Source organism: Pagrus pagrus (genome assembly GCF_965226575.1).
Source record: "Pagrus pagrus genome assembly, chromosome: 14".
NCBI lineage: Eukaryota > Metazoa > Chordata > Actinopteri > Spariformes > Sparidae > Pagrus > Pagrus pagrus.
Genome location: NC_140198.1, coordinates 1,177,230 through 1,249,318, shown reverse-complemented (window position 1 = coordinate 1,249,318; position 72,089 = coordinate 1,177,230). Strand labels below are relative to the sequence as shown.

The window sequence follows — 72,089 nt, the reverse complement described above, 5'->3', positions numbered from 1 at the left end:
TCAGTTTTAACTCTTTTTTTTTTCTAGATTTTCTAATCTGCCTCCCAACACTTACAAAATATTATTTTCTTGTCTCACAACAACCTCAACAGCTCACACAGGAAGATGACATCCATGTTTGTAGTCCCGCCTGCACAGCTCTGATTGGCTCGGTCGTATCTGCTTCTTCAGTGAAGACAGCGGGCCGCTTCGAATCGCTGATGAATCACTTCTTCAGACAAAATTAGATCTGTGCAATAAATGATGCAAGATGGTTGTAAGAAGCAGCAACACGCTGAGCAAATACCACCTTTGAGTTGGACTAATAATAAATATACTGAGGTGAAAAACACAATCTGATGACCCGGAGAATCTCTCGCTCTGGTTCTGAGCGGAGAAGGAATGAAGCGGTGCTGAGCTGTGAGTCCATCAGCCTCCTCTCTTCCTTCATTCCCTCTCTGCAGCAGACAGATGCATCATATCACTCATGTTTTCACCCTGTGTGTGTGTGTGTGTGTGTGTGTGTGTGTGTAACAGTACGATACATCATTCATGCCGTCATCTTTCTTTCATGCCGGAGGGGAGTGTGCTCGGGCCGCCTGCTCCTGCTCGGATGTTTGTTCACACGTGTTCACTGAGCGCAGGTCGGTCTCACCGGCCCGGCAGGTCGGTCTCACCGGCCCAGCAGCCCGACACCGGAGAGTCCCAGCAGACAGCCGCTCGGGTGACCCCCCTTAATCTCCCGTGATTGACACCTCTTACGATTGCGACATCTCTGCCCTGCGACAACTGACGGCTCAAAAACTCCGACCGCACTTCAACCGCTGGAGCGAATCGCCCGGAGGCTGCAGGGGGCGGATGGAGATCAGGGAGGACGAGCGAGTCCCTCGGCTCCTCATCCTCACCTGTGTCCCGACCTCTGACCTCTGAAGGCTCGACCTCTGTCTGATCGGTTTGCTGAGTGCGCAGGTCGCTCATCGGAGTCCAACTTTAATATTTAATCTTTCTTTTTTTCCACTTCTACCTGTTCTACTGCCCCAAAGCAACGAGTGATACAAACATAGCAGTGTATGAAAATTTAAAATGTACCAATGACCCACACACACACACACACACACACACACACACACACACACACACACACACACACACACACACACAATGATTGACTGCTTGACACTGTTGAAGCTTGATGTGGATCTGCCTCCTGAAATAATGATGCTGTGATCCTCCTTCACTCCTCTTCTGTCCGTCCAGTCCCTGATATCTCACAAGTCCCTCAGTACTGTCTTCTTCTTCTTCTTCTTCTTCTTCTTCTTCTTCTTCTTCTTCTCCTCCTCCATTCCCTCTCTTGCATGTTCTTAATTTTAAAAGCCTCATCTTCTCAACATCGTCCTGAAAAGCTTGTCCCAAGTCATAGGACAGATGTAACATCGAGCAGACACAGATTGAGGATCGGTGAAATTTGGGTGTTCGTACGAGAACAGCAGAGTGTATTATGATGCTTTATAACAAAGACCACTTACCGCAGCCGAGAAGAGAAGCTGTGTCCAAGTCTTCATCTATTTTTTAAAGCGTGCTTGTCGTCGGGTTAACTCAGGGTCAGGTTAATGCACTGAGAGTTAAATGGCCTGTTACTGTGGTTACCTGCAGTTATAAAGACCTGACAGTACACACAGATCTGAAACAGCTGCAACACTTCATGTTTTAATCACAACCTTTGTGTACAATCAGCTCAGATCTTCTTCTTTAACTGGCAATAGACGACTTTGTTGCTTTAACTCATCATCAGTCTGGATCTTTCCTGCAATAACTGAGGATGACAGCACGAAATAAGCACGTCTGCCGTAACGCGACCCGAGCAGGAAGAGGCATCGTCCTCCCCGGTCACCGTCCCCAGCTAGCCGTGGAACAACTGGAACAACTGTGGAAACTCTGCTGCTGGAGGAGACGACGACGGTGAAGAGGGAGAGTGACAGAAAACAAGAGTGAACAGACGGACCGTCGCTGGTGGAGACGCTCCGGTGTTGTGTCTCCTCTCACTCACCGGGACGAGAGACGCTTCACCACCAACCTGCCGACTTATTAATACAAGCAGCTGTTTGCAGACATGTTGGAAATCAGGACTCAGAGCTGCTTAACCTGCAAAAATAGCCGACCACAATCTCTCACCTGTGAGAAAAATCCTTTCAGTCGACCAAATTCTTGATCTTTTAGGCAATTAAAAGTCCATTCGAGGAGCGTTCTGTCCCTGAAACTGATGGTGACTGATGCAGAAATTAGGATGAAAAGTTGGGGTTAAATCTGGTTTAACTCTCACAGTGTCATGATGTTAACAGACACCTACACCTGCTCGCCAACAGGAAACGAACACTTTCATTGACAAAGTACGACGAGGATGGAGAGCGGGTTGACTTCCTGCAACGTGTCTGTGAAAAGAAAACAGAAAATAAGAAAATATCCTCAAAATAGCAAATTACAAAGCCGTCACGACTTCAGCGGTGGAGCCTGATGTGAAAACGTCACAGCTGTGTCAGTAAAGTTTTTAATGACTCTTGAGCGAGTCTTTTCTTATTCACCCCTGGAGGCTCTGAATCTCTTCAGCCTCTTTGCCCGATGGCCTTCTTCTGGAGAGCATCAGAGAGCGATCCCGTTGGTAAGTAAAAGGAAAGGTTTTAAAACCCTCCTGAAGGATAAATAATCTCCTCATGTTCCATTTCCACTGTCATAAAAGCAGAGACATCATCTCGTACGCACAGGAACACGACATTAGCTCGTTACTTCACAGGAAGCTCGTGTGTTTGTGCGAAGTCGAGGCTGAAGCGGTAACAAGCAGATCAAGGAAGGAATTCAAAGAGGAGCCGGATGGTGCTGAATTTAATAAAACGTGGGGAATATAAAGAGAAAGTCTTCCTGCCGTCTTCTACATGTTGCCTCTGTACGTGTTATTCTCTGCCTGTAAGTGTGTGTGTGTCTCAGAGGTGTAGTAAAGCAGGGAGTGGTGGTCTGGGGGAAGGAAAGGCAGACTAATGGATGTGATGCTAATGGGCAGCAGCAGTACGACTATTCAGGCAATTAGAACAGGAAAGAGAAGCAGCGAGGACTGGTGATGATGGACTGCTACCACTCAGACCTCTGAACTAATGAACGCCGCTCGCTCAGACCATCAGCTGCTGGACGTCACGCAGACTTTTACCTTTAAAAGGTAAAACATTTTAGGAGAGTTCAAGCTGCTGCTGGAGCAGAGGTGGAGCAATTACAAATATTTATTCCTGTCTGATAATATCTCAGCCTCGATCCTGTGTCTGCTCATCCCTGAGTCCAAGACCGTTACTCTATTTAAACAGATCCAGGCTGGTTCATTGTTCTGTAGCGGTACGAAACATTATAATGTGATATATTACGTTAAAATGAAGGTGACTAGTACTATGTGATATATTGCATTTTGAAAGTAGCTTGCCCAACACTGGTTGCAAGAGATTAATTAACGCACAGCAAGATATCCAAGTGACTTTTTTGTGTATTTTGTATTCTTGTGCAAGAAGAATTTACCTCATCACGGTCAGTTTCACACAATCTGACTCCACCTGAGATTAAACGATGCACAAAAACTGTCTTAGAGCTCATTCCAGCTGTGCAGGGCAGCAAAACTCTGGACGTGAGATTTTAAGTAAGCAGAGCAGCTTCAGCCCAAAATCACAATCACATGGAAGAAACCTCAGGAAGAGCCACAGAGGAGGATCTTCTCCAGGACGGACAGACATGCAGTAGATGTCACATGTACAGAGCAGAACAACAAAATCACAGTTTACAAGTTGCATTGACAGAATATCTGATACACTTTATGTAATATATGTAAAGTGTGTGGATCCAGGAGACGAGCAGGACGAGACATCGCCACGTGGAGCCCGGGCCACAGGACCTCCTCTCCACCATGGTGACCTGGAAGAGGACACACGAGATAGTTAGCAGTAAAACAGAGAAGATCAGAGTGAAGAGGCATCAAATGTTACAGAAATACAGATATAAGGAGAAAGTGAAACAGAGGAGAGCGATGATCCAGCGGAGCTCAGGGTGTGACGATCCATAAGCATCAATATGTGAGGAGCCAGGAGAGGTAGATGGTCCCAGGGGCCCGGGGTCCATCAGAGGGGAGCCTGAATGAAAAGAGAGGAGGAGGAGGAGGTGGAGGAGGAAGAGGAAGAGGAGGAGGAGGAGGAGGAGGAGGAAGAAGAGGAGGAGGAAGAGGAGGAGGAGGAGGAGGAGGAGGAGGAAGAGGAAGAAGAGGAGGAGGAAGAGGAGGAAGAGGAAGAGGAAGAGGAGGAGGAGGAAGAGGAGGAGGCTCTAGAGAGAGGACAGTGAGAGCGTGCAGCTTGTGGAAACAGAAAACAGAAAACAAGATATTTAATTCTGATATTTCGGTGCATTAAACGCTGAGGATGAAATAAAACAGCTGCAGCTTCTCAAATCTCGTGCAGACGCTGCTGAGCGACGTGTCTTCATGTGTTTCACTGACTGTGTGAACAGAGAGCCGGCTGATCTGTGAGCAGAGTCCAGGATTCAGACCGCACCATGTGTGAATCAGCAGCAGCGCCGCCTCGGCTTGGTTAACGGGAGAGGTTTTGACACTCGCACTAACTTTCATTACAGGCTCTGAAACGCCGGATGCAATTTTAATGAAGCCTTTTCATAAATCTTTATACTAATGAACCACAGAGTGAGTCAGGGCGGCTCCTTCACACTGCAGGCCAGAAACACTGAGGACACATTATATTCTGCTGCAGTCGCAGCGCGTCGGGATTATTCTGCTGTTATTAGCTTCAGCGCCGGGTCTGCTTACAGCTCTGTGGTCCAGTTATCACATCGGATCACTGACACACTTACATGGATTCTTCCAATACAGTGAGTGAGAATGAGCTCGTTTTACTCAGACGGGATTCATTTTAATACAAAACGTCTGTCTGATATATTTAAATATTGTTTTGCTGAGAACTTCATTCATGTAGTGATTTAATGATCAAACATCACAGCCGGTCAGAGTCAGTCTGTGCAGTTAGCCCTTTGTGTAGCGGCTAGCTGAGTTAGCAGTAAGTAGTAATTCTACTAAATCACAGAAGAGCTGGAATAAAGACCAGGTTATGTTACAAGAAGAGCATTTGAGGCCTTTGGACACAAATCTGAGGAAGGAAGAAGGAAGAAACAGCGTCTGCGGCAGCCCACAGAAAAAGTGTGCTCCAGCATCTTCAGAGCGCTCTGACTTTATTGTGCGCCCACTTTGAGCACTTCTAGTTGAAAATCTCTCAACTTTTCCAGAAAGGTGCTGGAGTCTTAACTGTTGCTCTTTTTCAGGCAAGCGATTGCGTATGAGATTAGAAACTCGTTCTAGCTGTGTCTGTTTATTCTGAGCTCTATCAGACACAAATGATCATGACAGAGACAGAACAGCTCGTCTGTCGGAGCATGTTGCTCGAAAGTATTGTACTTTATCAATACTCTCTTTCACTGACCTGAGATCAGAGACTTCATTCACCAGCAGTCAGTCTGAGCAACATAAATGATGTCAACAGAAGTGTCAGACAGGTCGACCAGTGTTTAATGAAGCATCTTCAAATGTTACGTCTGAAGATGACAACAGAAATAAAGCAGTTTGCAGATTTCACTTGTCTCTGAGTGAAAACCAGCCACCAGGTTTCTACACAGACGGGTCGCTGTGGTGTGACGTCACAGTAATCTGGTCCACAGAACTGAACCTGCACATTTCAGGAAGATTTCAAAAGTTTGATTGAACACGACAACAAGTCTGAATCCTGCGACCGACCCTCTCTCCTCTCGACCCTGTGAACCTGATGGACACCGGTCTGTTTCTTCTGTCGGTCACTCGGGATCAACTGGGTCGTCTTTTTAAATCACGTTTAACATCAAAGTTTTCTTTATGCAAAAACGACAAAAGCACCAGAAAAAGTCACGAACCCCCTCGAGAGGATCCAAGTGACAGATTCTGCTGTTAATTTGCCTGATGATGTTTTGATTAGAACAGGTTGTTGAGCTCATTAGTGGCCCGTGTGTGTGTGTGTGTGTGTGTGTGTGTGTGTGTGTGTGTGTGTGTGTGTGTGTGTGTGTGTCTGTACATGCGTGTTTTAAATGCTTGCATCCTAATTACTGGAGGTTGGTGTGATCTCTGCGTCCTGTCAGGAGACGCTGCTCTCCGCGGGGCCCTTCAGTCTGACTCTGTCTTCATTAAGTGAACATCAGGTGCCAATTAGCTCAGAATAACTTGTCCCTAATATAAATGTGGCTCTCTGCCAAGTAGAGGAAACTGTGTTGACTGGCAACCAGGAGGCTGGAGTGAACTCTGACGTGTACTGCCACCTGTTGGACAGTCGGGTCCCTCACAGCCTCCTGCCGGCCGGTGCAGACGAGCAGCCCACCTCTGCTCTCTGCTGGCAGCTGATCCACAGTGAAGCTGACGGTAGCCTCAGGTGATGTTACGGCTCATCATGTCAGCGCTGCCAGACGATGAAACACTTCTTCCTCCACTGCAGCCTGGGAAGAGGTGAGAGGGAAACTCGGACGAGCGTCTGTTAGAAGCAGAATTAGTCTTTTTCCACTTGTTTCTTTTAATATTGTTTTTGCCAGACTTGTACAGACAGAGTACAAATGTAACATATAGCTGTTGTCAGAATCACCTTGCTGACATGCAGCTGCAGCCTCCGTCCAAACACAGCGAGGCTGAAAAATCACAATCCCTCCTTTCATCTGCACTGATGGAGGCGGACTGACGAGGTGAAGCTGCAGATCAAAGAGCGGATCTGGATCTTTCATCGCAGCTCAGACTGCTGTTGGCTTCACAGGAACACACATCCTCACAGAGATGAAGCTTCCCAGAGTCTGATCGCTGGATGATTCTGGATCTTTGGGTTTGAATACAGAGTTTTTTATAATGAATGATGATTAGGCTCAGGATCAATGTTACTTCATGTCTCGTGTGTTTGTATCGTCTCTTGTTTCCCAGAGATCAGAACCACAGCTGTTCTGCATCCGGCCTCACCAAATGATTGTTGTGCTGAAAGGATTAATTGATGAGTCAGTCAACAGAAAATGTTAATAAAGGATCAATGCTTTACGGCATTAATGGAGCTAAAAGCTATCTGGTTAATGCTTTCCGACTGTAATAATTAGCTTATTATATCAGTTTAAAATCACTGCAAACTGAATACTTTGGGATGAAATGTTAGCTCAGTACGTTCCTGCACAACCACAGATGAGTTAGAAACATTTCTTCATGTTAACTTTAAGTCACAGGTCTGTGCTGATGCTCCAGTTGGGTCCAGGCCCATAAACCACCTGGTTATTGTTAGAAAACATCATGGTTTGGATTAAAATGCTGGTTTTGTCGCCACAGACACGACTTCAAATGTCCCCCAGGTCTTCTACAAACATCCAGCGGTGTGACTCGGCTGCAGCTGGCGGTTTGGCAGCGCTGGCGGCTGTAATAACTCGTCTGTACCGCTCTGTTATCAGCTGATCGAGGCTCAGCGCTGAAACACTTTGGGAGCAATAACACAGATTTGTTCTCTGAGTGATGTTGGCTTTTGTAACGCCTCCACCTCCTGCTGTGAAGCTAATAATCACATAGTTTCACGTAATGTGTCATGATATGAAACTTTTGGTACAATTGTACAACTGCTAACATCAGATCCTGGATCAGATCTGAGCTGCTGTTAGACAAAACACACAAACAACACGTTATCTCTTCTGCTTCAGGACCAGTGAGTAACTTTTCATGTAAAACCTTTTCTTGATCTCAAGGACGTCTGGACTCCTTTACATTCAGCCAGCCAGTCAGTCAACCAGTCAGTCAGCCAGCCAGTCAGTCAACCAGCCAGCCAGTCAGTCAGTCAGTCAGTCAGTCAGTCAGCCAGTCAGTCAGCCAGTCAGCCAGTCAGTCAGTCAGTCAGTCAGTCAGCCAGTCAGTCAGCCAGTCAGCCAGTCAGTCAGTCAACAGGGTTCATGTTCTGCATCTAAAATTCAAATCCACTCTTTTGTCAGGATATGAGCCTCAGAGGAGGTTAAGGGCTGAGGGCAGGGGGGTACACACACACACACACACACACACATACACAAAGACACACACACACACACACACACACACACACAATGTATGTGGGTTGTGTGGATTATCGGCAGCAGTGGTCTCTATATGAAGCAGCTTTCTTGCTGAATAGGAGACATTTAATGTGCAGATCAATAATTCAACATGCAGTTACACACATACAGAAACACACACACACACATACACACATACAGAAACACACACACACACACATACAGAAACACACACACATACATACATACATACACAGAAACACACACACTTTTAAAGCCACTAAGCCTGAAATCCCTCCAGCTCAGCCTTTTCCTGCCTCACAGATCAGCCCTGAGGGCCACACATGTAACCATCACCTCATCAGAACACACACACACACACACACACACACACACACACTGTGGTTGTGTGGTGTGTTTGAGTCCAGAGAGTTGATGTGTTGGGTTTGACCTCATGTTCTGACGTCCTGACCAGACTTCATATCATTTCTGTGATGTTGACAGAAATCACGACATCACAAACGTCACGCCGCCTCTTTTGTTCTGACGCCAGCACTGACATCGCTCCATCAGCTGTTCTGTCGGACCTGTTGCAGAACAAAGTTTGAAATCCACCTCCTCTCCAAATGTCAGAGTTCAGTGTGCAGGTGATCTGTCATCACATCTGTGATTGTTTTCTAATGTGTCGACTGTTTTCCTGTGGTCGTTTTAATGACAGCAGGCCGAAGACGTGTGATGTGAACTCACATCAGAACAGCTGAGTCCGAGTTAGAGAAAGTGTTTCTATCAACGTCAGACTGGATCAGTGACTATTTCACAAACCACCATCACATTTTTGATTCTGCAAGTTTATTTTTCTAACGAGAAATAAATCAACTGAAACCGATCACTGCCTGAGAGGTTACACACACACACACACACACACACACACACCTCTGAAGCCCCTCTGACCATCACCAGCACTCTGCTCTCGTAACCCCACCCACCCAGCCCTCACCAGGACAGAAACAAACGCCCCCTCGGAGAGCAGGCTGGGAGAGTGTGTGTGTGTGTGTGTGTGTGTGTGTGTGTGTGTCCCAGAGGTGCAGGGGATTAGCTGAGGTCTCTCTGGAGGGGTCATTAGGCAGCCATGATTGTCTCTGATCCCTCTCACACACACACACACACACACACACACACACACACACACACACACACACACACACACACACACACACACACACACACACACACTCATGCATTGATCTGTCTCGGTCGGCTCGTCTGTTTGTTGCAGAAGGAAATCTGACACCTCAACCTGTGAAGTGTGTGTGTGTGTGTGTGTGTGTGTGTGTGTGTGCGTGTGTGTGTGTGTGTGTGTGTGTGAGATCATCAGCATGTACTACAGTGGCTTAACAATGGCAGAACAGAATAAACAGACCGACCCACGCTGACGTCTTCACACAGCGTCAGTGATGATGACGTGTGTGTGTGTGTGTGTGTGTGTGTGTGTGTGTGTGTGTGTGTGTGTGTGTGTGTGGGCGGGCGGGCTTGTGTGTGTGTGTGTGTGTGTGTGTGTGTGTGTGTGTGTGTGTGTGTGTGTGTGGGCGGGCGCGTGTGTGTGTGTGTGTGTGTGGGCGGGCAGCCCAGATATCTTTCTGTCTCTAACATTCAGGTGTGAATATCTCTTCAGTTTATTTCAGTAAACGTAACAGTAGCCAAAGATTTCCTGAAGCCTAGTTGAGGCCGTTGGGAGCCGACGTGTCCAGGTTGTTGCTCCACAGCCTGTCGCTCGTCTCCCACTGCCCGCTGGTCCAGCAGGGGTTCACTTCCGGGCCCATGATGGTTCTGTTCTCTTCAACGTGTAGGTGGAAATGTCACACCAGGCGGTTTTGTGATGAGGTGATGTTTCAGTTACAGCCAGTGGCATTAATGATGTTGGATGTTGCATGGTGAAGGACTGAAGGGTTGATAATGAACTTTTGGACCTCGGGTCTCTCCTGGTGTGTAGCTGGACCTGTTGTTCCCCTGGGAGAGGAAGCCTTCACCAATATATCCCTCGTACTAGCTGAGATGAGCCTGTGGTCCTTAAATGCCTCATGTTGGTCCTGTGCTGATTTAAAGATTTCAACAAGCACATCTCTCTCCAGAAACAGACAAATATGATAAATATCAGCTCATTCGAAGACTTTCCACCTGAGAAAAAGTCAATTCATCCTCCTCAATCACGCTCGTATCAGTTTCACCTCGTCCTCCTGGATTCAAACATTCACAGCTTCACTGTCAAAGACATGAAACCTTTCAGAGAAGAAGATTCAGTCAGTGTTCAGTGTGTTTCATGTTTTGTGTCCCTGCTCCAACACACCTGAGTCACATGATCGTCATCAGGCTCTGCTGAAGCCTGATGACGAGCTGATCATGTCAGTCAGGTGTGTTGGAGCAGGGACACATGAAACATGCAGGTTCAGGGGCCCAGGAGCAAGTTTTTTTAAATGTGGAGTTTCAAACACAATGCTCTGTTTCATCCAGCAGGGGGAGCTGTGGCCCACTGACAGGAGATAAACATGCTGCTGAACTGCAGTCAAATCCACACACGACAACCAACTGTACTGGAGTCTGACAGTCTGTTGGTTCTGATATGAATCACAGCTGTTCAGATCTACAGTAAATCTGACATCACTGAGGAGAATCAGACCTCCATCACGCTGCGTAACGATGGAAACATTTTCTCTATTTCCGCTCAACAGCTGACAAAGTTTGATGTCAGTCATAAAAAAAAATCATGATTCACTTTTAAAGCGCTGTGATTTAGTGTGTGATCACCTTCTCCAAGCTCCATCACCTCCAACAAGGCCCGGCATGAAGCTTTTATTGCTTCACTTTACAAAACGAGAACAATAGTGAAGACAAAAAACCACAGATCCTTTTAATCCAGCAAAGCCTCTGTTCAGCCGGGAGGACGAGGACACGTGGAGTTACTCAACCAAGAGAACAATAATCAGAGACATGTACAGAGACACTTACCATAGACTGAAACAGACTGAAACATAGACTGAAACATAGACTGAAACAGACTGAAACATAGACTGAAACATAGACTGAAACATAGACTGAAACATAGACTGAAACAGACTGAAACAGACTGAAACATAGACTGAAACAGACTGAAACATAGAGGCTGTTCAGGTTTGATTACATCAACTCTAAAGTCAGAACTAAAAACATCGTCAATGTTTCTTTGAAAATCTGAATCCAGCCTTCACGTTTACGCGGTCACTCCTTCAGGTCATATGATTAAAACTAACAAGCACGTTTGACAAAAGGACAAAGACTAAGACTTTATTTTTACACTTTCAGGTTCAGGTCGGGTCAGTTTGAGGTTTTAATGTATGAGAAAGCCTTTGTGAACGAGCGAGCGTACGACAGCGAGCGTATAGATACAACGTGAGTGTTTGTCTGGCGTCGATCCATCACGCTCTCATACAGTAACTGTCAGAACGCAGCTGGTCAAAGGTCGCAGCGTATCTCAGCTTTTGTCGCTGTAATCTCAGAGAAAACAGAGTAAACTGAGCAGCGACAAAGAAACAGCCCACGCATCCTCTCTCTCTCTCTCTCTCTCTCTCCCTCTCTCTCTCTCTCTCTCTCTCTCTCTCTCTGTCTCTCTCTCTCTCTCTCTCTCTCTCTCTCTGTCTCTCTCTCTCTCTCTCTCTCTCTCTCTCTGTCTCTCTCTCTCTCTCTCTCTCTCCCTCTCTCTCTCTCTCTCTCCCCCTCTCTCTCTCTCTCTCTCTCTCTCTCTCTGTCTCTATATGTCTCTGTCTCTCTCTCTCTGTCTCTCTCTCTCTGTCTCTCTCTCTGTCTCTATATGTCTCTGTCTCTCTCTCTCTGTCTCTCTCTCTCTGTCTCTCTCTCTCTCTCTCTCTCTCTGTCTCTATATGTCTCTGTCTCTCTCTCCCTCTCTCTCTCTCTCCATCTCTCTCTCTCTCTCTCTGTCTCTCTCTCTCTGTCTCTCTCTCTCTCTCTCTCTCTCTGTCTCTATATGTCTCTGTCTCTCTCTCCCTCTCTCTCTCTCTCTGTCTCTATATGTCTCTGTCTCTCTCTCCCTCTCTCTCTCTCTCCATCTCTCCATCTCTCTCTCTCTCTCTCTGTCTCTCTCTCTGTCTCTCTCTCTCTCTCTCTCTCTCTCTCTCTCTGTCTCTCTCTCTCTCTCTGTCTCTCTCTCTGTCTCGCTCTCTCTCTCTCTCTCTCTCTGTCTCTCTCTCTCTCTCTCTCTCTCTCTGTCTCTATATGTCTCTCTCTCATTCATCTGCATTCGTCAAACACTGTCAAAGAAAATGTTGAGGGCTCTTCTGCAGCTTCGACGACGATCACCTGTAAAATCTATCAACTTTCAGGTGCCTGTTGAACATGATGTGATGATAAGATGTGGTTAGACACCATAATGCAGCTGTGGATCCAGAGGTGTTGACGTCCGTTAGTTTAAAAGTGAGAAAATGAATTAAAGATCTCCCATCGAACCAAAAGAAATGATTTGAATCTGTGAGTTTTGGATGATCAGTGTTTTCTACCATGCAGCCTCATCGACGTCTTAAACTGTTTTTTAGAAAATAGATCTCTACAGTCGCAAGAATAAACTGTTGGTATTCTGCAGATACGTGTTACATCAACACTTCTCCATATCACTTTCACATCTCATGTATATGAGCTGACTTTCATGTCAGACGGTGGAGGGGGGGGTGCTGGGGGAGATGGCTGCCGAGAGCGACCACTGTTAAAGATGGCGTCCGGCGACACCGCTGGATATTTTTAACGAGTGTTTGTGGAGACAGAAACAGAAACAGGTGTTTTAAGACAAGTTTTTGTCTAAACCAGCCCCGTCGCCAGGAGATAATCGTTTCTGCAGACCACAGATAAAATATAAAGTTGACATTTGTACCAAACAAGTATCACATTCACATTATGAACTTATCAGCAGACTTCACATCAAGAGGTTGTGGATGGTGGTGGTGTTTTTACAGCCTAATGGCTGAACGCAGTTCGAGTCACGCCGCCAGATACTTTCAGGACGCCTGGAGACATCTCCAGATGTTTTCCTAAACCTAACCCAGTGGTTGTTGTGCCTAAACATAACCAGAGCGTAAGCACAGCATGGTGACCGGAGAGAAATAGAAAATTCAACCTAAACAAACGAAAAGTTGCAACATAAAGAAACGTCCAGCTTGAACTTATCTGTGGTTTTGCTGAAACGTACTGAGCGAACATTTATTCTGGTGATTGTCGGTGTTTTAAGCCACAGCATGATGTTTTCCTGAAGTTATTTTTTTTGTTTATTTGTTTCCATCACATCTGGATCTCAGTATATTTACAGCATTAAATCACCGACATGCAGCAGGAGTTTGATCTCTGCTTGTGATGAAGGGTGAGACCAGCTGCTGTGGACTCTTCCAACATGGCAGCCGATAGATGCCGAGCAGAACAGCAGCCATGTCTCACCCCTCCTCCGCCCGCCGTTTCCTCCACATGCGTATCCGATCCAGACTCTTTATAAAGTGCACTGTGTGGAGGCACGTGTGAGCACATTTCTCAGCCTGAGTCAGCGCGTTGGCAGCGGCCGGCACACGTCAGAGGTGAAGTCACTGCAGCCGCCCACTGGTAGAAAAACGTCGGCTGAGTGAGAACAAGGGTGAGTGGAAAACTCCTCTCTGACATCCTGCATCAGTCAGCAGCCGCTCGACGGCTCGGTCATTCACACGCATGAAGCCTGAGAACAGATTGAAATTTTCCAAACTTTTTATTCTGAAAACGTCAAAAGCCGCAGCAGTTATTGTCCTCTAACGACCCCCTCAGGTGAAAACTTGTCAAATTAAAGCATCAACTCTTTCGCTGCAGAGTCTGAAGTAATATCTGAATATTTACTCGTTGATCTAATCAGAAGGCGACAGAACTATTTCATCAGAAGTTATTATACACGTATGTTGAAGCTTGTGAGTGTGACAGGAGTTCTTGTTTTTAACCCTCTCCATCTCTGATAAGACCGAGAAAATGACACAATAGTCTCAGATTCACTGGGATTCATGTCAGAAGAGCTGACAGATAATAGTGGAAACTTTTTGACCCGATGCTGTTTCCTGTTTTGCCAACAGTCAGATACAATCACTATCTACACACACACACACATCTATTGCCAGTTGAAACAACCCCTTCGCTCCAACAGTCATGGTTTAATCACATCAGACATTTTAACGGCACTTAACGAGAATTTCTTTTTTGTACAACGTGCTCTCAAGGAGGAAGAAGAGAAAAAGATAAAGAGCGAATGAGAATGTGTTAAAACATGAAACAGCGTATTGTTTGTCGTGGTGGTCTCGAGGTCTTCAGTCTGTTTTATTGTGAAATTTGTGGACTAATAAGAGTTATTGGTGTTAAGACTTGAACATGGAAAACATTAGAGGCTTTATATCAAAACATGATGTTTCCATGATACAAAGAGGTCAGTTCATGATGAGAATCCTGCTTTGAACATACGAACAATGCTTCATTTATTTATTTATTCATGTCCCAATTTTCTGTTGTGAAAACTGTAGACTTATTCCTCAGTCTCTAACATTTATCTTTTATAAAGTCTGTTGCAGGACTCAGTTTGGGTTCATGAAAAGAAACGTGTCTCACCTGTGTGATGACGCACCTGTGCACAGAGGAGGAGAGAGATGTCAAGAGCCATCGAATCAATGCAAACGAGACGTGAGACTGAAGGAAATTGTTTGTTTTTAATGAAAAGAGGAATAGATAGATAGATAGTCCTCTGCTCCGATTGAACTACAAGCAAAAGTGTTGCAGTGTCGTCTCCATCCACCAACCGTCTGAGAACGTCTCCTCAACTTGTGAGGAGTGAGATGTTCAGGGAACTGATCTGTACGTGGACTCTGTCATGTATCTACAGACATTAAACTGTGACGTCAGGAGTAAAAAAAACATTGTGTAATTCCAGTTTAAACACCTCCCTCCCTGCAACACACAGAGCAAGGTTTTCATATCATCAAATCAAAAAAAATATGGTTGCAGAGGTACAAAAGTCTCATCCTACAGTTCATAGTCTGTTTTTATGAAGTTCATACAGTTAAATGAGTGTTTTTGCTGTTAAGACATGACAATCGTTCTGTGATACAAAGCCGAGCTAAACCCTGAGATATTAATGACCCTTTATTTGTACATGTAGGTTTATTCCTCAGTCTCTAACATGTATCTTTTTCTCTTTAAAGTCTGCTGCAGGAATCAGTTTGGGTTTATTTCATGAAAAGACCTCAAACGAGGGAAATGTGTCTCACCTGTGTGATGACGCACCTGTGCACAGAGGAGGAGAGAGAGGCTGACTGATGTCAAGAGCCATCGAATCAATGCAAAGGACTGAAACTGTCTTATTTTGATTTGTGCTCCATTCAAATTACAAACCATAGCGTTGCAAATCTCCTCTGCATGACACACAGTTACTCTCTACTATCTGCTGTACATATATACAACTTATCATGTCTGAAAACTGATCATACTGATGCACATTATCTCTCAGATCAACCTGATGCGTGTCTGAAGCCGTGAAGTGAACCGGTGAATAAACGCTCTGCAGAAACCCTCCATCAGTTCACAGCCAGTGAACAGGAACAGTCTCATACACAAACACTCAGACATGATTCGGTCGTTCTCAGTGTTTCGGTCGTGCCTTAACCAGTCCTGAAGCGTCTGTGGTTTTTCCTCAGAGCTGGTTGGCAAGAGATGAGATGGCAGCAGGCAGAGTCATAAAAAGAGTTTAGTCAGAGGTTTTTTTCAATAATAGCAGCTGACAAAATGTCTCTTCTCTGCATCTGTGCTTCTATTATCTCTGCTGAAGCAGCAACATGACCTGCAGCCTGCAAGTTTTTAGTCTTTTAAGCAAAAATAGCCTCGACATTCTCAAGGAACTGCTCCAGGAACATCTTATTTTAACTTTGGCAGCACAGATTCACCTCTGAGTCCTGATGCTTCTCTGGAAAATGCCTCGTGGCCAAAACCCCACAACGGTTTGATAGTTTGTCGCATTTGTTTTGGACACGTCATTAAATGTCGGAATGTTGCTTGTGACACAGGAGGAAGAGCTGCTGACGGTGCGTGCGACACAAAATCAAACAAACTGTTTGCTAGGATTTGTCGGGACGTGTTAGTGCATTGTCTCGAGTGCAGCTCTTCCCTCGGGCAGCTGCTGCATTTCCATTCAAATAATCATCTGAATTACAGGCAATTATCAGAGGAACACGCTGCCTGAGATGTTTACATGCTTTGTTTACTCTGGTGTACTTTTGAACAGTCCTGTTTCCAGGCTGTGAAACATCAGCTAAACAACTGAAGCAGCTGATTTAAAACGGAAATCAACCAAAGAAACATCAGATGAAACGTCCCCCTCACGACACAAAATGACGAAAGATGAGGACGCTCATTACGACCCGTATTAGCATTTGTCGCGAGGTAGCGACCTCTAGCAGCTGTAGAGAAGGAGGTGAGGAGAAGTCGTATAAAGAGCGACAGCTCTGTATAGGGAGGACATAGAGGACGGTGGATGGATCACATCAGGGACAAGACCTTAGAAAGACTAAGAAAGATCGTGAAGTAAAGCCGAGGATATACTTGCTTTTAACAACACGTTCGGGTCCACATGAGGGCTGGCTCACGTCGATCAGAGCGTCGGTTGTGCACGAAATAACGCTACACGTACACAATATGCACACGAACAGTCGGTGCTGTGTAGCACCAGCTCTGGGACGTGACTGGGTCAGGAGTAGCAACAGGTTAACGTATCCCATCTAGTGGTGTCCTTCAGTACCACGCGTATAAAGGCAAGCGTGCAAACAACTACATTCAGGATTCAGCCGGTTGTCTCGGCGAACGTGTGGTTCAAAGCAAGAACGTCTCCAGCCAAACGCCACATTCACAGCGCAACAAGTGATTTGAACCCAAAACTCACTCGTGAGGCCCGGTACGTGTGCCGCTGTTACTGCAACAGCCATTTTGTTTCTGGATCTGTGACATGTGTATGTACTTTGGGACTTCAACCAACTCCTTGTTTGTTTAAAAGAATCATAAGTGTAATTTGTCCCTCTGATCAGAACATCGGCCTGAAATATGAGTCTGTGTTGGTGACCTGAGTGTGCTGATCCGTTATCATGTCATGTTCAGTGGAGCAAAGAGTCTGAAAATGTTGTAATATAACAGTTTGTATCTGTTCCTCATGGATGGTCGTCTGTGTCCTGCCGAGCTGCTCAGGTCCTCTTCAGTCTTCGTCACTGGAGACTCTGCAGCTTCATCTGACTAAGAGAAAAAGCAGTTTGCGTTGGCGGCTCGATGTGGCAACCTGCCCTGTACGACTGTAAAGCTCAATATCAAGAAGTCATCTGAGGTGATGCTGGAGCTTTAATACTGAGCGATCCTCAGGTGTGAGGTCAGTGACGTGCACGTAACAATCAGGTTTAAGGACTTGGCAGCTCAGCGCCGCTTCACATTGTGTTCTGAGAGCGCTGCCAGGACTTTCATCACTCTCAGGTGTTGATGTCAGGTAGAAACTGAAATGATATCTGTGCTGGAGATTCATCAACAAGTGTGCCAGCTGACCTGTTTAACTCCATGTGCCATCGTCTGATACCGGGGCTGGAAGTAACTCATTACAGCTACTCAAATTACTGTACTTAAGTCACTTTTTTAGGTACTTGAAGGTTTGAGTATTTTTCCAAGTCTGTAGTTTTACTCTCACTACTCGTACAAGTTAATATCTAAACTTTTCATGTGCATTTTAAGGCTTTCTGAACACGAACAGGTCAATAAAAACACACAACAAAGGTGTGCAGCTGGTCCAGGTCCAACAGACGAGGTAACCTGCTGGAAGATCATCACTCACCTGGTCAGCTCTGCTCCACTGCTCTTCTCTAATCACACACAGCTGATCTCTAATGATTGATTACCTCTGACAGAATCCTACAATCTTCAAAGTCGTCCTTAAAAGTCAAAAAAGTAAAACTATCCTCCTGTTTTCGTGCATCTGTTGGTTGGTCTGACCCACATGTGTCTGTCAGCAGGTTCAGAGACTCTGGTGTTGGTTCCACAGTCGACCGGGCAGAACACATTACCTCACTCATTATTAATGGCTGTCAAATTATCACATAACGCTGCTGGAGGTAATCGGCTCAGAGGCGTTTGATGTGTCCCGTGCTGCTGTCTTAAAGGAAATCCACACCAGCCGCTTTATTTAGACGTCGTCTGTTCTTTGGGTCGCTCACGCAGAGCCGATGTGCACGTTCAGGGCCCGGCAGCACCACTCGGGTCCTGATTTTAGTTACACTGAGCACATTTACACGAAGACAATAATCTGATAACTGGGAATAATCAGGGTGTGACAATAATCTGCCTGCACTTTAGTAATGCGATCATGAAAAAAACAGGTTTACATGATTCAGTTGGTGGATTTCATCCTGTCAACATGACGTGACGATGGAGACGTCAAAGAAACATGGTCCCCACGTCCACACACACACACACACACACACACACACAGAGCGTGTCAGGTCTCCGGGGGTTTGCCTGCCAGTAAATGAAGCACCACTTGGCTGTCAGCCGTTGAATGGCGCATCGTTTTACTGATGCATTGTGGTCCGCGGTGCTCATGTTGACACGCTGAGTGTCGTGATGGCTGAAGTTACGCTGCTGTGACACCGTGACAGCCGGAGAACCTGATGCTGTGTGTGTGTGTGTGTGTGTGTGTGTGTGTGTGTGTGTGTGTGTGTGTGTGTGTGTTGTTTCTGACATTTCATCACTGGATGTGTGTGTTCCAGCAGACGTTTTATGATGTTTGATTCAAAGTGAATCATTCACCTGTTCGCTGATCTTCCAGAAGTTGACGCTCGCAGCGACGGTGTCTCAGAGGAAATAGTTTGACTGTTAGTTACATTAACATCATGTGCTTCACTCAGACCTTCAGGTTCGAAACTAACCTTTCTGTTTTTTTGTCTTGTGTGTTGTTGTCGGAGGAGAAACTCACAGAAACAGTATTTTAAAGCATCGTGTTTAAAACAGGTTGGTGGAAAGTCAAAGATACTTTGTTCCTTCATGTCTGGACCGCGTGTGATGTGACCACAACTCTCTGACATGAACAAGTTACTACAACTCACCTCCTCTCCTCCATTTTCCTCTCAGCCACGTCTCCTAAAAGTCACATTTTTACACCATTATTTTGCAACAGCAAGTATGTTTCAAGGGAAACGTGACGCAGAATTCATTTCTATACAGCCCAAAATCACAACCACATCGCCTCAGTGGGCTCTACAGTGTGTACAGTGAACAACATCCTCTGTCTTCAGACCAAAGAGAAAAGTTTTTGGCAGGGAATTAAAGATGGAAGAAACCTCAGCAAGAGGCACAGAGGAGGATCCTCCTCACAGGACGGACCGAACAGAACAGAACTGAACTGAACAGAATTGAACAACAGAATCAGAATTAAATTATATTATAAGACATCATATGTCTTTAAGGTTGATCAGCTTTGGGCAAACGACTGGTTTTGTCTCCAGTTTACAAAAAGTCTTCTTCTTCTGCTTCAACTTTATTTTGCTCAAACAGGAAAACACTTTTTTTTTTCACGTGTCATTTCAAAAAGTCAGTGACAATTCGATGGATTCACAGTATTATAGTAGTATAATATAGCAGTAGTACACAGTGGTTGTGTATCAGTTTTGTCACTTGGTATTTTTTTCCACTTCAGAAATAAAAGGTTATGAAAAATTAGAACAAACATGATCAATGATGATGATCGATGATGATGATTGATGATGATGATCGATGATCGACGATGATGATGGATGATGATGATTGATCGCAGCACTGAGACGTGGTCACACAAACATCTGGACGTTTCTTTCAGTCTTTCACAAGTTTCCAGAGAATATTCTCTCATCGTTGTCCTTCTGGGAAGAAAAAGAAAAAAAGATGCATGAATCATTTCCGAGAAAACATATTTTCTCAGCGTCTGTACACAAATATGGTTATCAGTGAATCATCTCATCTGGCTGAAACAGAGAAGCAGACTGCCAAAGAACAATCAGCAGAGAAGCAGCGTGATGCAACACTTTCTCACAAACGGTGGATGTGACAAACAAACAGGACCCGGCTCATCTGAACGTCAGGCCTGACTCTTTCAAAGTAAGAGTCTCTTCCACAGATTTAAACTAAGAAGTTTTAAGATGATCTGTGATGCAACACAAAGTAGATCTGTAATTTATCCTCTAACACACTTCTGAAAATAAATGTATCTAATAATATGATATACATTAAGATTCAAATAAATGTCTTTGTTTTCTCGATGTCTCTCCCTGTCGCAGCTTGAAGTGTGGACACTTGTATCTTTTTTTTAATTTGTCTCCCATTAATGTGTCAGGAAACCTGATTTCTGGCCATAGTGAGCATCAGATGTGACAGATTACAGATGTGACATGTTACTGATGTGGCAGATGTTACTGATGTTACTGATGTGACAAATGTTACAGATGTTACAGATGTTACAGATGTTACAGATTACAGATTGTGAGCGACACCAGCCGCCCCACACACAGTCTGTTCAGCCTCCTGCCCTCTGGGAGGAGATGTGGGAGCCTCCGGCCGCTGCACCAGACTCACAAACAGCTTCATCCACCAGGCCGTCAGGAAGCTGAACTCTCCCCCCCCAAAAAAACCCTCTGGACTCTGACCCCTGACCTTCAGACTGACTGTCTTACAATACAATGCATCATACAGAAACTGGACATACTGTACATACAGAAACATAGTAGTTTTTTATATTTCATTGTTTATTTAATGTCAGTAAATGTCTTTATCTGTCGTGCACTTTATTGTGACTAGTGTTAGGAAATGTCTGTTTGTGCCTGTGCACTTTGTTTCTCTCACCGTGGGACAGTGAGATTCCTCTGTATGTCTGGTACATGTGGAGAAACTGACAATAAAAACTTGAAACTTGAAAGGTTTTTTGCTACAATGCATTGTAATATTACCCAGCGCTGCAGTTTATTGTCCAATCAGTGGTGTAACTGTGATGTTTACAATCAAATGACTTGTTGTAGATGTTTACTGCTGCTCAGCCATTTGAAAAGTTTTCTAACTCATGAACACGTTTCACAAACTGCACTTCACAGATTTGTTTTTCTGTTTCCACCCCTGTAGCTGTGGTAACGTCCCCACCTCTTTGCAGGCCTTTGTTTCTGATGCAGAGCTTTTTCCACCAGTATCGCAGCTCTTGCTCATTCATAGCAGCCATAGTGAGTTTACTGTGCCACTGGATGCGGGTGAAGAGGGTGTTATCACATGAGAAGGTGACGTACACACACACACACACTTTACTGGACTCCATGCTCACATTAAGAGTTATCCAATTCCCTAACAGGTACAACTTGTATACTGGTTTTTATGGATGAGGAAACACTGTGTCCTGGAGAGGTTGTTTGATTCTTATCATCTCAAAGCACTCACCCGGATCGTTTCCAGTATTTCCAGCCCCCTCCCTCCGTTTAAATACCTGGGAGGAACCTTCCTGTGAATCAGGGTTTCAGTGCGCTGCTGATATTGATCTTATAGCGTTTACATATTTAAACATCTCTTCAGATATCACTGTTGTTTATTCAGAATAGATGCTGCTTTGGAAATGTGTTAAGAAATGCTGAATGACACATGTTCGCTGGTAAAGGTTGCAAAACAAACAAACTGCCAGAGGCTCGTTGCATCACCGCCGGTCGAGCGTGTTAGCAGGCGTGTTTAGCATCTTATCAGGTTAGCTGATATGACTCATGATTCTTTACATATATTACATTTATGACACCACAATCATTACAAGATTAACATTATCAGACTTGTGGCTTAATTTGTAGCCAAACTGCAAATTTTCATCAATGAGTCAGTGTTGGTTCAAATGTAATCAGCTGAATGAAAACGATCAGGAGAGAAGATACTGACGTGTCTACGTAGCTTCAATTAGACACAGAGGAAAGTTTCCACTGAGTAATTTTATTCAAACGATGTAAGAAATTTGAATAAAACTCTCAGAATCACTTTCCAGAGAGTCGCGTAAAAGTCACCAGTCGTCTGTCGGGTCAGTGTGACAGGAAACTAACCTGGAGTGGATCAGACGACTGAGCTGTGCTGAGTTTGCTTTGGTTCGCTCACACTGACTAAATAATCCTGGTTTATTCGTTAATCTCACTTTATGCAACAGGCCTCTGTCTGTTTGTTCTCCAGTCACCGAAACACTGCTGACCTTCTGCTTCGTTTAAGTTTTCTAACATTTATTCCTTTTTATTAAATACATCATTTGTTAACTGGTGACTGTTAGGGTTAGGGTTAGACACTGGTGGTGGTGGTGATGGAGGAGGAAGGGTCCTGGAGATCTGACGACGGGGGGAGTTGATTCTGGTGAACAGAAACAAACATGTCGGATGAAAAGATGAACAGTCTGAACAGTAATTTCAACTGGGCCGACCAAACTGAGGTCCAGAACCTGCAAGTTCTAAAGTAATCTGTAGTTTTTGTATAAACTCTGGAGAAAATGACAAAATATTCTTAAAACTAAAATCACAAATGTGTTTGAATTGAATTTTAGAAACCAGAATATCAGCGTTACACCTGCACTCGGGTCACACGGCGCCCTTTACCCGACCTGTCTGGTGGTTTCAGAGAGAACCAGGTGGCTCGCTCAGCATGAAACAAAAGCAGCAGGTTGGAATCTTCTGACCCTGTGAGGAGGTTTTTTCCACTTCGCACACCAACAATGACGAGTTAATAGCAGCTCGGCCCACCTCTCTGTAGCGCTGAACCCCCGCCGTGTTGCTGCTCCGCAGACAGGTGGAGGTAACCTGACACGGCGGGAGCTTTCTGTGTTCAGGGGCTAAAATAACAAACCCACAATCTGCTGTGTGCTGAGGCCACAGGAGCGAGGCTCTCACTGGAGCAGAAACGTGTGAACGCTGCAGTGATTGTACGTATTTTATTCTTTTTAATCCAGACGATCAGCGAGTGATGATCGGCAGGATCACAGCGCAGTGTGTCAGCGTGCCTCAGCACATTATCAGCTACAGGAAACAAAGAATAGGACGGCGTTGAGCGCTGCGCTCTACCCCCTCCTGCCGTGCATGATGATGTCACCAGCTTGCTCGTATCTCACCTGAAGGAATTCCAGGACTTCCTGAAACCCAAATATGGGCACACATCCTGCAGGATTATCAGCAGCGCGGGGAGGTTGTGAAACACATTTTCTCTGTTTTCTGCTCGAAGCGTTTGGCAAGAAGAATACGATGTGATGAGATAACGAGTGCGATGTGCAGATATACTGTGTAGGATGCACAAGCCTCTGAACTTCCTGCCAAGTGTTTCTGTAACTTTCCTGCTGGTTTACTCTTTTGACAACAGCATGAATCAGGAAATACTGTAAAAAAAAAAATCCATTCTCGCCATGTTTCAGGAATAAAACAGGCTGTGAATGATAAGTTATGTGTATATACGTGCTGCTGGAGCTGAGATTTTAGAGTTATGTATTGCAAAAATTGGTAATATCATGATAATCGCTACGAAACGGATGATTTTAAGACAGAACTACTCAAAGTGGGCCCGTTGGCAAAGGTTGTCCCACAATGAGGTACAATATGTCCAAAATAATTGATATCATTGTTTATGCTGTTTTTATTGTTTTAAAAGATAGAAATGCTCTTTAATTATGTAGGATCACTTCTTCTAAATCATTTTTCACAATCTTAGCAGCAGGCAGAGCAGCACTTTGCGCAGGAAGTCAACTGTCAAACTGTTCAGTTTCAGTTTTGGTCCTTCAGCAATAAACATTTCTACAGTACTGAGGTCTAAAAGGTCTGAACTAAAATAAACACCTGACTGTGTATTTTGTGTATTTTGGACGTTTTCTTTCCACTAGTCTGAAAGATGAGGAACATTTAATGGAAGCAACACAGACAGAAATCTCTGAATTGAAAAACAGTTTTCTCCTGCAGCGTCTCGCCTTTTAAAGCCATCAGCTTTATTCTGAGATGATCGCTAACGTTCACCTGCAGGAGTGAAGACAGCTCAACGCTACACGTGCGCCATACTCAGTTACGTGTCACTCAGTTTTCAGCTTCATGTCGTTTGGGAATAAAACATTTTTCTATAGTAGTTGCGCCACCTCCCTGTGTTTTCCAATGAACTGCTCACCTATCGCCCACAGGTTTGAGTGTGTGACAGTTACACTTAAGATAATGAAAGGCCATAAACTGCTTTAATTCCCTTCCAGAGAAGATGTTAATGTTAATGTCTTCACACGTTAGTCATGTTTGAATCTCGCCCCCGCTGTGCACAGGGCCTCCAGACTCAAGTTTATTTTTGTCTATTCTTTGTTTCGTATGTTCCACTTTGTTAAGCGTCCTTGGGTACCCTGAAGGCGCTATATAAATTAACTGCATTATTATTATTATTGTTATTATGTTTGCAGCATTAGGACAGGATTAAGACGTCACAGATGAAGTCTCCTTTTTCAGAAACACTGTTCTCAGAAATGGAGCACAAACATTTATCTGGATAATTTATCATTAAACATTCAGAGAAAAGCAGCATGTTTGGATGTGAATAGTTTTGAATTGATCTGTGTCTCAGGTACAGTTTGCGTTGTTAAGCCATAAACTGTAGCCACAGATTTATTGAGAGATCCTCGTTTGCTTCTTGTAACTTGAGGATTTCTCAACGCACCGTGTCGTACATTATGACTGTCGTCCCGGTCAGCTCTATAAACTCTCTGACTCTTTCCTCTCAACACAATCAATAAAAGGATTGCAGCAGTGATCAATGACTTGCCGTGTCTGGACAGATAAGAGCCTTCCAATGAAAAACGCTTTGTCGTCACAGGAAGTGAGGCGTCATCCCGCGTAACGACCGGCGGTTACCCACTCATACTGAGATCTGTGTTAACGCGTCCGAAGATTATTGTTTTTTATGACACCAACAAAAAGATCATTATTATTTTGATGTTTATCTGTTTGCACACGTCTAGAAGTTAGTTAAAGTTTATGAGGAGACAGGTTCAGTTCACACAGAGAAACTATATTCTTCCCTCTTTTCTTTAACTTTAAAGAAAAGCCTCCGCCGTCGCCTCCTTTTGTCTCGTCTCCTTCTCTCCCCACCTTGACCTTGACGAGGTCTCACCTCTGTACACACTGCTGATAACTGACGTAATGAAGTGAAGTACCAGTTGTGAGTTTACTCGGATCAATGCTCTAAGCTCTCGGCTCAAAGGAAGGTAAACAGCCCCGTAGTGGAGGCGTCATTCCTGTGAACAATCGGAGGCTGTTCACAGGTTCCTCCCTCGGTCAATAACGGGCTCCGAGTCCAAACGGCCAATCTGAGGCCTTCGTTTCATCACGCCCACGAGTCACCGATAGAACCGCCAGAACCACAGAACCACTCAACAGTGTCCTCACAATCATCTCTCAAATAAATGTTCTGACCTTGTTATCTTCGAGTCAGTCGATATCTTTCCTCCACGAAGGATCTTAAAAAGCAAATAAATGAAAAGTAAGTAGACAAACATGACTCAGCACACGTGGAAGTAACAGGTAACAGGTCCGCTGGTTACGCCAGGATACACTGGAGGATGACCTTTATGAGCTGAGGAGGAGGTCAAGGTGTGGTGGATGAGCTGGTGGACGTCCATGTAGCACCGGAGCTCGTGTCCCAACACACACCAGCAGGTTACCTTCACTTTCTACTATTATAACTAATGTGTGCGCACAAAACACATGCAAACACCTTTTCTCACATCAACTGGTGAACATGGTCTACAGATACAGTAAAAGCGTTAATTTGCATTACGCTTCTTATTTTCTGTCCTCTTGCGTCTAAAAATATGTTGGAGTGAGCACAACTACCCAACAGATGTTTCAGAAGGAGGAAGACGGCTTCAAACACTCGGGCCGTCTCTGAACAAGCAGTTTGTTTTAGTGTAATCTGTTCCTCCGTCCTCCTTCACTGCCTGCAGTCTGGACACTCACTGCTCTGCTGAGCGTCTCCAGGCTGACGGCGTGGAGACCTTCTGAGTGATCGTATCGACACGTGACGTTCATCTGCTGAAGCACAGACGGAAACAGACGTTACATCTTCTTGTATGCAGAATAAAATAAGCAGCCTTTCTCCTAGAAACTAAATTCATTTACAGAGAACATGATATGATCTGTGATACATGTGTTGTATGAGGCAAACTGACAGGCGCCAAATCTCAAAGATAAGATCTGACATCGAATGATCACCGGTAGTTTTCCACGTCCAACACACGTACACTGTACACTGAAAGACGTGTTAACACTGTTGGCATTTCACTGGGAAAACAAGTGTTTTGGACGGTCAGAAGCTCTAAACCTGATGTTCAGAGCGACAGAGACGAGAGAGCTGATCTGTGGTCAGCTCTGAAGAAGACCCCCCACCACCAACACCCCCGACAGCAGCAGCAGGGGTTAACACTGCAGACCGTCTGACGTCTGCACGGAGCAGATAGCATCAGAGGTTCTTCTCCAGCAGACGGCAGCCGAAGAAGACCGAAACTCACCGTCCACTCGACCACAATGAGCGTGAGGGATTTCCTTCTACAGATCTAAAAAACAGAAAACAAAGCCCCTCCACAGCCATTGTTCTTCACACAATTGTTCTTTCAGTCATACTGACTCATAAGTTCTGCTGTCATGTGATCCTTCCTGTGGTCTCTCGCCACATGATCAGTTTTGGGTGATGCAGCTGGTAACATCAGCAGGAACATTACAGCCAACAGACTCTCCACCTGAGAACAACTTCACAGTGGTGAAGCTGTGAACATCCTCACCTCTCATAGCTTCATTCAGCAGCAGCAACCACTGACCTCTGTGGACCTCTGGGTGCTCAGGGACCAGCCGGTGCAGCTGTAGATCATCTGTCTCTGACAGGTGACTGTCACAGTTAACTGGTCTCATAAATAAAGCAAAGAAAATAAACATGAAGAGACACGAGGAGGGGGATCTTTTTTTATATTTTTGGCCATGATAAATGTTCTTGTTGAAGTTGTGTGTTCCTGCAGAGGATCCTGGTAAATTCTCCCCAGTAAAACAAACACAATCGGACTCACCTGTTCAGCCACTCGCAGGTGTGGTGACACGATGTGTGGCAGAGGTGAAGCATTGTACTGAGCGTGCACGCGACAGAGGGCTTTCCTCTGAAGCTGAGCGAGGATCTTATTTCACAGCAGCTCTTCAAACTGCACTCAACCTGTCACAGGTATTCCTCTGCAGGAGACACATTACATGAGAAGTCTAAGGTGTGGTCATTTACTGCTGGTATTAAAGGACAGTAATAGAGTAATCCATCAGCTGCAGGCCTGTGGTAACACCCTGGTTATGCTGTCGAGGTTCAGTCAGCTGGTAACAGAAAAGGGAAAACATTCAGGTGTGGTGCTCCGATGCAGACGTCTCTAACAGCTCTGATGCAGCAAACCATGGCAACAAAACAAACCCCACACTGTCCGTTAAAGGTTTAAATCCTGCCTGCAGACAACAACTGGTTGTATCACAGTACATCACACTTTTAATAAGTGCATGTTGATACATGAGGGATGAGCTGAAGACGTCAGATGATCGACACACTCAGCAGAATCAAATGTTGGCAGTGAGCGTTAAAACTTCAAGTTTCTTTAGGTTCAGTTTCCATCTTTAACGCTGTGCTCGTGCTCTGGTCAGGTTTAGGAAATCATCCTGTTTTGGTTTAAAATACCTGGTTCTGTCTCCACGAACACGGCTGGAAAATGTCCTGACGTCTCGTTAACAGAGGTTTCACACTTAAAGACGTAAACAGGAAATCTGAACGTGAGTTAGCACGTCTCGAGACACAAACACGTTTGAAAGTAGTTTGCAGAAACGTAAAATACAAACATTACCTGGCGACATGCAGGAACACCCACCAGGACCACACTGCAGCAGACCAGAACCTGTGGTGCCGCCGGGTGAGGAACAGGAGAATCCTCCTGATGTTGTCGGTGTAATCCTTTATCTTTCTGCTTACACTCTGCATGACTGTCCTGGCTCATGTCAGATGAGACGCTGGGTTTTCTCTGGACGGGTCACCGACCAGCCAGACGACCACTCACAGTTACTCACATCGGCACCGAGGGTCCATCTGCAGTACTGTACATGTTAAGGTGCTGTACTCTAGTACTGAAATTTGATATAACTTTGTATATTTATGCAAACATGCTCCAGTGAAGAACGTATTTGTGAAAAAGAACATTTCAAATGCACATTTCCCTCCGGCTGTTATCTGGTTCGCTTTAACTTACAATTGTATGAGAAATTCCTCTTTTTACCGTCAGTGTTTAGAAATAGTTGTGTGACTCTTTTTCATGTGCAGCACTTGATGCAGGACATTGATCGTGCTTTATAAATATCAACGTTTAGTTGATTGACAACACGAGATCAGTTTATAAAATTCGACCCAGTCTTTTAGATTAAACCGTCCAACGTGTTGTTAAGTATCTAATTTCACTCCACCTCGTCGAGCTGCCTAATGAAGATGCCATTTAAGCATCTAGCATCAGTTAATCACATAATATTGATTAGTAACTCTTTCAGGATCCATTCTGTGATCCCGGTCCTCCGTCAGTGGAAACTCTGCTGCAGAACTGATCAAACTTCATGATGGGCTGTTTTAGAAAAGCTTTATGGGATCAGAACAAATCTTGGTTTGTATTTAAAGATTAATTTTGTCGGCCATGCTTTATTTGGAAGACTCTGACACGTGTACACACACACACACACACACACACACACACACACACTCACCTGCCTGATCAGCAGCTTCCTCTGATGTCCCGCTCGCAGCCGACATGAGCTGACATGAAATTTAAGCAAGAACGATTCCTCAAAACCTCGACGCATTTTTCTCCTGTTCGTCATCAGGTGGAACTTCCTCTCTGATCAATAACCATCTACGACTCCTTCATGAGCTCTTATTCATGCAGCCTCCCTGAAACACACTTTATATGCATGTCAGTTTCATCTGCTCGATTATTTTTCTCTCCATTTTAAACCTACAAATATCTTTTTGTTCTAAAATGTCTAATAACCTTTGAGCCACTGATCTGATCCATCTGCTTGAAACACCCATGTGAAGTGGAGGTTCTCAGCTTTTCAGTGATGTCACATGTCTTGTTTGGGCCTTCAGGGCCCCCGTAGTGAACGTGATTACATCCTGCAGCATTGATTTGTCAAGGAAACCCACACAGTCACTTCCTGTGAGTCAAAGCTGTTTCTACATGGTCAGTAAAGGAAATCAGGGAAAACACCAGAGGATGATTATATTTTAATAAATGTCTTTCACTTGCTGAGGAAAAGTCAGATGAAGACAACATTAGTATGGAAGCATTAAACAACCCAGTACAGTTTTATTATTATTCTGGTAAATTGATCCATTCTGTGAGAAAGCAAATGCAAAATTGGGACGTTAAACAACCCGAACTGAAACTTAAAGTTCTCCTAAATGGAGCGATGTTCGGCGCCTGATGCCGACTGACGGGACAGAGCAGGAGAAACATAAAAAAGCTCTTCTGTGTTTAACTGAGTGAGATCTGAACATCAGTTGTTCGTATTGATCAGCAGCCCTGCAGCTCCTCGTAGATCCACAGTTTTATAAAGTTTGGAGGGAAATCGTTTGTGTTCGTGCTGAACTCAGAGTGACTCGAGCAGAGACGTGGAGGGCGTGAACCAGCTGAGCGTCCTCGCCTGCCCTCTGCCTCGACAACACACTGCTGCTACACACAGACAGGAATGCAGCGTATCCAATGTCCTCTCTGACCCTCGTGTGCAGCTCGAAGCATGAAAAACTAAATAAATATCACTTCCATTTCTGTCTCTCAGTTCTCGTAAACAGCTCAGCTCTCTGGGTTTGTTCTGTGTTTACTCAGCTTCACACACAAATTACAGTCGACCACATTAAAAGTGGTTCGACAGGTTTTGCATCTGTTTGTTGTGATCTTGTTTCATTTTCTATTCTTTTTTTTATTTCACTTACTGTGTAACAGCAGGAAAACACTGTTTTTTTGTTGACACTGTTATCTGATACAGGTGGAAGAGTTCCTGCTGCATTTCTGGAAAATCCCCATCTTATCATCTCATCTTGTTTTCATCTAACTTCCATGTAAAAACAGGGGGTGCACATTATTAAGTGTTTCCTGTACAGTTAGTGGAGAGAAACAGAATTTGGAAAACTATTAAACGCTTTTATCAGATTTTTCTTACAAAAATCAACTGATTAAAATAAATAAATTAAAATTTTGTCCAAAGGATAAATGATGATGATGTGGAAACAAACTTATTTCAAACATTTCAGCGTATTGTTCTGAATGCTACGGGTCTGTTTTATGCATCAATGACTCAATTTATCACTTTTGATTTGCATAATTTGATAAATCACAGTGCTGTGATGAAACACGCCTGCAGCTGGAGGTTTTGTTTTGACAGGTTTATCTGTCTTCAACGTGCAACATCGATCATCTGCATCAAACCCTTAAACACATTCCAGGGAACGTTTTAACTGGTTACCAAACGGTCCGTTACCCAGTCAGATCCTGACTCATCCGGGTTGGATAAGTCCCTGAAGTAACGGTGGAGTGCTGAGGATGAAGTGAGTCTCAGCCTGAGGAAAGAAGCTGCTCTGTAGTCCGGTGCTCCGGCACTAAAACAACGATTACTTTGTTTCACCATCATCGTATTAAAAGTATTGAATATAAACATGACCTCACCATCGTGCACCCTGCAACAAACCAATCACAAGAGCAAATGTTGGCGATGCACGTTCCTGCAAACCGCACGAGGGAACGACGTTCAGCTCGTCAGACATTTTTTTTAACGTTGATGCACCCAAAAATAAAAAATAAAGATTGTTCACGAGTCCCAAATCTTTAGTTCGAATTGAGTCTCGAGTCACTGAGTTAAGTGCGACCGGAGTCCAAACTTGAGTCCCCACCGCTGGTTTGAGTGACATCCAGCTGCACAGCATGAGTCTGTAAAGACCGATCAGCCAAAGCAAAGGCATGAAATATCTTGAGACAGTAAACCTCTGTCACGGCAGACATTTTGAAATGTGACAACAACCTTTTAATAATAATAACAATAACCTTTATTTATATAAATTTCCCAACAAAGTTACAAAGTTCTCAACAGGAAGAAATAAAACCAGACAAGGCAGATACAATCAGAATAAACTGAGTAAGAGCAATAACATATGAAAATGACATTTTAAATAAAAAGACATTGAACATTTCCTAAACATTAAATAGAAATGGTGCTGAACCTGGAGGTGCAGTTATGTGCAGATTTACAGTTGTGGTATTTGGGTCGTGATGTTCCTGTCAGCCGGTACCACTCAGTCAAACCGGTCCCCGTGTAGCCGCAGTGCAACTGTTCACTGTAGTTGCATGAGATGAAATATGTTGGCGTTATAGTCACGCTCCATTAGAGACTGGATCAAAGCCAAGTCAAATGATTTACACCAGCAGAGAGAACATCAGCTGATAAACAAGAGAAAGGCTAATGACGGCTGCTGGGATCTTCATGCATGAGGGAAGATTCATCACGTGTATTTTAGATACAGAGCTCGTATGTACGGCTGCCGAGAAATGCTGGATTACGCTGCAGGAGTGGTTTGAACATTTTTTATGAATGAGTCAACACAAATGTTTAAACGTATGAGGAGCGGGTGCTTTATACTCGACAGGTCAAATCTGGGCGGAGTAACCTTTAAAAGTCGTTCCCTGTGGTACGACTGTTAGCACAACGAACGTATTTAAAAGCTGTAATTAAATCTTAATCATCTTAATCCACCTCACAGATCTGGTTCTCTGGCTCCAGTCTGTCTTCAACCTCAAAGACACATCAGTGCAGAAAACTGACAAAAGACTTCTCAGTAGTTTATGTTTCCTCACGCTGCACTGAAGATGTAAAATATCACATTTTTGCTTTTAAAGATATAACATGTAAGAATTCTGCTAAATGACTCAAAATGACTAGAAATGACTTAAAACGACTCGACCTTTGTTGGAAACATAATGTAAGTACAAAAGTTTCCTCGAGGTAACGCTGCGTTTCATTTGGTCGTCTGTCGCTGTAACTTCCAGGAGAGACGAAACATAACGAGAAGAAAACTTTAAGACATTAACTCGTCTGTGAACATTTGTGCCTGAGTCTCATCAGATTTTAGTCAGTAATGGTGTTTTTGCCCCAAATCTCCAGATTACTTTGTGTATCTGTGTGTTAAATTCAGGTCAACTCTGACTGAAGTCAGCACTCAGCAGAGACTCTGGTTCTGGTTCTGGTTCTGGTTCTCCTCTCTGTAACGTTACGTTCATGGAGTAAAGTCCATTTCCCCTCCAGCTCCAGTCAGCAGGCAACATGACAGAACCTGGAGGTCACCTCCGGACCACTGCTGCAGTCAGGCTGATCAACAGGAGTGAAGATAAATCCACTTTTTAATCCCACAAGTTCAAAAGTAATCTCTGAGCTCTCCTCCCGTCGGTGAACGGCTCCGGATCAGAACAGAACCTGATGAGACTCCAGGTGTTTATTCCTCCAGGAGGTCTGGATCTGCGTCCTTGAGATTTGGAGACTCCCTGGATTTTCCTTCAGCACCACCATGAAGCTGACACTGAGGTTTAAAGTGAAATGTCTCAACGCTCACGTTTCTTCAGTTCTGTGGTTCATAACCGATTACCTGCAGAACTAATGACCTTCCCATCAGCCTCAGCTGCACTTGTGTTTTTATATTAGTATGAAACTTTACATTTGCGATCCTTTATGAAGGATTTACATCATGAAGCTTGAAGCACCACAGACAAAGTGGACTTCTTGACTGTGATGCTGCTGATGGAGAATGTGATGAGTTATAGTTTCCAAGCTGTTATCTTCCACGAGGTTTCTCTCAGTGACAGGTGTTGGACACGCTCAGGGTATTACACCAGCTCTTTCATCACAGCTCCTGCAGTATAATTATACTCTGCAAGTATGCGGGTCGACCAGTAGGACCAACCAGACCAGATCTGAAAAAGTTCCTCCTGTTATATTCAGTATAAACAGAATCCACATCGGGACTGAAGTTTCTCACGGTTTGGAGGCTTCAGGTTTGACAGCAGTAAACTGACGCGATCGAACAATACAGCTCCTGTGGTGTGATTTTAACTCGAGGAAACAAAAAGCTTCAGTCAGGTTTGACGAGTGAATCACCGCCTGTTATAACAAACAGCCGAACAATGTTTTCCTCATTATGTGGAGACGCTTCGGACACGATGAGGTCGTCTGACAGATGGTTGGTTGGCTTCTGTTTCACTGTATTAAACTGATGCCACCACAGCACTAAACAATACACTAGTTAAGTTATTTTTATTAAGGTTTTATTTTGTTTAAAGGTCCCACATTATACAGTTTTTCATCAGTGTCACAGCTGTCAGAGGTCCAACAACACTGTTGTCGAAATGTATTGCCCCAAACTCATCCTGGTCCTGAACTTCAGCTGTCTGAAAGTGGCTCTACTTTCAGTCAATTATAACAATGTCATTAACATTAAACTCGCTTCAAATGCCGTTGCATAGCGGACCGAAGCGGAGCTAACTAGTTGGCTGATTTCAGGCTGACTTCACCAAACTCGTAGGTAACTGTAAATACTATCAACACGTGGCGACACTCACCTGTGGCTCGGTGCAGCTGCTGGTCCCGTATGGTTGGGATTGGTTGGGATCCTTTTACGAGGGTCAGTGTCGAGGCAAAGCCAGCTTTGTACTGACCTTCGTTACTGAAGCAGTCCGATGTGAAGTGGTTAGCACACACAGAAGGACTTACAGGAACCGAAGCCGGCACGTTGTCATTAAAATGAAACGCAGCCACTGTCTCCTCTGTTCTTCTGCAGCCGGGACAGAATATAGGCACAGGTTGATTTTTACAACCAACATCCTGGACACACCGAACTTCCCCTCGGGGATGAACACCCCCTCTCAGGTATCTCCGGGGAGAGGGGGGCGTGTTTTCGGCCTATGAAAATCACTGAATCTGAACAGCCTGTAGGAGCCCAGTTTACCAGCGGGTGGGCTGCAGAGAGATGCAGGACTGGTTTGCTTTCCTCATTCTGGGAGTCGGTAGGCTCAGGGAGGACCAGTTCATATATGTAGAGACCAGAGAAAACGTGTTTTTCATAATATGGGACCTTTAATGGATCTCAATAGTGAATGTTACTTACATTTGTATGTTTCTTACACACCAAACCAACAGGACGAGATAAAGACTAAAGACGACTGCTCAAAACGACGTTCCAACATTTGTAATTGTTATTTATCCACTGGATGTTTTTTGACGAGATGCTGAGACGTTTTCCAGACGTGTTTGTGGCGACAGAACCAGATATTTTGAGCCAAAAAACAAGGTTTTCTGAACCTAACCAACAAAATCTAACCAGCCCATAAACAGCAACATAAAAGTTAATATTTAAAATTTAAACACGTCTGTGGTTTGCAGGAAAACGTACACTGCCAACGTTTATTCTGGCGACTGGGTTGCAAGAAAACAGTGACACCAAATATGAACCAACGTTGTTGAAATAGGTGGAATGCCCCTTTTAGACATAAGGCTTTGGTGAAAGGTGTCATTTAAACTTGTCTTCTCCTGATAACATGTTCACTGACTCTGGGAGGATAACGATCACATGAATCAGTGGTTCAGATGATTGACTGGTTTTTGTTTTCTTTGTGATTTTTAATTAGCTCGCGGTGGCAAAGCGGTCGCAGCAGAAACTTTGGAGCTCTTCCCAAAACCTGCAGGCTGTTTTGGCGATAAATACCCTAAACAGCCCAATCTCGGTTGGATCATGCAGTTTCCTCACGTTACCCCCCAAGTCGGCGCCACCGATGCTCCTGACCGAGAAACATCCCAGAGGAATACTTTAGATTTCTGTTCGGTGTGTGAGTTCAAGACGGCTTTATTCTCTCTACTTTGTGTCACAGTGTCAGAACTTGCACCTAAGTGATGAAAGTCTTTTGACATTTATGTGCAGCTGAATAAATAACAGCAGTCAGCGATGATGTACTGTAAAAAACAAGACGTCCTAACTGCATCTGTGCTTTCAAACATCCTCACGTCTCGTCCAGAATGAAGTTCCCTCATCAGCTTGAGCTGAAGATGAAGGAGGAGGGACGAGGTGAAAGTGAAGGTGCCAAATTAGCAGCATGTCATGTGTCAGCGCTGACGGGGAGGAGGTGTGCTGCATCACTTCCTGACACCTGCAGCTGGTTTAAATACTTCCAGCGCTCTGGACTTACCTCAGCATGTATCTGAGCAAGCCGTCTATTTATTTCTCTTAAGAAGGCGCGACGTCTTTAATCAAAGCAATGAAAAGGAAGGATTCTCGAGGCGTACGCTTCGTACCTGCGTCTTTAAAAGAAATAAGCATGTGCATTGTTTGGGAGGAGTGAAGGGCAGCAGCTCGTGAAGCGGCTGATATGTCACTTTTAATAAGCAGATGTTCCTTTTGGCATCGTATGTGTTTCCATTTCTCTCTGTTAGGCCTCCTGTTAGATCACTGACGCCTCCATTAAACCACAAAGTAATCATTCTTAAAGGAGAGAGAGAGGCACTGAGACGAGGCACTCGACTGGAGTCTGAATCCGACCGAGTCCCTCGCAAAGAAAATCCACAGTTCAGCAGCTCTAACTTCAGTTCATACATGTGAACTACAGGTTGTTACATGGAGCCTCTTTACTGTTGTTTTTGCTCCTAAACAAGTGAACAATCATGACAATAACTATTTTTTTAATGTTTTATTAAAGGAGTTACTGCAGTGGATGTGCTGCATGTTCAGATCTGTGTCCACTAAACTCAAAATGACAAAGAGACAAAGGGATGGTGGTGCGACTGTGGACGGGCCTGTGCGGGTCTGACGCTGGACTTCTCTGGTACCAGAACATCTTGACTTTGATATTTGAATTTATTTATTTGAGTTTTTTTCTGATCAATCTTTAAATGCTGTAAAACGTGAACCTGCTGTAACCTGCAGCAAAACGCACAGTCATGACAACTTAATAATATTTTCCTGTGTGATGTGACACGAGCACAGTTACACGACAGACAGACAGACAGACAGACAGACAGACTGACTGACTGACTGACTGACAGACAGACAGACACTGGTCAGTCTGTTAACCAGGTAATTCCAGTATTTCACCAGACTATTGTCAGAGCTCACCTGTGCGTACAGCCACAGGTGAACTTTATCAGCATGACTCATTTATTTCTTTGTGATATTTGCAATAATGTTCATTCCCGTCTCACCGAGAGGAAACATGAGCCAGGAGAGAAGTGACCGACCTGTGACGATTCCTGCAGCTCAGCACTTTACTCTTTTCATGTAATGTTTAATAAATGAAGTGACGTCATCAGAATCACTGTCATGTAATTATAGTTGAGTTGAGGGGGCAACACTTTGATGCCCTCCAGTTGTTTTCAGGTGAGTCCCTCCCCGCACGCACCTGATTGGAGCACAGCACCCATCCCCTGCTCTCATTGGCTGCTCCGCGTGCTCACCGTCGCCTGCAGGTAGCAGGTCCATACTTGAGCTCAGGTAAAACCCACCTGTGAGTCAGAACAGAGGAGAGGGAGCGCTGTGGGATTACTCTGAGTGTTCAGCTCCACTTAGAGTCGAAACTCTTTTACGTTCTTATAAAAACACGATTTCACAACAAGATTCATTTAAATTGATCATTTTAATGGCAGCGAGTGTTGGACTGGCCATGAACCCGCCGCACACCGACGAGAGGGCGGTGTTCACGCAGCTGAAGCCGGTGAGGATGTCGGGAGCGGACGGCGCTGAGGACACGTCCGTGTTTGAGGACGTCAAACCCGGGGTGAGAGTCTCCGCCGACCCGCTGAGGACGGCCGGGCTCCGGGTGAACCGGAGGTCCGGCCTGTCCGGGTGTGTGATGCCTGCTGTGTCTTTACCTTCAGTGTCAGGTGTGAACACGGTGCTGCTGCAGCTGCTGCGCTCACATCAGACATGTTGGCTTTTTACTGTTTCAGTACCTGAGAGGAAGCAGCTCACCTGTGCAGGTTAAAGTCCTACAGACACCTGACATGTTAGAAAACGCAGGTGAAGTTCACCTGGTGTGTGTGTTTGGAGCAGCTCTGCAGGACTAATGATTCAAATCCAACTTTATTTGTACTTCTGTCATGTATGAAGACAGATTTATAAGATTTAATGTCTTTAGGCTGTTTTTAGGATTTTATTTGCATCCACACACACACACACACACACACACACGCACACACACACACACACTCACACTGATTGTATTGATTTTAAATATGATATATAATTAATTATTTTTGGTGTGTGAAAACAAGTTATCACAGTTGTTGGTTGTTTGGAGTGAGAGTATGATCCATAGTGAAGTGAACCCTGCTGATTATGTTGCTATTACATGAAGTGCAGCTCTGACACACACATGCACACGTGTCCTGCTCGTTTCTGTGATGATAACCAGCAGAAACTGTTCAGTGGTGAGATGTGATCACATGATGGAGGAGCAGCTTGACTTTTCTCTCGTCCATCATCACATTCCTCTGTAGACCCGTCAGTCAGAGGGAGTCGGTGGAAACCTGCCGCTCTGAAATGTGCCTGAACGAACAGGAAGTAAACTGGTGTCACGTTGTAGCAGGAGCCTGTGTGATGGTCGTGGATCCGTCGTTAAAGGATCAACAACGTCTCACGGCCGCTGCATTAAAGTTAGATGGCTGTGAATTGTTACGATGGTCCTGCGTGATCACAACAGAAACTGGACGCCTCCATTACTGAGCTGAGTTTGGCCTCCTGCCAGGTGTTTGGTAAACAGGCGGCGGACCCCGCCACCTGAGGCTCAAGCCCACAGAGGGTGATTGGTTAAAGATCTGTTTTTCATGTTGGATAGTCTCCTCGGGTGGTGTTGACGCTCGTGGACACCATGTCCTCTTCGTACCTGCGTTCAGTGGCTCGACCTCTGCTGTTGATTTTTATGCAAACGTGGACTGAAGGCGGTCACGTGCTCACGCTGTCTTCAACTGACTTTACTGGCTTCATGACTGGACGGAGAAGCTAAACGACATCTCCACGCTGCAGTCAGACATTTCTATATTTCTGCATGTGTCCAGTTTGATTGCAGTCCTGTAGACAGCGTCACTCACCTGTTTTCTTCTTTTGTCGAGTCGTTAGCTCTTGAAAATAACAATGTCCGTGTGACAGTTGTAGGATTAAGTCTTTCTTTCCTCCGTCTCAGAGAGGAAATATCATTTAATTATGTATTTCAGTTTTAAAATCAAGGAAAATAAACACAAGTGCTCAAATATTCAATCAGAAAGCTAAAAACAGGTTTAACAATAAGTACATTCTGCATGTTAGAGTTGTTTTCATGAAGCTTTTCAATCAATTGTCAACCAATTAAATTAATCTAGTCGATTCATCAGTTCAACTCTGATATCAGCTCGTTATGTGTACCATTTTCTGACAATTTATAAACCAAACAGCTGATCAGTGAATCAAGAAACAGATTAATGGACAGTGTAAACAGTCGTGCAGTCGTCTGTCTTCAGAGTGCTGTAGAGAAACACTGTGTACGCTCGTGCTGCAGATAAAAGTAGGTCACAGATCCTGTCATAAACAGAGAATAAATATTTTATAGCCTTTAATTAACCGGTTGGAGTTCTTGTAGTTTTCACAATGTGATGCAGATGAAATCCTGAACACGAGCACAGCAGCACAACAATTCAAGTCTTTGTCTCGTTTCAGAAGAAAGTCGACTTAATTTCTTCATATTTTATTGTATTTTGATATAAAACATCTCTGAGACAACGAGCTGTAAGTCTCTGCTGTTGTTGTTGGAGACGAACAGTCCAGCACTCAGCTCCTCTCCTGGTGGGTCCGGTTGTACCGCGCAGAGCTCGGTGTTATGCAAAACACGACTTTGTCAGGAACAAAGAAGTCGGGTTAAGTGAAATAGTTGCCCCCTCAGGCAAATGAATACCAATCGCAGCCTGCGAGGGTTTTACCTGACGAGCTCTTGATTCATCATGAAGCACGTTTCTCCAACACATTCCTCACAGATCACAGCTCGCTCTGTCTTCTGCTCTGTCGTTTAGTCTTAAACGACCAGCTTCTCATTCAGGCAGCAGAAAGTGTTTAGGAAGAATCTGCTTCTTGTCTCTGTTCCCTTTCTGTCTTTCTCTCTGAGTCGTGTCTTTGTGTCTTTGTTGGTGTTTTTAAAGAGCGTCTAACTGAGCTGCTGTCGTGACAGCAGTATGTTGCCCGACCTGTCTGAGCAGAGCCCGCATCTCCACAGGTCGCCTGGAGGCAGCGGGGAGGATGATAAAGGCCGACCTCATGAGAAAGTCACAGCAGCAGTGAAAGGCTGACGAGGCTCCTCCAACACTCGTCACATGCAGCTCTCATTATATGTACTAGTGTTTTAGAGGGTTTTAGACCTTTTGAATGTTTCCACAGTTGTTATTAGATGAGCTGATGTTAAAGTCGTTGAAAGTCAAGTGAAATTAAATTTTGGACACTTCAAGTCTCAGAATTTTGATAATTTTTTGGCCACTTGGGAAAATTGCAACGAGCTGTAAAAACCCCACAGTGACATCGTCACCTTTTTAGAAAGTTTTCGTGTCAGCAAAGTTTCCTGTTTACACATCAAGCAGACCCAACATCAGCTCTTCTTTTAGCTCTGTTTTGGGTCTCCACCACCTCCCTGAAGCTAATATCTGAGTCTTTAGCTGCTGAATGCTTCACTTCTGTGTCTGCTGTTTGGTGCTGAGCAGGTTGAGTCATCGATCAGGTACCAGAACGTTTCACTGATAAAAGCTGCTGGAAATGAGGCCGAAATGAAGCAAAACGTGAGCTGAAAGATGCTAAAAAGGGCCGGCAGAGTCAGCTGATAAAACTCTGCAACAACCCGTTTCACATTAAAAATCTGCGAGCTGCGATGTTTCCTTTTAGCGTCACTCGTGAGCATTTTGTGTTCGTGTGTTGAAACAAACCGCAGACACAGTTTCTTAAGGAACAAACTGCAGCAGGAGCTAGAAAATAAAATCCTCCTGCTGAGTTTGGAGATCGACAAGATTATTTAAAAGAGTAAAGTTTCTTTATGTTTAATCTGTGGTGTGTCTGCACTGATCTTACATCACCTGTATGGATTGGATTTACTGATAAGATGCCTCGTCTGTTGCCATGTGACATTTCTCAGGAGGAATGTAGGCGGAAACATTCAATGGAAGAGAAGCGAGAGCTGCAACAGTTTTAACCTGATGATCGACCGAAAGATGAATATTTACTCCTCATCAACATGTTGTGTGATTGTTTTCATGTTGTTTCCTTAGTGTTGTGTCCTTCAGTTTAACTGCATCCTTTTACTTTCCTTCTGAAACAGATCAGGTATTAATCTGCTCACGTACCGGAGCAGTAATGGCAGAATAAGTCACTGATATGAAACCTATTTCCAGATTCTTTTGTCGTTATATCAGCGTTGGGTTTCCTGTCAGACTGAGCACAGACGACAGGAGAAGTTATAGAGTAACTTCACCGTACACATCAAGAGTCACGCCTAATGATTCCTGAAGATCAATACTCAGATATGGTTTCACCTCCTGTTCTTACACCCAGGGATCGGACCGGCACTCGTGATGTTTGACTTCATGTGTCTGATGTCACGTTACGACCCGGCTGAGCCTCTCTACACGTGTCCTGTCACGTCAGTTGATTGTCGTACAGTCTTTCGTCTTTTTCAGCCCCTTGTTGTTGTTTGCGTGCTGCTCAAATGGTTTTTGGTTTGACTAACGATTTGACTTCGGGACAACACGCGCAGCTGATTTGCATCAGAGCAAGTGTCTGCTGGCAGCTGGTCTCCGCCCGCAGCATCCCGCTGATGCTGATGTGAGGAAAACGGATGCGTGTCCACTTATTTGAAACATTGATTTGAATTTGGGAAATTGTGTTTGAGGCAAAAGGAAAGTTCCAGCTTTTACTTTAGTGACTGTGTTGGTCTTGTCTCTGCAGGTATCAGTGATTTGGTGCCACTAAACCCTTTGTGTTGATAACATCCTCTCTGAATGTTGTCAGGTTGCTGTATTTTTCATTATTTAATGTCAGAGACGCGTCAGACAGACACGCTCGACTCAGTTTGTTGACTTTTTACTTGTTGTTTCATTGACATTCAGTCCAAGATTCAGATTGGTCAGAACAATAACTTTAACCAGGTTGTCTTGTATAACTCGACAAACAGACCTGTGTTATTTTTCACTTTATTTCACTCTGTTCTGCATCCAGGTCAGACGCCGTTACTACCACAAATAAAGTTCATCGATAAACATCAACATCAACATCACTTGTGTTTCCTTCAGTTTGTGCAGAGTCATAAAACTGTGGCTGTATTATCTGATTTCTTCAGTATAAAGTGGCTGACAGGTTTTGTTCAGCTGCATCACATCCACACAGAAACAACAAGTGTTCAATATATGATAAATGAGTTTAGAGATTCATCGTCTGATTCACGCTGTTCAGATTGTTTTGTCTGCTGATGTCATCAGTACCCATCATGCCCGGCCGTGTTTCTGTATGAGACATCACACGCCGTCCGCAGACAGTCATCTCCTGCCTGTGGTCTGTAAACTCATCTGCTGAAGCTCCAAATCTCCTCTAATGACTCCACTGTTTACCTCCAGCGTCTGGAAAAACAGAGAAAACAAAGAGGTGAAATCATTCTGTGGTGAGCGGAGACGATCGTAAAGTAGCGTCTCTAATCTGTCGTCCTCGAGTGCCACATCTTTCTTTATTCCAGTTTCATGACATTTAAACGCATCCAGGACTGGAAACACCCCAGCAGTTACTGCAGGCTAAACTCGAGAGGGACCTTTTTTGTTTCTAGAACAAAGACCGACAGAAATAGGACCACACGTGACTCGGAGGTTATTGTTTGGTGAAATAGTTAACCTGATTTTCAGGATGTTTCAGTTCACTTCCAAAGAATTCAGCCACAAAATGATTTCTGTTTACCCAACGATAAAAAGACAAAGACGAGTGTTTGAGACTGTGGAGGAGATGTTGGTTCATGTCACAGCTCACTGCTAATAATACAACTGAAACTGAAGAGTTCTCCTGAAGGAAGTTTTCCCAGAAATGTCGGTCTGTAAACGATTACTGTAAAACATGAAAACGCCCTTAAAGGAAGAGTCCACCCAAAAAGTAAAGTTCAGTCATTATCCCCTCAGATCTTCTCAGACTTCTTCCCAGAGGAGCTGAAGTGGATCGTGTCCAGTTAACTCGTCACCGTCTTGTGAAGCCAAAACATTGGTCCTATCTGTTCCTCCATCAGAGGCCATAAAACTTCACCACGGTCTCAAAGGTCTGGTTTTTTTTAACTCCGATGACCTCGTCATGATTTCTGCTCTGTTGATCCCCAGCGAGTGAAGTCGGGCCCCGCCACTATCAGATCAAGCTTTTTTTATGGAGATCCAAAGACAAATGGCCGCCGTTTCTCTGCATTCCTCAGAGCCATAAAGGAGCAGTGGTGCACAGACGTCTGTTTTACAGCGAGCAGGAGCGTGTGATGAAGACGGTGCAGCTTGTAGCTCGGAGGCTTTTGGGTCGGAGGGGCAGAGACGAGGTTTCAGGGCGGCTGTCGTTGTTTCGTTTCTTTATTCATCCACCGGTTTTTCTCTCGATTGTCGCCAAGTGCTTCTCATGTGGGAGATGTTGTGTCTCTGTTAATAAACTAATCACGACGCTGTACAAATAAAGCTTGATTGATTGAAATTCAGTGTGTTTTAAGACTAATTAAAAACCGTAGATGAGCTCTCTTCTCTGCCCCACAGTAGGCCCATTTAAATACAGATCTGTACGTCAGTTACCATGGCAACAATGAAAGCCTCGACGCATTCAGGTCAGCCCGAAATGAAACCTCGCCTCCTTCATGACTAACAGGTTCGGTTCTGATGTGTGTGGATCGACCAGCTGATTTGACCCGGGGTTGGTTAGAAACGTGAAATTGGTCATCAAATGGTTTTCTTCTGTGTCGGGATGAACAAGTAGAAATGTTTATGAAGATGCCAGTTGAACTTTAGCTTCTGGCCTCAGTGAGCAGAACTGCAACGATCAGTCGATCGCTGTTGATTTTCTTTCGTTTTAATCGATTCAGTCGTTTTTGCAGAAAAGACGTGAAACATTTGTTGGTTTCAGCTTCTTAAATGTGAGAATTTGTCACCTCTGACAGTAAATGAAGAGCCTTTGGGTCTTTGGACTGTTGGTTGGACTAAAAAAGACATTTGATTACCTGAAAATAATCATTAGCTGCTGCTTCGGCTGTGAACATCATGTCTGCTGCATTTTTTCCAGATTCGTGCTGTGGTGTGACAACAAAGTGCAGACGTTTCAGAATCATATCAGCTGCGCTCGACAATAACAAAACTGTGTCAGCAAAAGCAGAAAACATGTTTATTGTAGTGGATTAGTGTCTCACGCAAGCTCTGAGTCTCTGCAGGACAGCGAATGAATGTGAACTGTGATGACAGCGAAGCTCATGATGGAAACAACGTCTCAAACTGAGCTTGTAAACCGGAGCGCAGTGTAAAGTACTTTCTTTGTGTAGTAAATGAGGCTGAAACATCCGAAGGTCCTCTTTAAAGACGGATGTCACACTGGCCCAAAGTGTGGAAACTCCCACTCCGTCCCATAAACCTGAAGTGAACTGATAAGAGCCTGTTTGTTATCAGGCAGAAGGATTCATAGAGGAGCTGTTGTACATGTTCTCCAATTATTAACTGACAAAGTCTCGACCGAAGACGCCAAATAAAACTGTACACGGACATTTTAGATTTTACTTCATCGAACAGTTCGCTGTGAGGTCGCCGAGCCTCGGCGGGCGTTAACATTCCTAACGAGGCGCTTTTAAAAATATGTGCAGGACAAATACACACACACACACACACACACACACACACACACACACACACTGTCTTTGTGAAGCTGGCAGGTTTCCTGTTAGCTGTTAAAATATAATCTGGAAATATGACTTTCTCCTTGAAGTTTGGAGGAATGAGTCAGACTTTTCTGCAAGAACAAAGATTTTAATTTGTCTCTGCAGAGGAGGAACAGGAGGCACATGCTGATTTATGATATTAAAGTTTGTTGCCCGTTGTGACTTTATTTTTCCAGAGGAGGTTTGCAGAGCACGTGTGCAAAGTGCGTGACTTAGAAATGTGTAAATTACAAAGTGTGGTGCAGTTAAACGTTGAGTAAGTTGATGTCTGCCTCAGATTCAGATTCAGGCTGCATGGAGACACAACACTGACGACATCCTTAAGATGTCTCTCTCTGCAAAGTGTCATCTTCACAGTACAGCACAGAAAAAAGGCTAAATGAAGAAGTGTCATTGTGAGAGATGATGCATGCAGCAGAGTGACAGCAGGAGGGATCAGCAGCAGGCCAGCAGGGGACGAGGCCAAGGGCACCCGAGGGTGCCAGCTGCCAGCAGCAGCAGCACAGAGTCTGTTGTGTCCTGACCTGAAAGACACACCGGAGCTCACAGAGGAAACAGAGGGGCTGTTTTTGTTTTCTCCTCAGTAAATACCCGAGACTTTAATTTCACCAGCGCTCAGATTGCACTGATGACAGGGCGGAGCGAGTTCACCGGCGACGAGCGACGTTTATTAGCCCCTCGGGCCCGACTGAGTAACCACACACAGACCGATGCACACAGAGACAAACTGCTGATCGATTACTGATTACTGAGCACTTCGTTTATGTAATATTTACACACATGAAGTGACTGAGGACAGCTATTACCCTCCAAGGTGTGTGTGTGTGTGTGTGTGTGTGTGTGTGTGTGTGTGTGTGTGTGTGTGTGTGTGTGTGTGTGTGTGTGTGTGTGTGTGTGTGTGTGTGTGTGTGTGTGTGTGTGTGTGTGTGTGTGTGTGTGTGTGTGTGTGTGTGTGTGTGGTTGATTGAAACCGGCGCTCTCTGCTGCTTTGTGCGACCTCGAACACATCAGCACCTCGTTAGGTCGTTTGTCCCAAATCAGCGGGTTCAGTCCTCGACCCGTCCGTTCTCTCCCGTGTGTTCGCTGCAGGTTTGTGTTTCTAAGCGGCTCCTTCAGCTCGGGCTCATGAAGAAAAGTTATAATCTCAGTCTGGTGCTTCAGCGCTCAAAACGTGTAGATTATGAAAATATAACATATTAACACTGTAAATGAATCACTCACCACAGTAAACCAGTGTTGACATGATGAGTGGATCTATTGACTGGATATTAAAGGATTCAAAATCTGGTAATTTGATGATTTGCTTCCTGTTTCCCACGCTAGTCAGTATAATACGTATATACATATTTCTGTTTGCCTCCCGTCGTCCTCTCGTCCTCCTCGTTGTCGCTGACGATCAGATTATAGTCTGACAGGTATGTTTGTACCTCGTTCCTCCTTTGTTTTGATGTGGCTTCTTCAGATCACTTCATCAGCCACACCCATGGACTGAACGCTTGTGTGTGTGTGTGTGTGTGTGTGTGTGTGTGTGTGTGTGTGTGTGTGTGTGTGTGTGTGTGTGTGTGTGTGTGTGTGTGTGTGTGTGTGTGTGTGTGTGTGTGTGTGTGTAGTGTCGGTTAGTCGCATGCATCTCTTTTTATCTGTGTACGTTTGTGCATGTGCATTTTTTTGTTGCACATGCATTTAGATATAGTTTGTATGTCGGCTACTTCTTTTGTGTGTGTGTGTGTGTGTGTGTGTGTGTGTGTGTGTGTGTGTGTGTGTGTGTGGTCTCTGCAGGAGATTCTTCATGCGACGGCTCATGCACCTCTAAAGGAGTGACTGTCTGCTTCATAGACTCTGAATGCTAAACACACACACACACACACACACACACACACACACACCAGTTGATCAGGATTAAGACTCCCAACAAAAGAAAAATACCTGCAGTTTATTTTCTCCTGTCCGGTCCTGTTGCTGAAAAACGTCTCTGTGTTGGAACAAAAACACACATTTCCACGCCTCCATCACCTGCTACACAAATAAATCTGATCAGATTTCATTGACAGCTGCGTCTCCCCCGGCAACAAAAGCAAACACCAATAGCTGTCATCACATTTTGATTCTTATATTTTGTATAATTCAGTTTGCTGCGTGGAAACATCAGCTCACCGGAGACAACAGACACACAAACACGTGAAAACACAAATAGTGAAGAGTTTAGTTTGGCAGATAAACGTGTGTTTGTGTTGGACTGAAGCTGATTGACAACATAAGTTTTACAGCCTTCAAGTTGCTTTAACATGTTTTAAGAGGTGCAAGTTTTACTGGCAGGTTTGAGTCACTTTAGATGTGAAAGTTTATTAAACCACTAAATTAAACTGCTGTTTTTTTTTCTGGTCTGTGGTATCGCCTCAGAGTGGTGCATCTGTCTCTATAAACCATCTATATGATAACATCACATCCTTTTCAGACATGTAGCTGCAACCAGATAGTGTGAAGCAGACAGGAAGGTCAGAGCGAGGACTTAGAAACAACTGCAGTGGAGTCGAAGCGAAGAGGTCTGTGTCTGTATTGAGATTTTTTAAGGTTTTCCCTTTTCTTTACTTTAGTCTATTAGCAAGGGACAAGACTTTAGTATGAGCAGCAACCATACACAAAAACAGTTAAAGATCAATGATAAATACACGCGGCAGGTGCTAACTAGCCTGCAGGCTAAAGGAGCAACATCCCTCCGCAGCTGTTCCTGGTTTGTCGGGGCAGCGAGCTCCGCTGGGAAACAGGACTGTGAGGCATGAAGGAGGGGAGGTTGGTGGAGGGATGGAGGAGGAAGTCCTGGTACCAACTCGTCTCCAACTTCTCTTCTATCCTCTCTGAATAGTTCTCTGTTAACTCTCAATTACATTTACATACATTTATTTATTTTGTCTTTATGAACTGAGGATTGGGTGGAACATGTCACAGCCACCTTATCTCCGTCTGCAGCTCATTCATCTCACAAAATAATGACGGCAGTTAAACAAATACTCTGTTCATGTCGATGTTAAACAAATATGGCACCAAACAGAAGCTGCTGCTGCCGTGGATGCTTCTGCTCTTACAGTTGATCATTTGGCTGAATTTAAGGTGTTTTTACCCACAGAAACGTCAAATCAAATCATATTTATTGTCATTTTCAAGTTTCCGTTTTGCTCCAATCAACAATAAAGAAATTACTATACGGAGAAAGTCAACGGAGAAGAATGTACCAAGCTGCACTGTGTTGTCTAGACAGCTGGATTTGTAGTTTAAACAGCAGCAGTCCTGGACACACCTCAGTGATCAGGCTGTTATCTTCACCTGTGACTGAAACAGGTTCCTCCTCCTCCTCTCGTTTAAACCTAAAGGTTTGGTAAGACATATGGAAAATCACTGAGTGAAGAAGATGGAACAGGTTCTACAGAACAAGGTCCTGTTGTTCACCCAGTCAGTCTTCTTTACATGTGTCAACCGTCTCTGTCCTTTGTGTCTTCTCAGACTCAGCTGGAGTTGGACAAATATCTCCCTCAGGCCAGCAGTTCCCTCCTGAGTCTCCCGACCGACGCTGGTGACAAGAAGTACAGACGAGAGAGCGCCTCCGTGGTGGACGAGTACTTCTCCGATGACAAACCTTCAGCCCCTTACAGCGTCAACATCAACGTCATCCTCCCCAGCACCAACCACCTCCGCACAGGCCTCTACCGGACCAACACCAAGACCCTGACGCCGCAGCAGATTAAGATAGAGCCTGGGCTGGAGGTGCCCTGCTCCATCTCCACCAGCACCACCCAGGCCCTGCCGGACTTCACCTCCGTCTTCAGCGTGCCGCCTGTCATCAACAACGTCTTCATCAAACCAGACATGAGCTCTGGAGGAGTGAGTGTGTCTGCAGGCTCCCAGCAGCAGCAGCCGAACCTGGACACAGAGCTGCACATCGGCCCCCCGGCGCCCCAGCAGCAGATCTACCACATGCCCATCACCAGCGGTGCCGACCTCACCATGACTCTGTCCCACAGCAGCCCGTCTGCACACGGCTCCACCGGCGGCAGGACCATGCTTAACCTCGGCGGCGTCGCAACAACAACCAACGGCACCTACATGCTGGCGGAGCACCACCTGCAGCAGCACCACCACCAGCACCACGGTTACTACCAGGCCTCTCCAGCCAATGCCGCCCATCACACAGCGCCCCACAGTCTGCCGCCCTCGCCCCCAAACTCTCAGCCAGGCAGCCCAGACGGGCAGGCAGAGCTGCTCAGCTTAGCACCACACGCTCCACCTCCGTACCAGCAGCGTCTGGGAGGGATCAAGCTGACGGGCTTATCTCCACACGCTCTGCTGATGACACACGGCCAGGGAGTCCTGACAGGTCCAAAATACAACAGGCGGAACAACCCCGAGCTGGAGAAGAGGAGGATCCACTTCTGTGACTACCCAGGTACGATAAAAGAATAAATGTCAGCTGAAGCCAACAGCTGTTGCACTGTTTTCCTTTGGTTAGAGGACTGATGGTAGTCGGTCATAAGTTAAAAGACATGTGACACAGCAGTCCCGTGTTCAGACGGTGACGATTGTATCCTGGCTTCAGTCTTGGTTGCAGAATCGTGACACCCTTTTAAATCACATTATTCTCTGAGTGTCGGGACAGATTGAAAAGAGGATAAAACAAGCTGACTTGCACTGAAATTAAGTTCAGTGGCAGCATCTTTTCTTTCACCTGCTGCAAACACCGTCCACTCTCTCCACGTGATCAGACGCAGAATCACTTTGCACATGTTATAAGATGCCACAGCTCCAAGCAGCTTTCAGCGTGCAGCTGACGAGATGTGTGCGATGCAACCTGACGGCGAACCCGTCTCCTGAGATGACACACGTTGGCGATGCTACACTTTGCCTCTGCACAGGTTTCACTGATCATGACTCAGGCAACATACAGAACAATAGGCAATCTAATATCTGCTCAAATAAACCACGAGTAAATATTGAAGAGCTACAACTGAACAGTGTCGTTACATTTTTAACACTCAGCAGCTGGAGCTCTGCAGGACGTTACAACAGTTCGCTCCATAAACAACTAATGAAATCAAGTCCCAACGAGTTCGAATTTCTTTCTACCAGAGTCACTGTTGTGCCAGTACACAAGAGAACAAACGTAAATCTGTCAGTACAGCTCTTCAGCCGCGTTTTGAAAAATAAAAGTAATTTTTTCTTGTAATTGTAATTTTTTGTAAGAGCGCCAGGAAGTCCAGGAACCGTCCTGCCTCTGCATTTTTTTATTTTTAGTTCGATATGGTCCATTTGTCCTGAGATAACCTTTCTGTCCACCTGGCTCATGAAGTTTTTCTGTGATTTTCTTTTCAGGCTGCACCAAAGTTTACACAAAGAGCTCTCATCTGAAGGCTCACCAACGGACGCACACAGGTAAGAAAACACTGGCTTTAAACACAGATGCTGATGTGAGAGGAAATATTCAGCTCACAGATGTATTCACTGTTTCTGTCCAGCATCCATCCATCACACTCTCACTCTGTCACCATCAGCTCAGAGTTCAGTTGGCTTCAGGTTATTTATTTATCTGCTGCATATTTTGTCACATCGCCAGTTTCGATCCACCCTGTAACTATAATAAAGAACACAATGAAAAGGAAACACAACATAAGGCAACATCAGTTTGCTCAAGAGTTTTTTTTTTGTTTTTTTCTTCCTCCATGTTGAAACATGCTCGTACTCGTCCACCGAGCTTCCCCCGAGAGAGAGAACAAAGAAGGGAGGGAGGAGGGGAGGATGAAGGAAAGAGGAAAAAATAGAGGGAAGACACGCAGTTAAACGAAGGCCAAACCAGTTACTCCTGCTTTTCAGTCCCCTTTCAGGAGGATGGAGGAGGAGGAAGGTGGAGGGTTTGCAGAATGGTGGGGGGGGTTTCAGTGTGTTTCCCCTCTGTAAGATGACACCTGTGGACTCGTAGCAGCCTCAGACCCGACGTTTGGAGATTTACTCATGCGATAAAACGCTGCAGAGCTCCTCCGGTGTGACGACAGTGACGGAGAGAAAAGAGCGAACACGTGAACGAACGAGTAAATAGAAACAGAGCTCTCTCTGTGGTCATAAAGAGATAAGATGAAACTTTATGGAGGCCGGTGGGGAAGTTGGGTTGTTGCAGCAGCAGGATGCAGAAAGACAAATAGACTGTAAAATATGCAGTGAGAAGAGTAAACAACACAATACAATAAGGCAGTGAGAGGAGAGAAATTAGACCGGGAGGGAAATGTGTGGAGCACACTGAAGGTTTGTAACCCAGTGAGCAGAGTAAATGTTCCTGCAAACCACAGATATGTTGCTCATGGTTAGATTCAGGAACAAAATCCAGTTTGTTAGCGTGAGGAAAACATCCACAAACACGGCTGGAAACATCCTGATAACTAACAAAAATATCTGGTTTTGTTGCCACACTGGGTTCAAACTCACAAATGTTGAAACACAGTCTTGAACAGTGGTGTCTGGCTTGGCTGCTTTTTGCCTTGCTACCGCCATCCGCTTCATCTCCGAACATGATTGCGGCTCATATACATTTAATGTGAACATGTATGACATTTACAGATTTTAATGTATCCACGGTTTGCAGGAACATAAAAATGCTACCTTTATTCTGGAGGCTGGTCAGAGGTTAGCATGTTTCAATCATCAGCTTCTCCTTGATGAAAGCCGCAGACACTCCGGTTCCGGTTCTTTGATGAAAGTCCCGGATCACGAAACTGAAACGTGTCGCAGCGTGTCCAGTTTGTATGAAGACAAAACGATCTGATTTACTCATGCTGGTCAGTTATGAGTTGATAGACGAGCTTTACTTTACAAAACCAGGCTTGTTGAGGCTTGCTTCACATCCAGTTTCATGATGACTCACGAGTCAGAAATGTTGAACTGACTGTTGAACTGAACTGCAGGGATGATCCAGCAAATCAGGCAAAATTAAAACCCTAACGCCAGTGTGGGCGTGAACTAGATCTCATTATTGTGTTTCTCTTTAGAAATCCTGCACATATTGTGATTTTGGTGAATATTTGTCTCCCGTCCAAACTGATTCATTTCCTGACCGTGGAGTTCCTCAAGGCTCTTTCCTTGGTCCCCTTTTTATTTTGTATTTTTGTGCCTTCTCCAGGATAAATCATCCCAAAGTCCTCTTCTTCTTTTTTTTCCACCGTTGTAGTTAACATGCGGCTCAATGAACTTCTGATGTGAAGACTTGGTCATTTCTGGCTAATAATCAAATATTAGATAAAGATCAAAAACTTGTTCTGCTCACTGACTTCTGACGTCTTACACGTCTGTGTCTGTCCGACTCGAGTCGCCACACTTCCACAGATTTGATTGGCTGCTGACATGACGTGAGATGAACTACAACACCTGCAGTTGGTCTGTGAGTTTCCTGAGCCGCTGTGCAGTAAAAGCTCAACACGCTGCGCCGGCAATCCTCAGATCGCCTCCTGATTAAAGTAGTCCGGCCTGTTTGCATCACCTGTAAATGGTTTCTAAATGTAGGTCGTTTTTATTTTCACTCTCTGACTTGTAGAATTATTCGTGCGTTATCTTCTCCAGGATTGATTAATGCGGCTCTCTGTTTGCCTACTTGAGTGGTGAAGCCTGTTCACACCTTCAACTTATACAGACCTCTGCAGCCGGTCTCCTACACACTGCAAACATGAGAGATAACATGAGCTGCATTACATCGGCTCTCAGTTGATTCTTAATACCTGTCTGCAGGTAATAATTATTAATTCTGTTATTATTCCTCACGTAGATGCTTAACATAGATTTCTTGCAGCCATGTTCACATTCGACAGACAGTAAGTCAATATTTAATTTAACAATTAATCAGTTGGTTTTCATGATGATAAGAAAAACAAAACCGTCCGAGAGCCGAGCTCATACTGACATTTCGTATTTTGTCAGACCAACAGTCCAAAAGTCTTAAAAACAATAAAATCCTCACACTTAAGAAGCTGAAACCACCATTTTTGCTCGTTGCCTCTCTCGTGTGTGTCCATCTGTGCATGTAGCTTTGTGTAAAACAGCCAGGCGGAGCATTTCTATACCTCCATGTCATCATTGGGTACAAAGTAATTATCTACATGTTGCATCAACTCTCGTGTCGGCTGAGAATCTTTAATGTGGTGAAACGTCCTCCATGAGTTATGTCTGTTTCAGTTCACTGGAAATGAGATGTGACCTTTTTTTTTCCCTCCAGGCGATCGTATCAGGAAGTTGTGCTTGTCTGTGTGTGTGTGTGTGTGTGTGTGTGTGTGTGTGTGTGTGTGTGTGTGTGTGTGTGTGTGTGTGTGTGTGTGTGTGTGTGTGTGTGTGTGTGTGTGTGTGTGTCAGTAAGGATCCTTCTCATTTTCTTGCGACCTACTTTTCAAAGCTTTATCTGCTCTAATCTCCATAATAAAAGGAGCCAAGGTTTTCATTTAGAAATCCTGCTGACTGCAAAGATTAGTTAACGTAGCAGGTGATTAGCTGCTGCTGTCTGTCAGGACCGAGTGTGGAGTTGCTCCATGGAGGATTTGAAAACCTTTTTGTGTTGAGCCTCTCTTCAAACCCTGAGCTTCTGCAGGTTGCTGTGGTTTTTCCTCCCACAGGTCAGAATCTGGCAGGTTAGCACCTTTATGATCAGAGTCTGGTGTGTTTCCTGCGGCCCACACAGTGCAGGCTGGCTCACGTCTGATGCATGAGACACCGGTTCAGAGTCGTGTTACGGACCTCTTCAGATCAGCCTCATTAATCCACTCGTCTTCACATTCGACCAAATATTTGGGAGTTTTGGTGAAACTGTTATCTGCAGGCGAACAGGCTGAACAGGATGGCAGAGCGGCCATCGCTGTTACATAACGACACGTGGTGGAATGTAACCGAGTACTTTTACTTAAGTACTTTTACTTTGACATTTTATGCCACTAAATACTTCAACTTCACTACATTTTCAAAGTTTCATTGTACTTTTTACTGCTACACATTCATTTGACGGCTGGAGTCACACATTAATATACAGATTAAGATTTTACCTATAAAACCTATTAATTCAACAATTAGTCGATTAATCAAGTAGTCAATCAAAAGAAAATGAATCTGCATCACGCAAAAAAATCAAACATTGTCTGGTTCCAGCTTGTGAAACGTGAGGATTCACTGTTTTTTACAGTTTTTTGACATTTTATAAACTGAGTGATTAACAGATTTAAGGATGTCACAATATCAGATTTACAATAACTATATTATCATGATGTCTATAGAAATTTTGGGGAAAAAATGCTAGCTATCAAATTCAGTCTTTAACCTTGTTTACTGAGTGTTTCGTCTGTTAAATACGAGTGCAGGGAGGCGGAGAGAGTCTGTGACCAGAGCTGTAAATATACAAAAACAATAATTACTATCAACATTTTGAATGGAAAGGCAACCAGATGAAGTCATAAACAAAAGATGCACAAGGACAAATGTTCCCTGGATTATTCTGATGATGTAATCGTTAACATGACATCAGTACGTCATTTTTTAATATCCGATGATTATCACGATATTGTGACAGCCCTGGATGAACCAATCGATAATGAAAATAACAGTCGTGTAAAAACAAACGGATGAATAAACAAATAACATATAATAAATCAATGTGTGATAATATAACTGTGTCTAAATGTAACGGAGCCGTCAGGTTGTCGGTTTGAATCCTTGTAGCAGCTTCGATGACGAGCGGCCATGTTGACGTTCATGTTGTTGGAGAGCGTCTCTATCTTTGGTCACAACAACCCGGCCCTCCCTCTGGTCCGGGGGGTCCAGCCTTGACCGTGGCCTCAGCAGCCGTTTGAACTCTGCACATTGACTTTTGTAGTAATTGTGTTAGTACGTGTGTGTGTGTGTGTGTGTGTGTGTGTGTGTTATCAGCCTGATTAGGGAACCCTCCAGCCCTCTTCACAAACACTCAGCGATAAAGCTGAGAGGTCCACAAAGACTTTATGGGCGTCCTGCAGGGAGAAGTGTTTGTTCTTTGACTCAGTAAAACCCGGAAGAGCCCGTTTCAGAGTGTCGTTAACACACTGCTGAGGTTTCATACCGGACTGTGTGTACGTGCTCCAGGCATGAATGTCAGAAAGACTTTGTGTCTTTTGGAAGTTTTTTTATTTTTCAATCATATTATTATATAATCAGGAGGAGTTATTACGTTTCCATGCAGCAGGTTCAGCATGTCAGAGCAGCGTTGTCTCGAGGTTTGAGGCAGATTCAGGTGGCAGTTTAGTTTTTCAACTACAGAAGCTCATTTTCTCATCATTATTATCACATCTGTGTACAAATAGTTGATCAAGTCAGAGCAGATAATAAATGAAGAACAGCGGAAAAAGCTTAAAGACATAACGAGTTGAAGACGTCCACTGAGGACCCACCTGCTCCGTCTGAGCCTTATGATAGTGGGGAAAACACCGTCAGAGCCTTCCAGCCTCCTATAGAGTAAATATATACGTTCCTCTGACGGCAGCCGGCAACAAAAGCTTTCTGTCCCGAGTGACGGATGATGTCGCTGTTAAACTGCCCGTACACTCTGAGTGTGTACAAGAGAGTGTGTGTTTGCCGATTGTGGTTTATGATGTTTATTATGTATTCATACATGCACCTATTAGTGTGTGTGTGTGTGTGTGTGTGTGTGTGTGTGTGTGTGTGTGTGTGTGTGTGTGTGTGTGTAGATGTGTGTTTGCTCATTTCTAATCGGCCACCTGATCAAACAGTTTGTGTCTGTGGTGAATAAATGCCTCTGAAGGCTTTTTGAGCGTTGATGGCTGTTGGTGCTCAGAGAGCAGCTCGGTGTGCTGACCCGTCAACACCAGAATCATCCTGACAGTTAACACGCCTCCGACTGCCGGACTAATTTTCCTATTTTCCAAAAGGAGAGAAACTGATGACGAGCTCAGTCGCTGATGATATCAGAACTTTAAACTTCCAACTCGTCAAATACAGACGCGTTGGGTTTCTAAGACGGGTCGGCCACAATCCCAAAAATCTACTTGTCTTACATTTAATAAATATATTTTTTATTCCAGGTTAGTAAAAGTTAGATTTTTATTATATACGTGTGATGTTGGACACTTTTGTGAAAGTATTTTAGTCAGTTTTGACAAAAAGCAACTCAGGATACAACGATTGTAGATTTTGAGAATTATATAATTTTATATATAAAAAAACAACAACACATTTTATTCAGAGGTTGTTTCTTGTGTGTTCCCACAACATTTCTACAAGTAACTGAATAATACAGTACAAAATAATCCACAAACAGTCGGGTCAGAGTTCAGTTTTGGTGGAAATGAAATTGTAAAAAGTGAGAAAATCTTCTGCTGAGCATTAAAATGATACGACGCTCCTTTTTCCTGCTTTGTTGCTGTTAGTTTACGTTGAACCAGAATCTAATATAACAAACCAAACTGCCTCTGGTTTCAGAGTGAGAGCAGTAATACGTATTGTAGCTGAGCTTCAGATACAAAACTGTGATTAGTAGTTAAAACATTTAGTTCAGTCTGAGGTGGTCAGACGCTTCATGAGGAGCATAAAAAGATGGTTTTCAGAGAGGACGCTGGTGTTAACGGACACACGAGTGCTGCTTCAGTGAGCGTTGACGAGCACCTCACTGCTGCTTCACACTAAATCAAAGCACGTTTAGATGGATGGAGCTCTTCACGTCCTGGCAGCTCGTTGAGGAATATCTCTGTTTGTTCTGTGTCATGTGTCGTATTTCACCGGCCTGTTTGCTAACTCGGGGGGATAATGGTCTCAGAGAGGCGGCTGTGCTTTTGACCCCGACAGCGCAGCTATAGAGCAAAACCAAACACACCTGCGGCTCGAGAGCCTCCACCTTTCATACGGAGACATTTGTAGTCGGCCTCGGCACACACGTCAAGAGCAGGTCACTCCAGGAGCAGGATATACGAGGCTCTGGTGGAGCTGGAGAGGGGAGGGTTGTATTGTTTCTGTGTGAATGTGTAAAACTCTCAGAAACACACGATCGTAATCTTTCTGTTGATCCTTATTTTTCTGTTCTCCTGTCACCTGTCACCTCTGTGCTCTTTGGACCACGTCGCTCTGCTAATAGCTGTCACCCAGTGATTGATGGTCAATAGTAGAAGTTATCTAATCAGCACTAACGGGGCCCGCGCTGGTAATGAGCAGTTGATGACCCGAACAGCCAGAGACAGTCAGCCTCGCTCCTCCTGGCTGATAGCAGAGTTTCCTGCAGGATTTTCAGTCGAGGACGCGACTTAGAAGGAAGATTCTGTGGCATTAAAAGACATAAAATGAGGATTCATTTTAGTCCTTGTTGGAAAAAAACGACGATCCAGAACATTTTCTTCTTGAGGAATCTGACTGTTATCGTCTCGTCTGTTTGCCTCTCATCGATCGTCAGACATTAATTTCACCTCGACCATAAAGATGACATTATTTTCCCGCTGTGTGCGTCGCAGCCTCTGTGTTGATGATTAGCTCGCTGTGTGGCAATAACACAGAAGTGTCAGTGTTTGGGTGGGGAGGAGATTTACTCTGCACGTTATTCTTCAGTTCTTTTACACGTTCTCTCTTTTCAAACCTGCTTATCCAGAACTACATTATGATTATATAACAACCAGATATCAGAAAAGTAGAAAGTACAAAGAGCTGGACGGATATTCTGTTATATTGACTTTTATTGGACGATATGTTGTCCTAGAAATAATTGTGATAAAGATTATTATTGTCATTTTGACACCATTTTATGCCACTGATATAATGATTACATAATATTAATAATAAGGTCCTCTGTTCATTCAAGTGAAGACGTGAAAATCTCTTTCTATTGATGATGATACTTTCATATTATTTTAAGTTTAGCAAACATTTGTAATTGTTGTTTGTTTCTGTTCAACGGCAAAATCTCAACTCTTCTATAGAACCGCAGTCTTCAGCTCTCACTCCACTGTTACCATGAAATGACAAACGGAAAAATAAAGGTGACGCAGCGTTAACTCGGATGAAATAAAGTTTAAAGTCTTAAGGAACTAATTTTAATGGCTAATCATTAGAAACAGAAACCAGAGAGTCTGAAAGGACAAAAAAAAAAAACAATCCTACAAGTGAAAAAACCTTGCAGTGTTTTTTTATTGATTTATAATTTTTAATCTAAAACTTGCATTTTGTAGTTGATTAACATGCATTAGGGTTAGCATTAGCATTAGCATGCAAGACTGAATCATGGTGTTCGCCTGCACAGCAGATACATAATTGTTTGGCTCAGCGACCAGCAGCAGAACTGAACTCAACATTATGAAACAGATTAAAAATATTTTAAAAATGTCATATGATAGTTGTTGTAATATGTCCTGAACACTGCTGACAGCCCGTCCTCGTCTGTGTCCTGCAGGTGAGAAGCCGTACCGCTGCACGTGGGAGAACTGCGACTGGCGCTTCGCCCGATCGGACGAGCTGACCCGACACTACCGGAAACACACCGGAGCCAAACCCTTCAAGTGCGTCGCCTGCAGCCGCTGCTTCTCCCGCTCCGATCACCTGGCCCTGCACATGAAGCGCCACCAGAACTAACCCGGACAAGACCTGTACATACCAACACACACACAGACACACACAGACAGAGCAGTGTCCAGACACGACAACCAGCTGATCCAGGAACAGAACCGTGAACAGATACAGAACCGAGATCATCTCAGATTCCCTCTGTGAAAACATGAAACTAGAATCTTGATCCTGGCTTCATCCAAAATTTGCAAATTACTAACATTTTTTGCCTCAATTGCAAATTTCAACATAAAATTCAACTTGTAATACAAAAACACAAATGTATTGACTAGTTATATCTGCCTGTGGTGTCTCTTCTGGTATCAGTTTCTTATAGAGGCGGGAAAAGTATGACCAGACCGTTGCAAACAGAACTTTAGCATCATTTAAAGTTACTCCAGGTTCTCGATTGCTCCTCTCTGACATGAAACCGGTCGTCTGCTCTCAGTCGACGGTGTTTGCTGAAGTCTTAACGGCAGATTAACGAACGTCCGGGACTCAGAGGTGATTTTGGTGTCTGTCCTCGTCACTGAACACAAAACACACTCACACACACTCGACATGACATGAACTGTATCGTCAGCCTCCTGTGAAGCATTTAGGACTGATTTCATCCTGGAAATACTTCCTTCTGCTGCCATCACCATCATCATCACCATCACCATCATCATCATCATCATCATCACCATCATCATCATCACTGTCTTTTATCATTTTGAGGTATGAACTTTCAAGGAGACGTGGAAGCGTTCTTCCCTCCGTCCTGCCTTTTGTAAATACTTGTTAATATATAAGATATGTGTGCGTATGTGTGTAAAAATACAACGAATGTATTGAGATTTATACTTGACTTTTTTTTTTTTTTAACATCAGATGTTAATAATACGAGTGGATGTTGAAACTTCCCTGAGATAAAATCTCCTTGAAGAGTAAACAATCAGAAAGCTCTCTATGGAAAAGTTAATAAGCACAGGAGCTACCTGTCGAGCGCCGACGGCCCCGACGTTTGCCAATGTTTGTATCCATGACATTACCCGTTGCCGTAGCGACCGAGCTCCTCTGACGACAGTTTGCGGTTTGCCTGCAGTTTCTATTCAGCGCTGAGTTTTTTTCCCTCTTCTGTTTTTTTTTTTTTTGTTCAACACTTCAGCTCAGGAAGACGGAGACGGCTGGAGCGACCGGTTATGTAATCACTCCTGATGATTGTACTGTGCAGAGTCGATGCTGTTAACCGGACGGGTTAACGTTCACGTTGATTGCACGACTTTATTTGTCAGTTGTGGCTCCGCGCCCAACAGGAATCACAGGAGGAGGAAATGTGTTGCTCAGTACATTCGACCAGTTTGATTACATGAGCTGAATCAAGATATGACTGAATAATCTCCCCACAGCTTCAATTAGTTTAAAACAAGTTTAAATTAGAAAAAAGTAGCATCACAATAAGAAAGGCTTCATTTGTAAATCTAAATCTTCCAATTCTATTTAGTTATGAATGTCTTTGAAACATTATTCACTCTCACAAACACGACTCTGTTCAAGTTTGTCACAATAACTGAAATTGAAAAGTCTTCCAGTGGAGCGAGCGATCAATAATATCTAGAAAATCCTGAATTTCCCTTCATTTTACAATCCAACATGAAGCATGAAGCCACGCCCACTCCTGATGTCACTACAGCCCGCTTTATGTTTTATTTTTAGCGCTTTGTGCTGCGAGTGAGGAAATAAAGATGACACGATGTGGTGACGCGAAGGTTTCATTAATACAAACAGATGAATGTCCTGCAACTCATTTTTAATGCTGATGTAAAGTCTCGTAGTCCAAGAAACATTTCTGGAGCTTCACATAAAATATCTCTGAACAGCTCGTCTGTGATTTAAGTCTCCAGAAGCCCCGAGATCCCAAATTAGGCTGAAATCTTCGCTGCAGCTGCTAAGCTAAAAGTGTTAGCGTGCACCTCGTCTGAAGTGGATGCACGAGCTCTCATCAGGTTGTGATCTCTTCTCTCCTGCAGACTGAGATCACAGCAGACGAGCTGTTCGGAGACGCCTGATGTTTAAATCATCTCCAGCTGCTGCAACTCTGTTTTACTGTGAAGCTCCAGAAATGATTCGCGAGATTAACGTTTATTTTCATCATTAACGTTTAGCTTGCAGCTGCTCCACAAGAGGGAGCTGTTCGGTCATCTACACCTGCTGACCGGCACCACCTACAGGACAGGAATGTAACGGCAGCAGCACTTTGTCGCTGCAGCTGGACGACGCTGACAGGTTGTTTTTTCTGTTTGTCCTTTAAAACCACAAACTTTACGAGCAGAGTCTCAGACTAGATGTTTTTAATTGTCACACAGGTTAAACAGCGTAGGGACGTTTCTTGATTGATTTTATGATCGCTGCACCCACCTGGCTCTCCATGGAAGTTACCGTGAAACATTGATTGACCCAGACTGTCCACTGTGTGATCATTTAGAGGAAACACTTCCTGTTATTTCAACACTACGTACGATTGTTTTATTTTCTAAAATTTCTTCCAGAGGAAACGAGTTCTCCTGTGTCTCTCCAGGAGGGAGCGCTGACCACCCACTGTGTACAGACCTGTAGTTTTAACAGAAGACGCTGTAAATATTTGTTTGGTTTTATTTCCTATTTTAATATTAATATTTTTCTTTTTTTTTTTAAGTAAAGGGATCTTAGAAAATGTTAATTTTGTTTTGATACTGTTCATGTGTGTGAGAATTTATGTACAAATTGATGAGAACAACAATGGTGTATTTTTTTTGTTTGTGCAAAATAAAAAAGGATTCATAAAATAACTGTGGACTGTTTTCTGGTTTCTTTGGTCTCAGATTTAAATACCTACATATATAAGAAAGGAGTTATTATAAGTAAATAGTGAGAGAAATCACCAGGGGAAATGTTGGAAATGTACATTTTTACAAACCACAGATATGTTGAAACTTTACGGTTCTTTAGGTTCAGTTTTCAGTTTTATGTTGTGACAACGCTGTTCTTATGCTCTGGATAGGTTTAGGCACAAAACCCACTTGGTTAGGGTTTGAAAACATCGTGTTGTGGCTCAGGATATCTGGTTCTGTCTCCTCAAACAGCTGGAAAACGTCCCAGCGACACGTTAAAAACACTCGGTGGTTTCAGGCTGACAAATGCTGAACCAGGTCTCCCACTTGAAATCAGTCTTCCTTAGCTGTGAAAAAACAGATAATGTGATAGATAAACAAATTTAACGGACCCGCGGTTTGCAGAAACGTAAAAGAACCCAACATTTTATTCTGGACACTGGGCTGAAGAAAAACATACTGAACTTATCACCTTTTCCCAGATAACGTCCCGTCTGTGAGGAGATAACGGATCGGTTCAAATATTAAAAAGACTTTATTGACAGATTTTGACCAAAACAGAGCAGAAGGCGTTAATGATTCCCCGGCATCGACTCTGAGCTCCGAGGTGCCTGATTGTCTTTGCGTGACGTGTCGGGTGAAAGGTGACCCGCCGGCAGGCAGCTCTGCTGGAGCTGCATGACACAAAAGAGCCTGAAAGTCAACAGTTGAGTAGGAATAAAAGTCAGAGTATAAAGGTCTAAAGGTATAAAGGCGGAGAGGGTGGGGTCCACTGCTGTTTTCTGCTGGCAGGGAAAGTAATCATTATGTTTGTGCCAAGATGCTTTCAGCAGAGAGCCTCAGAGATTTGCCTCATCATCTGAGACAACGCCCTGAATGTTGACACGTAATGTTTCTGCATGCAGACGCAAGAAGGTTCGATGTTAATCTGCAGCTTTCTGATGAGATCTTTTTACTTTTTCATGTGAAAAACGTTCAGGGAAATATTGTTTTGTGCAGTAATGATATCTGTGGCATCATATCTACTGTCTGTCTGTCTCCTTCCACACTGTTCAATCTCTTTGATCCTGTTAAATCCAATGATCTGTTCATTGCAAAATAAGTCACATGTGCTGCCAAGTATTGTTCAATTCCTCAGAAACTGTCGAGGGCTCATGTTTCCCAGAGTCTACTAAGATGCCGTGTACTGTATGTGATGCGTGATTGTGAGGAAAATGTATATAAAATGCAGGAGACGTATTTCCTCCTGATGTCATGATGCAGACAATCAGCCGGGTCCAAACATCTGGAATCTTTGAAAAATGTCCATGAATGTCAGAATATCTCAGTCTGTGGTTTGATGACAGCGTGGACTCCTCTGGTGATGTCACCGAGCGCTTGGCTTTCTCAGTCTTCAGTGCTGTCGAGGTCCAGGACAGTCAGAACTCCTCGGCCTGGTTCTGGTCTTCTAGTAGTTCTGTCAAAGTAATCGTTGGAATACAAACAAAGGTAACAGCGCTGGAAAACTTCAAGGGTTTTTTGTGTTCATGAACTTTTTTAGTTACACCATCCAGAGTCTGTGTTGTTCCCCAGAGGGATGTTTAACTCAGAGGATTGCAGCTCAGCGCTGCAGAATCAGTCAGACAAGTTTTAACAGGAGTTTTACTGCCACATCTGAGGAATGAGCGGCGAGCCGAGCAGCCAGCTTCAGCGGGCCCCCAGGTGACCGATCAGGAGAGCGAGGCCAAAGACAATGTACCTGAACAGTAAATAGAAAAGGAACTGATCGGAGATAAACAGAAGACTCAACAGTGAAGAGCCTGCAGGACCGCCGCTGCCAAGAAACATCAGGACAGGATGCAAATATACAAAACACTGATCTGTTCAGTTTGTGCAGATGGTCGACGCTCAACGCAACAATGTTCAGAAACATGAATGTCTCATTTTCAAAACTCAGTGAGTTATCAAAGGAATTAGTATTCACACTCTGGAACCGTGAACGTCTGAACTAACATCTGATCCACTTCATCTCGTAGATGTTGCGATATTTAACTGGATGAGTGAAACGTTTGACCTGCTGGCAGAACTGAGGGTCAAACTACGGCCCGCTGCACATCAACGTTAAGCACGGCCCTCACCAGGTGGAGGGAGCGGTGGTGGTGTGACGCTGTTGGAGACGTGATTCAACATTTGTACATGTGACACAACTGGATGTTTTTAAGGAGATGTCGGGATATTTCCATCCATGTCTGTGGCTACAAGACAGGATATGTTTGGTGAGTTATCAGGACATTTGCAGCCTCGTTTCTGGGGAAAATAACTTTTCAGTGAGACTTCAAGGTTTTTTCTAGCTGTGTTGTGGAGACAGAAGCAGGTATTTTAAGCCAAACCATGATGTTCACCTGAACCTAACCAGACCAGAAGCAGTGCCGTCAAAACATACAATTAAAAACTGAACATAAAGAAAAGAAGGTTTCGACATTTCTATGATTTGCAGAAACAAACGTTGGCCACATTTATTCAGACCACAGTCTGAGACACTGTTTCTGAGTCCCTCCTCCAGACTCTCACCTGAGCAGGGGTCTGATCAGGCAGACGAACAGAAGACACCTGTGTGGGCGTGCAGAGGCAAATAATGAAGATTCAGTCAAACCGATGATCCCTCAGTTTTATCTGATATGTGGTGACATGCAGGAGCTTTGACGATATGATATGACCGGAGTAACTCCAGTGGGATGAACATTAAAACAAAGATCACCTGGTGCGAGTGCGGCATCATATATAAGCTTGTGTCAGTGGGCCGACTCCCTCCGTCTCTCTGGCTCCTGAGCTTTTTGGTTTTGTGTCGTATCGTTTGCCCCGAGCTTACGTTCTTTTATAATGTGAGTTAATCCTGTTTAAAGTTCAGACTCCTGTGTGGTCTCCTTCACCGAGCAGCTGTGACATGACTCAACTTATTTTAACATGTCCAAAGTTTCTCAAACTGTTGAAATCTTTCACCCTTCTGTTCACTCACTCTTCTCACTGCTTGATCTTCTATAAGTCTAGAATTACAGATGATTTCTGATCTTTACCGATCGTCTTGATTTGCAGCTGACTGAAGGGAAACAGACTCCAGAAGTGTTCGATCAGTTCATCCTCATGTAATAAATTCAGTGTTGATCTCACCGAACAGCAGCCTGTTTATTAACATCTGCTTGTTTTCAGCTGCAATCAGAACGATCTCTTGTTCGCTGTCAGACTCTTATCAGACTCATAACATCTGGGACGCACAGTAATGACTGACTTGTCTCAACAAAAGCCACAGAAACATCACTTGACATGTTTGGGATGAAATTCCTTGGATTGCTTCATCCAAGAAGCCTCTTATCGTTTCCTCACTTGTGCTGAGATGTGATGAAAACTGTAAAAGTAACAGCGACGTCGCTGAGTGCATTCAGAGTGATCCTTCTGGTTACAAACTGCCACGTGAACCGCTTCCACTCTTCTATAAAACTGGACAGGACCGGTATGCTCGTGTATAGGTGTTGTTTTAAGTGCTTACATTTATGAGACAGACAAAAAGCCTGGTGCACGCGGTGCCGTGCCCAGGTGGCATTTCAGAGGCTGGAGGAGGGAAAAGAGCCAACAGAGCTGTCAAAACAACCACAGAACTGCAGATTGTGACTTGTCACTGAGACATGCGGGGATCAGCTGTATTGTTCATCGGGCTTTACGGTTTGACACAGAGCTGCTCGGACGAGACCCACAAAGTTATACTGCACCGCGATGTCAGAACATTATGTCTGCAGAGGTGACGACACAGAGCGTCCTGTAGATGATGCAGTAGTCCTCCGTCTGTCTGTCCATCTGAACATGGCCTCAAGAAACCCTGATCTTCATTCATGATTGCAGCTTTGTTCATGTTAACCGACCCGTGCACTAATGCCGTATGGAAGTATGTGTTTGGTTGGAGGAGATGAATATCAGTCTGAGAGTTTCTACAAACACTTCCTTTCATGAAACCGTGTCCTCATCTGTCTTCTGAGATGTTGTTCAGACGTTCAGCACAGTTGGGAGAACAAAGGACAAATACTCTGTACTGTCCTTCAGTACATGTCTCAGGTATCTGTCCTGTACCTGAGTATCTCTGAGACTTTCCCTCTCTACATCTGAACACAAACATCTGAACTTTCTCCTCCTCACAGCTTCAAACAGCCTCGTTACTTTAGTTTGATGCATTTGAGGTGAATTATGGATTATTGTTATTTGGCGTCATCGCACGCCGCCTTCCCAACATCACAAGACCGATGTCGGCCTATCAGAGCACATCACGCACGGCAGACGCAGCGAGACGAAACAAAGACGTGAAAGACGTGAACAGACAGAGAGGGAGGCTGGAATGGGGAGAAAAGGCGTGTTAGTGTCTCGTATCTGCAGAGAGTTTCTTATTTTCTCTCTTTGTTGCTGCTCGGGACGCTTTACCAACCCAACATGTGGCTGTTTGACGTCCTGGGAATGAGACTCAACTATCAACTCTCTGTTTGTTTAGGTTGAATTTTCTATTTCTCAGCATGAATCTGTGCTGATGCTCTGGTTACTTGGTCAGGGTTAGAAAACATCATGTGGCTAAAACTAGCCTACCTGTGTTCATAGCCATAACAGCTGGAGATGCTCCAACTTCCTGTTTAAAGTAGTCCACTTTGAAACAGCTGGAGCAGACTGGACCTGTCGACTGTCTGGCAGCCTTGTGGTTTGCATTAACCACCATCCTCTCCTCCTCCTGTTAAAAAGTCATATGATGTAAACGTGATAACCCCTCACACCCTGGAGACACTCTGCTCGGAGGCCTTTGGAGATGATCTTGTCCTGCAGAATCAAGACTATCAACTCAAAGTCAGCAAGTTGTGCAAGAACAGTTTTACCAAGTTTCACAGTTATTGTTCTGACTTAAAGGGCGTTCACGTGCATTTTCTCAGTCAGGAACTTTTCCAATAAAAAAATTAATAAATCACCTTTGCATTGATTTAACTGACTGATTCTTAGTAATTGAGCCCATGAGAGGAAACTAGTCTGAACCAGTGAGGTGGTGAGAGTTGTCATTAGTGACACAACACATTAACAGAGCAGCCACAAGCATTTCAAAGTTATGATTCCTGCTCTTAAACTATAAACGTCTCAGACCTGTGATCCTGTGTGTGTGTGTGTGTGTGTGTGTGTGTGTGTGTGTGTGTGTATGTGTGTGTGTGTGTGAGAGAGAGAGGTGAAATCTTCCTCTACCAAACTATCCGGACTGGTTTTACTGATCAAAAAGAAGCAAAAGAAACGGTATGATTCATGAACAGGATCGGACGTTGTCATGCAGACCGCCAAGCAACAGTTCTGTCCTTTATCGTGTGTGTGTGTGTGTGTGTGTGTGTGTGTGTGTGTGTGTGTGTGTGTGTGCGTGTGTGTGTCTCCATCTGTATGTATCCAACGACTGGCATTGTGTGTGTTAATGATTGGCCCGATCAGACTGCATGAGGCCAATAAACCCATTTAGAGCAAACGGCAAAGAGTTTCATCACTCACACACACACACACACACACACACACACAAGTTTTTATGACTGTGTTCATGCACTTTATTCTGACAGGTTTTCATTCATTAATCCAGTTTGATCTAAGTGTTCGGATCCTGTGTGAACTTTTCTTTTTGTCGAGAAGAGCGCAGTAACTTTTTAAAGAGGGTAATCTACAGAGTACACGGAGTAAATGTAACTGCTGATGCTGCCTCTTCTCACTGTGTTGATGTGTTGGCTCTTCCTCGCTGGTGGATTCCATCAGTTCACCTCCCATAATCTGTTCCAGTGCTCCCTCTAGTGGACGACATCTCAACTTCACTACAGCTGCCACTGGGAAGACCTTTCACCAACAATGTGTTTATTATTAGTAATGTAACAAAAAGTACTGGAGGAGGAAGAAAATGACATTTTCAATTGTTCTTGTTGTTGCTCCATCACTTAAAATCTTTCCTCTTGTGTTTGACCTACAAACTGGTGGGAAAAAAATCTGTAGAACTTTTTTCTCTTTTTTTTCAGATGTGAAACTGAGTGGAATTTTTTTTTGACAATTTATGTTTGAGGAGCCGGGGAAACATTTTTCAGAAGAAGTTTACATGTGTGAAACTGAGTCGGGAATACAAAGTTTTAGCGTGTCTGACTTCACCACAACTGTCACTGGGAAGACCTTTCACCAACAATGTGTTGATTATTAGTATTGTGATAAAAAGGTATAAGAAATTCTGACCAAAAAAATGATATTTTTCCTTAAAAAAAAAAAGCCCTTTTCCCCCTCAAAATTCTGACTAAAATTTGACTTTTTCCTCAAAATTCTGAAAAAAATGTTAACTTTTTCTTTCAAACTTGTCACCAAAGTCTGAACTTTTTCTTCCTCAAAATTCTGACTAATTGCGAGGGGTTTTTCTAGAGGGTTTTTTTTTACTTTTTTCTCCTCAAAATTCTGACTAAAATTTTGCTTTTTATTTTTCTTAAGAATTCTGACTAAAATTTTGACTTTATTCGACTCAAAATTCTGACCCAAAAAATGTTTATTTTTCCCTGTCAAAATTCTCACAAAAATTTTGACTTTTTTTCTCAAAAATTCTGACCAAATTCTGACAAAAATGGTGGTTCCCCCCCCAAAATTATGACTAAAATTTTAATACTTTTTCCCCCTCAAAATTCTGACAAAAAAAATGACCTTTTTCCTCAAAGTTCTAACTACAATTTTGGGGTTCTTTCCTCAAATAATTTGACTAAAATTTGGACAGTTTTCCAAAAAATTTTTTTTTACTTTTTTCTCCTCAAAATTCTGACTAAAAATTTGCCTATTTTTTTCTCAAGAATTCTGGTAAAAAAAATACCTTTTTCCCCTTAAAATTCTCACCAAATTCTGACTAAAATGGTGGGTTTCCCCAAAAAATTATTACAAAAATTTTAACCTTTTTCCCCCTCAAAATTCTGACTAATTGCGAGGGGTTTTTCTAAAAATGTTTGACGTTTTCCTCAAAATTCTGACGAAATAGACTTTTTTTACCTCAAAATTCTGACAAAGAAATGACCTTTTTCCTCACAATTCTGACTAAAATTTTGACTTTATTCCACTCAAAATTCTGACCCCAAAAATTTTTATTTTTCCCCGTCAAAATTCTCACAAAAATTTTGACTTTTTTTCTCAAAAATTCTGACCGAATTCTGACAAAAATGGTGGTTCCCCCCCCAAAATTATGACTAAAATTTTAATATTTTTTCCCCCTCAAAATTCTGACAAAAAAAATGACCTTTTTCCTCAAAGTTCTAACTACAATTTGGGGGTTTTTTCCTCAAATAATTTGACTAAAATTTAGACAGTTTTCCAAAAAATCTTTTTACTTTTTTCTCCTCAAAATTCTGACTAAAATTTTGCTTTTTTTTTTTTTTTAAGAATTCTGACTAAAATTTTGCTTTTTTTTTTTTTTTAAGAATTCTGACTAAAATTTTGCATTTTTTTCACAAGAATTCTGATAAAAAAAATACCTTTTTCCCCTTAAAACTCTCACCAAATTCTGACTAAAAATGGTGGGTTTCCCCCAAAAATTATGACAAAATTTTAACCTTTTTTCCCCTCGAAATTCTGACAAAAATTACTTTTTCCCCCTCAAAATTCTGATAACATTTTTTACTTATTCCGCTAAAAATTCGGACCAAAATTTTGACCTTTTTGTTGAGTTTTTTTCTCAAAAATTTGACAGAATTTTTTACCTTTTTCCTCATAAAAATTGACATTTCCCCCCTCAAAATTCTGACAAAAAATTATTTTTTCCTCAAAAATTCTCACAAAAAAATTGACTTTTCCCCAAAGAATTCTGACTGAAATTGTGAGGTTTTTTTCTCAAAAATTCAGACCAAATATTTTGAAATTTTTTCTCAAAAATTCAGACATTTTTCCTAAAAAAATCTGACATTTTTCCTAAAAAATTCAGACCAAAAAATTGACTTTTTCCCCCTAAAAATTTTGACAATTTTTTTTACCTTTTTTCTCAAGAATTCAGACTAAATTTGTGGGGTTTTATTACTTCCCCCCCTGAAATTCGGACTAAAATTTTGACCAAAAAATGTACTTTTACCCCCACAAAATTCTGACAGAATTGTTGCCTTTTACCTTAAAATTTTTGACAAATTTTTTTACCTTTTTTCTCAAGAATTTGGACTAAATTTGTGGGTTTTTATTACTTCCCCCCCTGAAATTCGGACTAAAATTTTGACCAAAAAATTTACTTTTACCCCACAAAATTCTGACAGAATTGTTGCCTTTTACCTTAAAAATTCTGACTAAATTTGTGGGGTTTTTCTCAAAAATTCAGACAAAAATTGTGGCATTTTTCCTCAAAAATTCTGACCCAAAAAAAATACTTTATTTCCCCTTAACATTTTTTCAAAAATTGGGACTAAAATTTTGACCTTTTTCCTAAAAAAATTGACTAAAATTTTGAAGTTTTTCCTACAAAAAATGACTTTTTTCTCCTCAAAATTCAGACAAAAAATTAGCCTTTTTTTTCTCAAAAATTTGGACCCAAAAATGTACTTTTTCCCCCTAAAAATTCTGACTACAATTTTGACCTTTTTTCATTTTTTCAGACTTAATTTGTGGGGTTTTAATACCCGCATAAAATTTGGGGGGTTTTTCTTAAAATTCTGAAGCAAAAAATGTCATTTCCCTCGAAAAAATTGCTTTTTCCAGGGAATGAACACTTGAATATAAACTTTTATTTAACAGTTGCATAAAAATACATCATCTCATTTTTTTGTGAAGAGAATTTGTCCAAAAGAAAAGAGAAAAACTATTTACAGTTTGAAAATACTTGTGTGAATGTTTTTATAGATGTGCTTTTAATTCCTTTTTATCACCTCCACTAAAACGCGAGCAGCCGAATCTCACTCTGACACATCGTCGACATTTTTAACAAAACTTAGATTTTAGTTTTTTGTTTCACAAAATATATAAATTGATTAAATATTTCAAACTTTCATGGCCAACGCAAAACTTAAAAACAAAAAAGTTTGATGTTTATTTGCTTTCTTGAATAAGACAACAGATACCAATCTCACAGCTGGCTATCTTAGCTTAGCGTAAAGACACAACATTGAGAAACAGCTAGAAACTTTTTTTTTTTTTCTTTACTTTTTCAGTTGACTTTTTAGAGGCACTACAGTCTAAATTTTACATGTGTTTTTAGGAAAAAGACTAAATTGTGGTTTTAAAAATCACAGAAATCAACGACGGAAGACGATTAGGGCTACGGGGACTTTTTTTTCTTTAACCTAGAAAAAGATTTCAAAGTAACAATCTTTTTCCACATTTGCGAAAAATGTCAAACACAAAAAACACAATTTTCTTAAAGCATTTTAAACATTTTGATCATGTTTTTGGTTTTTTTAAACGTTTTTCCTCAAAAAATGTTTTGTTCTTTTTCTCTGACAAAATTCTGACAAAAAATCTGACTTTTAAAAAATAACTACATTTTTGACATTATTCCTCAAACTTTTTTTCTCAAAAGACACTTTTTTTTCCTCTCTGAGATTAAAGTCAAAATGATGAGGGGAAAAGTTAGAACCTGACTAAAATTCAGAGGTCTCATCTCTCATCTCATTTTCTTTTTGCCGCTTATCCGTGAGGGTCGCGGGAGATGTTGCCGCTTTATCCCCCCCTTTCGGGGGGTTGCGGGGTTGCTGGAGCCAATCCCAGTTTCTTATGGGCGGAGGCTAGGGTATATCCCGGGACAAGTCTCCAGTTCATCGCAGGGCCAAAAATTCAGAGGTTTTTCCTCAAAATTCTGACAAAAGTTTTGACATTTTCTTCTCAAAAATTCTGACTTTGATGTTTTTTCTCAAAATGTTGACTTTTTTCTCCAAAATTCTGACTAAAATTCTGACTTTCTTTTAGAAATGTTGTTCTGCACATGTTAAGGAGTGGAGGAAACATTTTTCAGAAGAAAAAATGTGTGTGTGACTTCACTACAACTGTCACTGGGAAGACCTTTCGCCAACAATGTGTTTTAGTATTGTAATAAAAAGTACTGAAGGAGGAAGACAAACAAATTCTACAGATTTTTTTATTTCTGGTGCTCCACTTTCTAAGTCTGGTCTAAACTGTGTTTATGACTTGAAAACTGGTGGAAAAAAGTTTTGTAGAATTTTTTTTATTTTTTTATGTGTGAAACCAAGTGAAAAAAATTCTCCTGAAATGTTTTGTCCTGAGGGGCAAGTGAAGAAATGTATTTATTTATTTATTTTGGTGCTCCATTTTCTAAGTCTGTCCTAAATAGTTTTTCACTGTTTATTTTTTTTCCATGTGTGAAACTGAGGGGAAAACTTTTTGGAGCCTGAAATGTTCAACAGCAGCTTTGAACTGATTTATTTTAAGATCATTTTACAAACATTTCCAGGAATGTGGAGGGATTGGCTGCACCATTCAATAAAAACAAAACAGTGTTTAAATATCATATCTACACATTTACTAACATTTGGAAATTAAATTTGATTCAGTCATTTCTCTTTCATCGTGGCTGCGCTCAGGGATTGTCGTGTTGGTTACATGAGGGAGGACAAGATTACTCACCGTCTTATTGGGTAATGCTTCATGTTCAGAGTATTTAAAGGAACAGTCACCAGATCCTTCATGTAATATAGAGTTTATTAACCTTAATAAGGCATCGTGCTCACTTTAGATGCAGTAGTTGCAAAAAACATATATAAACGTGTTTTATTTACTAAGTTGACAGTTAAAAATTAATGAGACCTAAAAATAAAATGTTTTATTTATTTGAAACAAATGTTTTAATTCACTGATTCACAAGTCTGCCTTCCTGATTTTAATTTCAGTCCCAAACACAAAAAAATATAAATACCATATACCATAAAATAATCTGCCTTTTTATTATTCCAGGACTTTATTAAAATATCATTGACCTGTTTGACGACCCAAATGAAGCCCTGGATTCTGGACAGGAGCATCAGCTTATTATAATAAACAAGACTCAGACACGAGGCGTTAAATTGCACCAAAAACATTTTTTATTCTATAAAAGAAGAAGGAGGAAGGGGGAAATAATCACAACTGTACAGGGAGAAACTGACTTTTAAACACCATGAGTCACAGTATCAAAAAGCTCACGTTTTCCTCACTGATCTTTACACATTTGTTCTGTACAATACAAAAAAAGAAACAAAAATATTATTAATAATTGTATTATTATAATGATAACTGCATTGCACTGAGTAAATATAGTACTGGCCCATAAGTTACTGCATTCAATAGAAAATACCTAAAGTTTGTGATTTGCAGAGGAAGTGATTCGTGGTGAGTCGAGGCACACAGACGGACACGGTCGGTGACGTCACCCTCGAACATCAACTCCGTCCCATCAACGTCTCAGTGGGATCAAATTCTTTAAAAGTTTCGCTGCCTGTTCACGGAGGAACGTTCCT

At 43.2% G+C, this 72,089-nt stretch overlaps 2 protein-coding genes across 3 annotated transcripts in view; one reads left to right on the top strand and one right to left on the bottom strand.

Moving 5' to 3' along the window:
* The first annotated feature begins 36,802 nt into the window (after positions 1 to 36,802).
* klf5l (Kruppel like factor 5 like) lies at positions 36,803 to 60,576 on the top strand. Its single transcript, XM_084372943.1, has 4 exons — positions 36,803 to 37,039; positions 47,690 to 48,629; positions 49,553 to 49,612; positions 57,621 to 60,576. The coding sequence occupies exons 1-4, from the start codon at positions 36,902 to 36,904 to the stop codon at positions 57,797 to 57,799; spliced, it is 1,317 nt and encodes a 438-aa protein (XP_084229069.1). The 5' UTR covers positions 36,803 to 36,901; the 3' UTR covers positions 57,800 to 60,576.
* Positions 60,577 to 71,652: 11,076 nt separating this feature from the next.
* The window catches only part of klf8 (Kruppel like factor 8), a 70,088-nt gene continuing 69,651 nt past the window's right edge, over positions 71,653 to 72,089 (bottom strand). For both annotated transcript variants that reach the window (XM_084374524.1, XM_084374525.1), the window contains exon 7: positions 71,653 to 72,089. This exon is cut by the window's right edge and continues 6,305 nt beyond it. The gene's annotated coding sequence lies outside the window, so the exon portion shown is untranslated.

Bases quoted from the DNA above. Each gene is read 5' to 3' on its own strand.
- klf5l (XM_084372943.1), top strand. From the start codon at position 36,902: ATGGCAGCGAGTGTTGGACTGGCCATGAACCCGCCGCACACCGACGAG. The intron at 37,040-47,689 runs GTGAGAGTCTCC...GTGTCTTCTCAG, and splicing joins TTGAGGACGTCAAACCCGGG to ACTCAGCTGGAGTTGGACAA. The intron at 48,630-49,552 runs GTACGATAAAAG...TTTTCTTTTCAG, and splicing joins CCACTTCTGTGACTACCCAG to GCTGCACCAAAGTTTACACA.